This window comes from Papaver somniferum, chromosome 4 (genome assembly GCF_003573695.1).
Source record: "Papaver somniferum cultivar HN1 chromosome 4, ASM357369v1, whole genome shotgun sequence".
Lineage (NCBI taxonomy): Eukaryota > Viridiplantae > Streptophyta > Magnoliopsida > Ranunculales > Papaveraceae > Papaver > Papaver somniferum.
In genome coordinates, this window is record NC_039361.1 from 135972173 (window position 1) to 136044261 (window position 72089).

General features: G+C 37.5%; 2 protein-coding genes and 1 pseudogene across 2 annotated transcripts; 1 reads left to right on the forward strand and 2 right to left on the reverse strand.

The window, feature by feature from the left end:
- Positions 1-5853: 5853 nt before the first annotated feature.
- LOC113362749 (chromatin-remodeling ATPase INO80-like) lies at positions 5854-7357 on the reverse strand. The gene has a single exon (XM_026605242.1). The coding sequence runs from the start codon at positions 7227-7229 to the stop codon at positions 6063-6065; it is 1167 nt and encodes a 388-aa protein (XP_026461027.1). The 5' UTR covers positions 7230-7357; the 3' UTR covers positions 5854-6062.
- A 30036-nt stretch (positions 7358-37393) lies between these two features.
- On the reverse strand, positions 37394-40211 carry LOC113274294 (mitochondrial import inner membrane translocase subunit PAM16 like 2-like). Its single transcript, XM_026523724.1, has 5 exons — positions 40090-40211; positions 39759-39852; positions 39567-39654; positions 37889-38019; positions 37394-37764 (listed from the first exon to the last, which is right to left on the reverse strand). Exons 2-5 carry the CDS (start codon positions 39759-39761, stop codon positions 37639-37641), a joined length of 348 nt encoding a protein of 115 aa, XP_026379509.1. The 5' UTR covers positions 39762-39852; positions 40090-40211; the 3' UTR covers positions 37394-37638.
- A 9346-nt stretch (positions 40212-49557) lies between these two features.
- On the forward strand, positions 49558-49657 carry LOC113276782 (annotated as a pseudogene).
- Positions 49658-72089: the final 22432 nt, after the last annotated feature.

The window sequence follows — 72089 nt, forward strand, 5'->3', positions numbered from 1 at the left end:
ACTCAATTAATCAATCCAATCTACCACAACGATAAATCGATTATTAATTGGATCCTCTTTTACCGAAACAAGTATTGTGCACACCAAAGATTATAAAACCAAAGTCAGATCTTCAATATCTTCTTTGTCTTCAAATCTTCTTAAATCTTCAATAAAAACCTGCACACAATCACTTGAATCTCTTGTGATCAATCACGCACAGAATGGAGTCTGTCAATAATGAATTATCACAAGATCGTCTTTAGAATTAACAATAGTCTAAAGATACCTGTCGAAACTCTGTACTAGTTTGAGTGAATCTTATATCAGAAGAGAATATTCTCAAGAATAAACAAACTAGGTGCAATCAGATCTCAACCACCGTTAGTCAATCAAATCAATCGAAAACAAAAGATAAACCGCAACTATCTAGTTTCCCACAAATGGTTACGCTAGAGCTTCTCAATCCCAAAGAAGACTTTAAATTGAGCGGCAGTAAGAGATTTCGCCTAATTAGGTTACTCACCTCTCCGAATAGGCGGCTACAGTAGTAACAACAACAAAATAGTAAATTTGTTGTTACGAAGGATTAGTTTTCTAGAAAGGCAAACTTCAAGTATTTATAGACAAGGAAGTTTGGACACCAAGGAATTTCCAAAATCGAAAATATTCTCAATATATTCATTAAAGCACAGATTCGGTTTTCATAATTCCTGGAAATGCTCTGTCAAGAAATAACGATCGAAATCTCTCGGAAAATCTAATTAGTAAATGCACATTACTAATTCTGTAATTTCCCTACAAAATGAAATTAATAACCTTAATTAAAAGATTCTTAACTTAATTATGTTTTGATCCTGGGATTCTCTTCCCTTAGCCGTTAAGGAATATCTTTGAACAATTAAAGAAATAAACATCCACAACATGTGTTTAACGTTTGTCGACATCTTTACTTTGCAAGTTCTTTTTCACACTTACAACCTTGAATCCGATTTGCCACACTTCCAAACAAGTTTAGAATTGGTTCATTTGACTTTAAAGAACTATGTGATTGATCAAATCAACATTCAACCAAAATCATGGGTTTAAGGTTCTACCAAAACAAGTTTCGGTTCTACCTCCATGTGAGTACTGTGCATAGTCACACTAGCTTTCCAAAAATTCGATTGACTAGGTACTAGGATCGGTTCCCCATATATATATGGTATCTAACTTATATGTGTTGCACATGTCCATAGGATCGGTTCCCCTTTCTGCTATAAACTTTGTTGCACCCCATACAAGGATCGGTTCCCTTTGATGTACTGCACCCGTTACAAGGATCGGTTCCCCTTTCCTTTTAATTGGCCAGACATACAAAATCCGATCATACCACAGGTGATTACTTAAGATCGGTTTTACTAATAAAAGTTATACCAATACATAAGTCTGGCCTTTGTGAAAAGTTCTACCACGAACACAACAAGTTGTGAGTGGTTATACTCTATCACACATATTAGTTGTTCATAAGATATGCAATGAATAATAAAACCAATAACACCTGGAAATATCCTTTTCGGTCCACAAACAAGTTTATGAACTTACTTCCTTAGAACACATGTAAACATTGTTCCCTAGGATGAAATCCTCACCTCCTACCCATACATAATCACAATAGTATTCAAATGATTATGGCGATGTCTTATCTACAAAGCTTAATGGTTAAGTAATAAACCTCGTATTGTATTCCTTAATACTATGTCTATCTAGAGTTCAGATATGCTTCGCAGTTATGTTTTCAATATGCACGACTTGAAATATACTTTAGGGAATGAAACAGTTCAAGTCAAATATCACTAACCTCAAGTGGAAGGATGATTGTTGTCGTTGCAGCTCCTTGCTTCTTCACATTTTCAAGACTTCGCAATACTTGTAATGTCTCATATCCTAATACTTTCAAGCTAACCTATACGAAGTTGACTTTAGTACATAATCAAGCGACTCTTAACATGAGTTTTGATTCACTAAAAGACAACCAAACTTGATATACCAACGCTTGGTGGGTTCAACCGAGCAATGCTCTAACACATATGGTGATTTAAAATGTGCCCCTCTTCGATGTCGCCGCTCCAATCTCAAAAAATAATTTTTATTTAAACGTTAAAATTCCACCCTCATGATGTTGGAAATTGACTTTCGATCGTAACGAGCGAAAAATCACTAAATTCGGACGTACGATGAAGAAGTTATCGAACAAACAAAATTGCATGTGAAGTAAGTAGGGCTGAATAGACCGTTGCCGAAGAAGAGAACTGTTGACGGAGAAGAGTACTGTTGACGGAGAAAAGTACGTCGACAAGTTCATTAACGGACAGAATTTCCGTCGGGAAGGCACCTGCTGCTGCCGTTTCCGGAGAAGAGTACTGTTGACGGAGTAGACAGCCGAACACCACGGTATAAAGTGGGTGATCAAGATTTAACGCGGGTGACAGAAACTGTTCAGTGGGTATACAAAACGCATACAATGTGTGATGAGTAACCTTTACGTGGGTGAACAAAAACTCTAACGTGGGTGAACATCTTTACGTGGGTCAACAAACCCGCCGTAGGTGAACGAATTCGCTGTCGGACATTGCCGCCGGCTTTTCCATGACTTTTTTATTTTTTTGAAATTTTCCGCGACGCTTTATTACAACTGTGTTTTATCTTTGCCTCAGGATTTTTTGTGACAAATTTTATGAACTGTTGTCTTTTCCTTCAAAGCTTCTTGCAACGACTTTTTTCTTGAATTGTCAGCAACAGTTTTCTGTAACTGTTACTGTTTCTCGCGAACTTTTCTGCAACAGTATCCTGTTTTCTTCTTTTTCCTTGAACTTTTAGAATGGTTCTGGGGACTGTTGCCGTTTCTCATGGACTTTCCAGCAGCATTTGCTACACTTTTGTAGCATTTTTTGGAACTTTTTGAGATGCTTTTCTGGAGATCTTCTCTAGGGTTTTCAAGCGCTTAGAGATGTATGTGACTTGACAACCCTGCGATCATGACAATAGTGATTTTGACATACTACAAACTCGAACATGTGAACACTGCGTTATTTGAGAAGCATTTTTCTTTTCGAACTTTGGACTTGAACAATTTGCGGATCGAACTGGCAAAAATCTTGGTGATTCTTCCTCCATCTTTTGTCACGAACCGAAGGTCCTGATAATAGCTTCAACAACCCTTGTAGTGGTACGGTTTGGGTGGTTTCCGAAGGTAATAGTTTCAGCAAACCTCGAACCGCGAATATGGATTGCAGCAGTTAAGATCAACTAGACTGCAGTATCTGCGACTACATGGTGTGCAGCAGCTGCGATCAAACTGTACTGCAGTAGTTGCGATCAAACTGTACTGCAGTAATTTCGATCAACTGGACTGTAGCAGTGGATATTGACGACATTCAAACTGCTTTCTCACGAACACGATCTTGAAGCTTTCTGGACTATTTTTCTCAACGGGAAAACACGATTCCTTTTCTCATAGTCCTCTTAGTCGGCGCCAATGTTTGTAACTAGAAATATTTCCAGGCACTAGACACGATGATTTTGGAGATGATGTGGAAAACGGGGTTAAAAATATGAAACAAGCATAAAGGTGAGAGACGCGAATTTTACGTGGTTCGGCAAGTTTTGCCTACATCCACGGACGAATCCCCTTGAGGAGTGATGTTTTATTGATATCAGAATTACAATGGATTTTTTCTATCTCTTCTCCCTTTTGGGTTTGTAATTCCCTCTATTTATACAAATGTGAATTAGGGTCTTCCCCTAATTGCCTCCTGGTCATAAACTGTATTAAGTTTCCCTGCATGCCTCCTCGCCATGCCCTGCATGCCTCCTGGCCGTAAACTGCCCTGCATTAATTCTGCATGAAACTGCCCTCTTGTATTAATTCTGCATGAAACTGCCCTGCACGCCTATTGATTTTCCCTACATGCCTCCTGGCATTAATCTGCCATGCATGCCTCCTTGTATTGATTTGTCATGTTGGCATAACGGGATGGCAGTATGGATGGATGTTGTCTGGCAGCACAACTGACAACATGGATAGAGACTCGCTGGCAATGCGGCATTGGCCTCCGGCGTAGGCAGTCGACATTGGCCGCCGGCATTGGCGGCCGGTGTTGGGCTCCGTCATTGGCCGCCTTTCGAATTCCTAGAAACACGACTGGCAACTTGACTTCGACAGTTGACCGATGGTTGACTTTGACCATAGACCTGGCGTTGATTTCATGGAGCCCTGGACTTGCTGGTAGCTACTTTAGTGGGCAGGCTGGTGGCATCTGAATAGTGGCCCAAAACAATATTCTGACCAAATATGTGGTATTTTTACTCATGGTACAAAAACAAACATAGTCTAGAGTTTCACATAATTTATAATTTTACTCTCCCGAATTTTTCTTGGGAGATTATAGCGACTTAGCACTATATAAAGAGGAGTGTTATAATCATGTATGAGTAACATCTAGGGTAAACTTAGGATTAAATTTTATTTATTAAGTTGTCTCTTTGTCTAGCTAAATATTTAATTTTTTTATTTCTATTTCCATTTCCATTTCTATACATATTAATAGAAAAATTTCTATATTTTTTTTCTTCTTTATTTTGTTGTTGTTCTTCATCTTCATCTCTTTCCTATTTATTACAACTTGGCTAAATTGGGGCCCATGCCACTTAATTGGGGCATATAGCTACATAACAAAATAGGTTCAATAAGAAGTAAATGATGGAAACTCCTTATCCACTATTTTTGTTAATGCCCCATATGCGCTTGTTCAATTAGTGTTAATCCGAAAAATTAAAAAGTTTTTAATCAAGTTAATTCTTGGATTAACTATGAATCACCACTTGTAAATATTTTTTTTCTTTCAAAAGACTCGATCCAGAATCAATTTATGTTGGTGCATTTGTAAACCGATTCTGGGTTGGGTTTTCTGTAAGTTAGGATGTAAACCCAGAATCATAGTTTGATCAATACCCACATAAACCGATTCCTAAAATCGGGCTTTTGTAATGCACATGTAAACCGATTCTTAAAGTTACATAATTTTTTTTCATAACAATCAGATTACATATATATACATGTAATCCGATTCATAAAGTTACAGAACTTTTCTTCTTAGGAACCGGTTTTTATATATGTATCGTGTAAACCGATTCTAACAAAAAAAACACAGAAAAACAATTATCTCTTCCATACCAAAATCGGGCCATGTGGGCATTAACGTAGACCGATTCTGGTTCAATTTCCTCCGACCAGAATGCCATCCAGGACAATCGGTATTTGTGGGCATAAACAACAACCGTTTCTAAATGAAATCGGTTTACAAATGCATTGACGTAGACCGATTGTTATAAGCCCAAAAAACTTTGATTTAAAAAATTTGGATTGATCGAGTGATTACATGTTATTGAAACCTACTCTAGGGTATTGGGTTAATAGAAAAGTACTTGATTCGAACTAAAACGAAAAATTACCTATTTTAGTGAATTTGGTGATTATCAACAATGTTTTTGATTTTAAATTCTTAATTTTGATGGAAATGGAAGTGATTTTGATTTGATTTAGTTTTTTTTTCTTTTCTTTTGTTATTAGGATTAAATGAGGATAAATTGGTAGTATTAAAATTTCATAAAAGGTAAAATGATAGTTTCATCAAACTTAGACACCCCTTACCATTATGTATGGGGTGGATGAAAAAATCCATAGGCCCCGATTAAGTGGCATAGCCAATTTGGCCAGGTATTGCAAAAGGCATCGTGTCAGAACAATAATTATATTTGTATTCCTTCAAATAACGTATTCCGTGTTATCCACCAAAGACCATAATTAGTTGTACACAAGAGAGAATTTTGTACAATTACTAGTAAAATCTTGTCCATAATCCATTCATCAGTGCATAATTCTACAACAATAATTTTTTGTGTTTATACATTTTGTTTGTTTATCCTTGTAACATATAAAGCGAAGATTAACGTATATAAACAAAAAGTGAAGAAAACACAAGCACACTAGACACAGCTAACTTCGGTATTATATAATTGTTGGCTAGAAATCCAAATGCAATTCAGTGACAAACAGGGCACTGCGCTAGCCCGTTCTCATTGCATGTTCCACATCGTTCTTTTTTATCCCCAACAACGACTTTGCAGCTTCCTCCACATTCAAAACATGGCACAAACCTAGCTCCACCACACCCTTCACAAACTTGATATCCAAGTCCTTTCTCAATTCCAACCGAGTTCAACAACTCACTGAGTTTACTCGACTCGTTCAGTTCCACAATTTCATCCACTCCACCTATGTATCTTCCTTTTATAAACAATCTTGGCACACTTACTCCTTCACCTAATAACTCTCTGAATTCATTCAAGAATTCACCATGTAACGAAACATCACGTTCGTCGATCAAAATCCTATGACCTTCGATTATCGATCTTACACGATTACAATCCTCGAATGTTCGCCGTACACCATGTAACGTCGTCGTGTATAACACCACTGACTTAAAACCACCTGGTGGACAGTTCTCCGGGTATTCACCTAGTGGGTTTTTTCTAGCTTTTAAGCCAATCATCCATTCTAAATTTGGATTCTTTTCTCCTTTTTCCCTCTCTAATCTGTCTCTTAAAACAAACAAATTCTCCTTCACTGGCTTATAGTCTTTAGAATCGATGGGTTTTGCTGAAATTCTGAGTTGTGACTCGGTGGGTTTAGACTCGGATTTTTTAAACTGACTCGGTTTCTTAAACTCAGGGGAGTTGGATGTGTTCTTTGATTCAAGTTCTTCAAGGGTATGAAAAGAAGGGCTTTTTCTGGGAGGTGGCAGTAGTTTCTTAACTAGGCTATCTTGCACTTGCTGGTTTGCAGGTTTTGAGGGGTTTTGGTTGTGCAGAGAGGGTTTTAAGTCTTCTAAAACCTTGCTAACTTCAGACCATGACTGAGGACCATTAGCTTCGAGCTCGAATTTGTTGAGCTTTTCGAGGACAGGCACCGGTACATGCATGGTAATAGCCTTCACTTCTTCTTCTTCTTCTTCTTCTTCTTCTTCTTCTTCTTCTTCTTCTTCTTCTTCTTCTTCTTCTTCCTCTTCTTGTTGCTGGTTTTTTACTCCTGCTTTAAGCCATGGTTCTTCGATGTCGGTAATGTCAAAACGTGCAAAGCTTGTTGCTGCTGGTTGGTAAAGATCGCCCGCAACGGTCGCCTCAACACGTTTAGAAGAGGCACAACCCATACTTGTGTATCCTCGATATTCTTGGATGAGTGAAATGAGTTTAGTTCTAGCAGAGGTTTGTTCTGTGTAGTGAGTTTTATCCCATGAAAGGAATATAGATTTGGGTTTTAGCCTTAGAATGATGGATGGTGTAGGTTAAATACTAAAACGTGGTGGTTCTGTATAGGATCCTCATGTGGGTGGTATGTAGGATGGAGAATGGTTGGATATAAAGAGAACACTTAAGAAATCAATTAGTGGATGAGATCGCAGAGTGAACCATATTTTGTTGTTTCTAGCCAAATTGACAAATTAGAAGAAGGGTTCAATGAGTCATGGACATGCCTTATTCGGACCACAAAATATATGCACTGGCTAACAAAAGTCCAAGAACGCCAAAATATATGCACTGGCTATCAGAACATATCTAAACAGATGTAAACCAGATAATTTTCTCTTCTTTTCAAATTTCCATTGTCTAGCATATCTACAAAATCGTGACATAAAAAAGGCTGGAGGACGAGTCGGCAAAGGTCTTGAAGTGGTTGCTACAACAACAAACTTTCAAGAAAAAACACTTACTACGCTTGGTTAGTACGTACGTACGTACGTACCATCCTCCTGTCAGTGGCGATTACTTGTACTTACTAACATCGGGCGATAACCACATTCGAAATATTATGAATTTCTTAAAAGAACAAAGTATCAAGCCAGTCAACAAGTAGATCAGTAGTTGCATTTGCATAAGGATAACAGTGCTCACCCATAGGAGATGTTTGGCCATTTGGGGGTTGGTGAACATTCATCAAATATTTTCATGAATGGATAGAGCAATATCTGTTTCCTAGGGGAGATGTCTAGCTCGTATTTAGTTAGGTAGTCATTGTTATCTTTTAAACTTTGATGCGGAGAATTTAAAAGCTTCATAGGAGGGTTTCTAGCTCAGCAATTGTTAGTTGATCATTTTCTATGGAAATTGTTTGTTGGAATATTCGTGGCCTTAATAATCTAAACAGAAGGATATTGTTAAGAAAAAATATTCAGAATTGGAAGCCGTGCATTGTATTGTTACAGGAAACTAAAATACAATAATGTACAGATCTTCTGGTGTGGCAGTGTTGGAGTAAAAAATTTGTTAAGTGGCTTGATTCTCCATTTCAAGGAAGCTCAGGTGGTATTTTATGTCTTTGGTATTCAGATAAAATTGAGGTCATTCTTTAATTGGTCCTTACTCTATTACAATTCTTTGTAAAACCATCTCTAATTCATTTGAGTGGATGTTTTCTGGTGTCTATGCTCCATGTGCTTCTTACACTGACGAAGTCAAATTATTTTAGAGAGAATTGGAAGAAGTAAGATGTTTGTGGATTTATCCTTGGGTTATAGGGGGTGATTTCAATGATATCAGATTCTCTCATGAAAGATCTCTGGGAGGAGAAAATACTACTGGAATGAGAAAGTTCAACAATTTCATTTCAAGACATCAACTTATTGACCTTCCTCTGCTTGGTGCTACTTACACATGGACTAATAATCAAGTTCATACAATCAAGAGTAGAATTGATAGATTGTTGGTTTCTCCTTCTTGGGAATGTATGTACCCCCAAGTTATTCAAAAAGCACTTGCTAGACCTTGCTCTGATCATAATCCAAATGTCTTGTTTTGTGAAGGAGTGAAGCATGGACCTTCTTCATTCCGCTGTGAGTATTACTGGCTTACTCATCCTAATTTTATTTCCATTGTAAGAGATTTGTGGTCTTCAGTTTTTGTGTTTGGTAGTGCATGTTTCATTTTTTGTAAAAATCTAAGCATAAACTTAAAGAATTGAGCAAATTGGAATTCGGTGATGTGGATAGAAGGTTGCAGGAGCTGGAAGCTATTTTTGCTGACTAGGCTGCTGAGGAAGATGTTAACAATGGTCTAATTGAGGAGAAATGGAATGAAAGAATTCAAGATAGGCAGGAGTTGTGTAAACTCAAAATTTCAAGAGGAGTTATAAATGAATTCGAGTTCTTATGAATCGGTATCAGTTAACGTACCTCCAAGATTTGATGGAACAAACTATCTGTGGTGGAAGTATGTTATGAAATCTTTTCTTCAATCACGCGATTTTAATACTTGGCTATTAGTCGTTGATGGGTATAATCGTCCGAAAATAGAAGGATCAGAAACTGAGTCTAAGCGCTTGGCTGATTATACAAGTGAAGAAAAGATACTTGCAAAGTAGAGCTCAAATGGTTTGAATGCAATCATACATGATGTAAGTTGAGATCTACAACATCATGTTTCTACATGTCAAACTTCTGAAGAAGCTTGGAATAACCTCCAGATCGTATTTGAAGGTAACACATCAGAAAAAGGAAGCTAGACTTCAAACTCTCACCTCTAATTGGGAAAACCTTCGAATGGATGACAGTGATACTTTTGAAGAGTTTCATATTAAATTCTCTGAGATAGTTAATGCATCTTTATCTCTTGGAAAGACTATTTCTGAAAAGGATATACTATGCAAATTTCTCAGGTCGTTGCCATCCAGATACGAGTCTAAGAAACATTCAATCATCGAAGCTAATGATCTTTCTTCCTTATTAAGAAGTTCTCTTGTAGGAAAACTAAATATATTTTATCAGGAGTGCTTTTCAAAAAGGGAAGACAAAAACTTGGCTTACAAAGCCATTAAAAATTCGCCGACTCAGAGTCCGGAAAACTCCAAAGACCATGAAGCTTTAGATAATGAAGATGAGGCTGAATTAAATCATCATTTGTTTCTTATTACTCAACTATTCAAGAAATTGTTGAGACATCGAAAGAGAAATCTCCATGTATCAAGAAGAAATCATATTTCTACCCTAAAAAATGACGATGATATTATTCCTCAATGCTATAAATGTCAAGGCTTTGGTCATATTTCTCCAGACTGTCCTACTAAGGATATTCGATGGAAGAGAATTAATGCATACATCGCTACTCTTGATTATTCCCCTGACGAGGACGATCAAGACTGTATGAAAAACCATATTGCAACCATTGCAAAAGTCTACCATTCAAAAATACTTTCAACTAGATACTCAAGAAGAGTTCACTTCTAAAAAATTTCAACAAGAGATTCTTTGTCAGGATAAAAGAATTCAGTCTCTTGAATCTGAAATCAAAGTAATAAAATCATTGCTTGATCAAATTAGACTAAGTTATCTGAATAATAAAGAAAAACTTAACAAGCGTCTTGTGAAAAACGAAATCTCTCTATGTTATGAGAAAGAACAAGTATGTAAACTCATCAATGACATCAATTGTTGTCATGACGAAATCAAAAAGTTAAAAGTAGAGAATTCAAAATTGAGTAATACACTTATCTGTTCTTGTAAATCAACTCTTGATGTGAATATATAAAAAAATTGATAACAAAAAAAGCTTGAATAAACCTATCAAACATAAGGGTTGTAATTGGAATACATCTGGACCTTGTTTCCGATGCAGACAATGGGTCACTATAAAAAACGATGCCTTACTATCTCACAGAGAGACAAACTTTTTCGATCTAAAAAGGCAAGATCTAAGCCCAAATAGAAAATTACCTTAGAGAATCAGCTTGGGAAATTGAATGACGTGACTTTTAAATACCAAGATCTTATCTCAGATTTGAGAAAACAACTTAACAGTTCAAAAGTAAAAGACTCTCAAATCTGTAAGAATGTTGAAATTTCTAATGGAAGAAAATTCAACAACCGAAAATTGATAACCTAACTTGGTTATCATAAACATAAATCCTTATTATTTATCTTCAAAACTAAACAGTAAGGACATGTATGTAAATATTTTAATAAAAATATTTCTAAATAAATTTCCGGTTAATGTAAATAAATGAAATAACATTATCGAAGTTTGTGAGAAAAACTTCTCTTATTTATAGGAGAATGAGATTTACATTTCATTTTATAGAGATATGACAGAATGTCTACCTCTAGCTGCAACTCTCACAAAATTGAAAAAGTATGGACTATATTTTTTCCTAACAAGAAACTTCGTCTTGAATCTTCGGATGGTGATTCATACTCTACTCTAGAACTTAATCAAGATGTTCCTAATGGAGAGATTTCTTCCCTTAATGATAATCTTCTCAAGAATCTTTCACTAAAATTAGATCTAATTTTATATTAAGTAAGGAACCTGGAAAATGATTTGCGAAAGGAAGTAAAGGAAGTCAATAACAATCTTATGAGTCTTGAATCAAGATTAGGGATCATTAAAGATGATTGGAATCCTATGAGATCTCCTGATCTGACTCCAAAGCAAACCGAGAAACTCTAAGATAGTTGAAGATTCTTATTTAGAGGAAAATAAACATCAATGTTTTGATTTACTTAAATTATTGGATAAGGTTTATTTTGAATAAAATTATTATTTTATAATTTTTCTTGTGATAGTTACCGATTACATAGCCTGTGAATAAATATCTATATTTTTTCTATGTGTATTCGGTTTATGGGATGTCTGATTTCGGTTTTCATTAACCTTAATATTCGATCTCATATGATGTAACCCTTATGGTTTGTGTGGCTTTTTGATTTAACGGTATTAAGTTCTAGCCCATGTTGGTAGGTTTTGGCAAAGGATCATAAGGTGTTCCGATTAAAACTCATATGTGAAAAGTCACAATATGTTGAATCAATTTGTGTCTACATGAGTTGTGTTTAGCATAACATATGTGTTTTTGGTTTTCAACTTTAACTATTGGCACACATTAGTTAAAAACGATTCAACATTTCTCTGGTAAATGTTGCTTTTGTTGTTGTTCTTTTGTTCTTGCGAGAGTATGACAACACACTGGGGAAGAACTCTTATTTGAACTTGCGCTTAATGATATATCTTTATGGGGAGAAGAGGCTTCGGGAATTGAGGTAACGAATTTGTTAGTTAACCATTCCTGTTTAAGAAAATCCTGTTTATATTGCATATATTTTGTTTTTACTTAACAAAATTTCGGTACAATTGATATGTTCCATTATATTGTGCATGGATGTGTGTGTGATTCAATTGTTTCCGGTTAAGAAAAGTTGTGTCAATTTATTTGGATTATTGTTTGGCATCTTCTTTATTGTTGGGTATCAAAAGTTTTTGCTTAACGAAATTCGATGCAATTGCGGTGCTATAATGTTTATGTTTGTTTCAATTGCTTCCGGTTAAGAAAATAATTATGCAAGTCATTTATTTTGGTTTGTATGTATTGTTTATGGATTAAGAAAATTCGGGATCATTTGTTTAGTCCAATTGATTCCGGATAAGATAAACTAAGTTAATTTTGATCTTAGTTAGACTTATCAAGTTGGAGGATTCGGTTATTCAAGTCTAATTGAATGCCTTGACAAGAAAAACTAGTTAACTAACCTAGTGTTTGTCTTGTCTAAAGAGAAAGGTCTAAGTTATTGTCTAAATAATTAGATCTTGATGAGAGAAATAAAGTAAATTCTGATCTTTATTTTGGTCTTATCGAAACAAGCGATTGTACATACGCAATCAGTTTAACAAGGGAATTAAGTTTCTTAGTCGATTCGCTAAACTATTAGGGAAAATTGCTTTAGGCAATTGTTTCCTTGATAACATATTAAAACTAAATTACTTGTAGTTTCGGTTTTAATATTGGTTATGTAAAGTGGTATGTGAAACCTTCGTGTTTAACTCTTATATGTTGTTTACAAGTCTTTTCGATTTGTAAGATCCTTTCGGTTTGACCTTTATTTTCCGGAACCTTTGTCATTTTGTGACAAAAAGGGGGAGAAATATATGGAGTAAAGAAGTGATTTTTAATCACTAAGGAAAGGACACTTGTGCTTAAATGTTACATCTAAGGAAAGAGTAAAGCATTGACTAGGGGGGACATATTATATTGCTGTTGTAGTAATTCTGACTACAAAATGGGGAATAACAAAGATGTTCGGATTGAATATTTACCTATCTTACCTTTAGGGGGAGTAAAATATTTTGTCATTCAAATGTCAACATCGGCATTTATTGATTGAATATATGCAGGTTATTATTTTGTTGAAACATGAATTCAAGAGTATGTAAAATGATGAATTCTTTTGTAATCTATTTATCCATATGTAATAAGAGTTTTGTCACTAAAATTGACAAAGAGGGAGATTGTTAGAGCATAGCTCGGTTGAACTCACAAAGCGTTGATATGTCAAGTTTGGTTGTCATATTTCAGTATCAACTCATCTAGAGTCGCTTGATTAAATACTAGAGTCAGCTTCGTTTAGATTAGACTAGAAAGTGAAAAAACGGGGGTCTAACAACCACACCCGATATTTCGTTTGGAAATCTGAATGGACTAACTACAATATACTTTCAAGAGAATTAATTTGACTGTCAGACTTAATCAAAGAAAAGTATATCCAAGAGTTATATCTCTCTCTCAACACAATCAGAGTTAAACAAAAACAAGTCTGTAAACTTGATTATAGTGTGTGAGTTCTTGGACGGTATCAAACCAATATCTTTTGTTTTTATCACAACCTATTTAAGACCCACCATGTATAAACCTCTTTAAGCAACAATCACTAAAGGAATATTTCAACACGGTGTCCACTTAAAACAGGGTTAGTCCAGACTGGTCTAACAATGTGAAAAAGAAAAAGTCAAGTGTCCAAGATCAGTCAGGTCTTATCCAACAAACAAGGTTGGATTCAACAACTATAATTGATTAACGTACAACCTATATTATTTCAATTATATAAAGAAAATATACTGCGGAAAATAAATAACACATACACCAGAATTTTGTAAACGAGGAAACCGCAAATTCAGAAAAACCCCGGGACCTAGTCCAGAATAAACACACACTGATTATAAGCTGTTACACCAATTTCCTACCGCCTATTCGGACTAGATGTAATACCTGCTTCAGCTGTATTCAAGCACTTGTAAAACTCCTAGCAGAACACCGATTCTCTTTAGGAATTCTTCTCCTATAACTTCTAGCAGAACACAAATTATCTTTAGAAGTTATTCCCGAAAATATTCTGGCAGAACAAAGTTCACTTCAGAAGATACAACAACACGGTTATACTTTTCGATCTTTTGTTTTCACAAAACACCGAATCGATTTCTCTTTAGATGTAAATCAAGGTTTTGGAAATCTTGTGTTTGTTTTGAGAAAAACATTTACTAGATAAAAGTAATATAAAAAAAACTTGCATGTTAGGTTTTATTATCAAGGCTGAATTGGGGGCCCTGGAAAAATAATTGGGGACCCTTAGCTACAGGACAAAAAAAAGGTCATGAAATAGTAATTGGGAGTTATCCCTTATCCCCAATTTTTTTAAATGGCTAAACTACCCCAAATAATTAGTGGTAATTAAGTTAATTAATTGTTAATTAGTTTAGTTAGATTAAAATCAGATTTAGGGATAAAATTTTGATAAAAGAAAAATTGTGTTTTTGTGTTGTGGAGAGGAAGAAGTTGAGTTTTGGGGGATTCCAGTAGAGGAATCATATTGCTCAAAATGAAGGAACCAATCCTCAAAATGAAGAACCCGAAGCTCAAAACAATCAGGTAAACTTCCTATACTCTTCAAATTGTATGAATGATGCCCCAAGTGGTCGATTCATGTACACTATGCAACTACTCATAGTGAGGATCGTTAAGTCGAGAGGGTAATAAACAAACAACTTTAAGGAGTCGTCAATTACTTGACACAACCTTTGACGACTCAAACCTGCAAATTTTGCAGGTTATGAAAAATCGTCAACCAAGTGTGATATAATTGACGACTCCAGCTAGTTAGGTCATATAGAGTCGTTAACTTAATATGTTTAGAACCCAACGACTCTAAAACTTTTTACTCTCTGAAGATGTTACTCTTAGGGTCGTTAATTAGGCATTCCTATATACTGACGACCTTAGCGAGCCGTTTCATAGATCAAGGGTCGGCATGCAAAATTTATAAAATCAAACGACCCTTCAACATCGTTAACGACTTCAAAAATTTGACATGACGACCCTTCAACATAGTTAACGACTACAACCATTTGACATGACGACCCTTCTTATTTTTTGAACAGGGAACAAATTTTGTATCATATAGAGTCGTTAGTTTCATAAAGGAGTTGTCAAACAAAGAATCGTTAGTGCTTTAGAAATATATTGACGACCCTGTCACTATTTGGGATAGAGAGGTGGTTCTGCATAAGACAGAGTCGTTCTTATTTAAAAAGGGTCGTCGAGAAGAATCGTTAACGATTTATAAGTCCCTAGACGACACTATTCTAGGGAAGAAAACCAGGTTTAGGGTCGTTATCTACTACACCCTAATGGTTAACGATTTTTCATCAATTCAACATGCATATAAAAAATCGTTAAGCAATAAAAAATCGTGGTTAACAACCCTGGAACTGTAACTGCAATTTTGCAGTTGAAAACCTAATTTTTCAATCAACAAATCAAATTAAAACGCAAACCCAACTTAGATTAAGGGGTTTTAGTTCACTTACGACGATGAATGAGTGAGAATTTTTTTTCTCAGAAGTCGTTAATGAAATGGGAAACAGTGAGACGGAGAGAGCGGCGGAGAAGAAGAATGGGAGGAGAAGAAGTTATTAGAGAAGGGTAAAATAGTTATTTCACCATCATTTTGGAAGCCCCATATATATTTTGGTGTGGGTATAAAATGTGTCCTGGCCCCCAATTAGTTTCCATGGCCCCCAATTCAGTGTTGTTTATTATACTCTTCAAGAAAGGAAGAGAAACCTAATTATTCTACAACAAGAACAACTATAATAAATCTAGAGATATCTTGTTTAAAACTTCTTAAGGATTTTTACGAGATACCTTAATCGAAGTTTTCTTTCTAGTTCCAATTTTGACTAACAAGTATGGTATACAATCGAGAACTAAAATCTATCAAAACCTAGGGTTTATGATCAACAACTCTTGAATGGTCTTATATCAGAAGAGAAGAACTTAGAATATACAAGAGGTGAAAACCTAGATTACAAGTTGTAAAAACAATCACGAAGATTATCATCAACTTGGCTTTGTGATCCCCAACACAAAGATTTTTATCTCACTCTTGTTCACAAAGAATAAAAGACATGGAAAATAACCTGTGAAGCTTACGCCAATTTTCCAAAGGGATAAAAAGGTTTAGCATTCACGAACTCTTTATTTATAGTGAATAAGTTAGATTGAAAGCTAAGGTAGGGTTTAGGCTATTTTCCTTTTTCAAGACCCTCCTAATTACGGGGGTCTTTCCTAAGTTATAAATATATTGCATAAATAATTAAATATATAATTATTAGCATATATTGTATTTATGTGAATAAATCACATTTTGACTTAGGCATGAATTAAAAGTTACCACAAACACTTTAATATGGTAATTAAATATGTTTGGATTAATAGCCATCTTAACTAGATAAAGAAACATCAAAAACTTGACTAAAAAAGGCTTCTAGTCACGTAATTGGGCTCAAGTCCGTGAACCATTACAAACAGTTTGTGGATTGTTTCCTACTAACGAACTGTAACAATTACAGCAGCACTTATAATTGTTACTTTAATAAATCACTCATAACTTCATTGTTGTAACTCAGAATTGAGTGATTCTTGGCTCGTTCAATTCGTAATCTCATTCACTATAATATGAGAACCTTTGTAAGGATAAAGGTTATTGTCACAAAAGTCATGACTCAAATAACCTCGAGTATATATACATAAATGTACATTTACCGTCATAGGAATTTTTCCATAGAGTGAGCGTTTGTTTGGATAGATTAGAAAGGTAGAATTGAACAAGAATCCAAATGAAATAAATTACCACATACCTTTGTTGATGAAGTCCTTTTTGATGTTTTCTTGTAGTCTTTAAACTTCATCCTTTAAGGATAGCTTCGATTCTACTTCTTAGACTTAATCTAGTCCGAAACTATCTTTAGTATACTAAATCAAGAATGCATTTCGGAAACTAAAATTGACAACTAACTTGACATACCAACGCTAGTGGGTTCAACAGAGAAATGCTCTAACAGAAAGTCTAGGAATGTTGAGACATATAAGTATTACTCCGAAGACCTGAAGAATGTGAAGAAGTTGCGAACTTCAATGACGACATCATCCTTCCACTTGAGGTTAGTAATATTGACTTGAACTGTTTCATTCCTAACGTATCTTTCAAGTCATGCTATATGCAAAACATAACTGCGATGCTGTATATACTATGCATATTATATAATACTCTAGAGAGATCATAATAGTATTATCATAGTATTAGGGAATTAGATTACGAAGTATAACTCTTATCTTTTGAACTTCCTAGATATGACATTGAAATAATCTTGTATATATTGTTATGATTATATGAATGGGTTATGGTGAAGATTTCATCCTCGGAAACAACGTTTTACATTTGTTTAAAGGAAGTACATTCATGAACTTGTTTTATGAATCGAAAGGGAAATCATGAGGCTTATTGGTCCAGCTATTCATTGCAAATCTTTGGATGACCAATATGTGTGAGATGGTAGAACCGATATTAACTTATGTTATTATCTTGGTATAACTAATCACAATGCCTGACTTATGATTTGGTATGACTAGTTTTTATTAATTGGTGTAACCGATCCTAAGTAATCACCATGTGATGGTATAATCGATCTTTGTAATTGGTGTGACCGATCCTAGTAATTGGTATGACCTATCATGAGTTTGTGTAATCGATCCTTGTAATTGGTGTAGCCGGTCTTAGTAACTGGTGTGATCGATCACAAGTAATACCATGTGTAGATGGAACCGATCCTTGTAACTTGTGTAACCGATCCTAATGACTGGTATGACCGATCACAAGTATTTCCACAATTTGGTATAACATATCCTAGAGATTGGTAGAACTGACTGAACCCATGTATGTGATTTGATATTTAATCAATCACATAGTAGTCTTGGAAAACTAGTGAACCAATTCTAAACTTGTTTGGAAGTGTGGTATAACCGATTCCAAGAATGCAAATTCATGTAAATATGAAATAAGGATTTTCAGTGAAAAGATGTCAACATACTTTGAACACGAACAATAACTTTTATCATTTATTGTTCAAATATATTCCTTAGTAATCAAGGTGATCCTTTGCCGCAATAAATTAAGAATATTTTAATTAAGGTTTTTGGTTTTATATGTTTTAGTTACCGACAATTAATGCGTATCTCTAGAGAATAAAAATTAGTAATGTGCATTTACTAATTGGAGATTTTCTATTGAGATGTTTTGGAAATATTGGACAAGCATTTATATGAATTACGAAAACCGAATTTTGCCATTCATTGCATATCTTGAGAATACTTTCAGTTTCAGAAATTCCTTGGTCTTCAAACATCCTTGGTCCATAAATACCTAAGTTTGCATTTCTATCAAAGTATCATAAGATCCAAACAAACTTCATTATTTGTTGTTTCTGGTGAATCCGTCTATTCAGAGAGGAAAGTATCTTAATTAGGTGAAATCTCATACGACCGCTCGTTTAAAGACTTTTGTGGGATCAAGAAGCTCTACGAGTACCGTCGGTAGGAATTAGATAATTGTAGTGTTATTAGTTTTCTATTGATTTAATTGACTAACAGTTGTTGAAATTTTGATTGCACCTAGTTCGTTTATTCTTGAGAATCTTTTCTTCTGATATAAGATTCACTCAAACTAGATCAGAGTATCGACAAGATCTTTAGAACTGTTGTTAGATCTAAAGAATCTTGTGATAATCCATTGTTGACAGACTCCGTTCTGTGCGTGATTGATCACAAGAGATTCAAGTGGTGTTGTGCAGGTTATCGAAGATTAAAGAAGATTTCAAGATGAAAAAGATTTCTTATTGGTTTTCGTATCTTGGAAATTGTGTGCACAAACCTTGATCGCTGGGATCCAACTAGAATCAGATTTATTCGATTGATTAGTTGAGTAAGATCGGCATTATCAATATATCTCTTTGAGATCTACTTTGATTGAGTGCGAATCTATACTTGACTATTTCGGTAGTTAAAGTTAGATTGACCTAACCAGACAAAGGAGTTTATTAGATTAAACGGAAGAGCCTTTGTCAACGACTCATCTATATCTTGTAGCAAAGATTGATTAGGGTGGTTACCAAACAAAATCTTCCTTTGTTGTTTGGAATACGATCCAGAGGACTTACTATTCATATGCGTAACTCTAGAATTCGAAGACGCATGGATACTGAGAGAACTAAGTAGCTAGGAGTAGGCTGCTTGGTTTTAACTACACGAAGTTGGTATTAGACTTTGTATAGAGACTTAATTCTGAGAGGATTCAAAACTGGACTAGGTCCCGGGGTTTTTCTGTATTTGCGGTTTCCTCGTTACAAAATCTTGTTGTGTCTTTTACTTGGATTTCCGCATTATAATTGTTTATTATAATAAAATAAAATACACATATACGTTAACTCCGCATTACTTAATAGTGATCCTATAGAGTTTGGTTAACATACTTCGTTGTTGTATTGTCTCAATCTTGTATCCATAGTCAATCACACAAGTTATCTTGTTGTCGTATTGTCTTGATCTCGTATCCATAGACGATCACACGAGGTGTGAACCAAATTGTCGTATTGTCTCGACTCTGTCCATAGACGATCACATTCAGTATATGACTTAAACGTTGAAACAAAAACATTGTGGTGTATTTGAAAGAGCGTGGGTCTAACAACCACACCCAATATTTTGTTAGAAAATCTGTATGAACTAACTCGAATATAATTGAGAGGGAATCAACTAGACAGTCAGACTCAATCAAGGAAATATATCCAAGAGTTATATCTTTGTTTCTCAATGTAATCAGCAAATCAAACAGATAGAATTCGTGAGCCTGATTATTATGAGAAACAACTTGAACGGTACCAAAGACCAATATTCAAGTGTCAATCAATTTCAATCAACAACCAAAGGTTGGATTTAACAATTGATTGAACTACGCACAACCTGTGATATTCCAATTATGTAAACAAATATAATGCGGAAAAGAAATAACACAGACACCAGAAGTTTTTTTAACGAGGAAACCGTAAATGCAGAAAAACTCCGGGACCTAGTCCATATTTGAACACCACGTTGTATTAAACCGTTACAAATTCTAGCCTACTACAAATTAACTTCGGACTGGAATGTAGTTGAGCGCTCACCAATCTCACACTAATTAAGGTACAATCGTGTTCCTTACGCCTTTGAATCCCAGCAGGAAAATATGCACTTGATTTCCTTAGCTGATCTCACCTAAAACTAAGAGTTGTTGCGACCCAAAGTCGAAGACTTGATAAACAAATATGTCTCCCACAGAAAAGTCTGTTCTGATAGATAAATCTGTCTCCCACAGAAATACCTACGAAGTTTTTGTTCAGTCTTTTGATAAATCAAGGTGAAAAGGAACCAATTGATAATCCGGTCTCATATTCCTGAAGAACAGTCTAGAAATATCAATCACCTCATAATACTTAACTATATGGTAGTAGAATAGGGTATTGTGGAATCACCAAAAATGAGATGAAGATCTTTGTGATTACTTTTTTTTATCTTACATATCGGAGATGAATCTCGAGCAAATCTTAGAGAAGATAGTACCCAATACGATAGAACAAGTAGGATCAAAACACTAAAATAGTTGTGGCTGGTTTCAGAATACCAATGAAGTTTTTAAGTAGTTAACCTATAATGGTTTTAGGAAAAACTTAGGTTAAAAGAGAATAGACTCTAGTCGCAACTAGTATCACACAGAAGGTATGGGGATTAGGTTTCCCAGTTGCTAGAGTTCACCCTTATATAGTCTTCAAATCAGGGTTCAATAACTTTGAGACAAAGCAATCAATATTCACCATTAAATAAAAACCTGATCTAAGATTCAAGCTAGGTTTTCACTGTTAGACGGTCTTAGCTTGTTACTCATAAATGAAATTTACCTTCATTTAGATATAGGTAACTGTACCTAAACGCGTATATTGAGTTGGCTCAATAACTGTTAACCGAATTTAGCCATATGAACACATTTGTATTAACCATACTTAACACTTCTAGATCAAATGATAATCAAACGAATCTAATTGTGTTACTCATAGAGTTGTTCAATTGTTTATATTCTCATAGAAGTATACAAGACACAATTGAAGCAAAATCTGATTGATTCAAAAGAATCAGTTCATGAATATTTTAGCCACGGTTTGCAAAGATTGCATTCCTTAATTTATAAATGTATTTGTTCATGAGTATGAAATCATACTAACCGATTTTAGAACTTAACCACATAAGTTTTCAAACGGGTACGCAAACTTAATTTCTGGACTTGATCCTTTCCGACAGTTCGCAAACAGGTTCGCATACTGTCGTTACGGACTTGATCTTTTCCGACAGTTCGCAAACGGGTATGCATACTGTCATTCCGGACTGAATTCAGGTGAAACAATTTTCAAACGGGTATGCAAACTTAGTTCCCGGATTTTGACAGTTAAAACCGTTCGTATATGATGTAGTTTTGAAAGTGATAAGTAGAAGTTCGTTCAATTCGGACTTGTGTAGACTCGATTCTAGACTTAAATATTAACCCTAATAAATATGTACAAAAAGATGATATCAACATCGTAGAAACTGGGACTTAGGATTCCACCAAACCTCATATCATGTGGTTCAACAATATATTCTTAGACAATTATAGCTCTAGTTTATTGACTCTACTGCTTTGCAAGGGTATATTTTAAAAAGATTAACTATAAATCACTAGCATGATGCATCAAAAGCACTTAGACCAAGCATACATCATCATACGACTTCACAAGTAATTAAGAAAAATCATAAAACTATTAAATTAATGCAAAAAGTCATAAAAAGAATTAAACATAATTACTACACGCATGAAATATGGCTTTCTCTGCCATCCCAGTGTTGGGGTTTATCTCCTCATATTAATCACTTGCTTAGAATACATGTTTGTTGCTCAAAAGTTGATTAAAAGAGTGAAAGGTGTAAAGCAGCTGATTTGCAACAGCTCAAAAGTGTTACAGATCTCTGGTACAAAGAGGAATAATGATTAACTGTTGTATACAAACATTACTGTTCTTCTGTTGTTGAACAACGACACTGTTCTGCGACTGTTTTCCGTGCGTCAATGTTCTTCGCGTTCTTGAGCTGTGCAGCAGCAACAGCAGAAACAGAGTTTGATAAAACTCGGATTTCTTCTTCTTTGGCTCTCCTCAGGTCCCCAAACTCTCGACACCCCTTCTATATGACCCAAACAATCTATTTATATCAAAAATACCGATTAAATCTCTCCCAAATCTTTCAAAATCTCTTCCCCTCTCTTCACGGCCAAGTTGCGGCAATTTCTTGTTTTAGAATTTCTACGCGTTTCTGAGCTTTCCTTTTTATTCTAAACTCTTCCTTAGATAGATACAGATATTTGGGAAGGTTCACAACACTTTAATCTCTCTAAAATTCCCTAAAACAGGTCACACACGTGACTTTCCATATTTTATGTTGTGAGAAAAATCCATCGATTGAGCCCAGTCTAATCAATTTAAACACCCATATAAGATTCCTAGACCCATAAGGAGTCTATCCTATGAAAATCAGAGGTTTAATCGACCTCAAACTCCTCCAAATCACGATTGCCAAAACTGTTCTTAACATTTTTTCCCGCCAAAACCTGTTTTTGAATGTTGAAGATGGTTGCCCCTTATCCAGAGTAGGGGTGCGATTAGCAATGCCTGGAAATGGGATCCCCTTAGTAATTAGGTTACCCCTTATCCAAAGTGAGGTCCGAATAGCAAATGTCCTCCATGAACAAAAAAACTTTTCGAGCCAATTTTTCGCAAAATTTTTTCCAAAAACACCTACAAACATAAAAACCAAATAATACAAAATCGAGCACTAACAATATATAATGAGAATATCAGACACAAAAATGTGTCTATCAAATACCCCCAAACCTATTATTTGCTAGTCCTCGAGCAAAAATAAAATAGAAATAAAATCCTAACTCACTGTCGCAGGCATCGTCGATTGCATTTAGCGTATGCAATAAGCCTTTAAACCCCTAGGTGTCCCTAGTGGCGGAGTGTTGTCTCCGGAGGGCTTACCAGAGGTATACCCACAAAACCTTTATACTCCAGACCCTAGCTATCTACACAGAACCTTGGAAGGCACTAAAGAATCTCCTTGGTTGGCATACTTATTGACTACAGGAGGAAGTACCCTGATGCGAAATTCCAATTGTTGTACACGAGTTTGCACTCAAGCATACTAAAATTCATATGAAGTGACAGAGCTCTACTCAGATAGTCGCACTATGGACATCAATATCCGGAGTCAAAACTAATCACATGGATAGATCAAGAAGATGGATATAGAAAAACATAGATGGTTTTGATGTTTACTAGGTGAACGGTGTTTCTCATATCTGTCTGAAGGCCTCCGCCAAAATGAACCTATCCTAATGGACTGAGATACTAGTCTGACTAATATCAACACACTGGCATATACAAGGGAACCAGTGATTGATAATCCTAACTCTAGGTCAACACAACTGGCATATACAAGGGTTCCAGTGGTCGACTTTATTGAATTTATTCCAGTTGGTCTGATGGTCTGGTCTCTTTTTTTTTTTTTTTGTATCTCAATCACTCTAATTCACCCTAGCATTGGTAACAACTTGAATCGTGAGCCCCACCTAATCACTTAGAGAAACATAGTTTAAAAACAAAACAAAATAAAAACAGAAGTGAAAAGGACTCAACGAGATATGGTGAAACTATCATGTTTTTTCTAACACCTGAGCTCTGTGCTTTTATAAATAGATTCTTTAGATGTTTCCATCTAGTCAGATTGGTTCCTCAACTCCTACAACCAAAATTCTTCCGTCCACTTAGATTGGTTAGTGCCATCCTTAATAGGCATAAATTTCTAGGCTCTGGAGTTTAATTGTGCAACTAAAAAGTTTCTCCTATACCCCCAAACTTAAATCTAACATTGTCCTTAATGTTCTAAAGATCAAATTAAAAGCATGAACAAGGAGAAACTGTTACCATTTGAAGCAAAAGAGATAAGGAAAGATATTAACGTGATGCATGAGAATGGGTTACCTCCCAAGAAGTGCTAAGTTTAACGTCTTCAGCCAGACTAAGAAAGGATTAGTCACCTCATAGAGTCATAAAATAATAGCCGAAATATCTGTGGGTCATCAAAACCAAATAGATCTATCACAAGTGAAAGGAATCTGCAACATGCCAAGAAAATGAACAAATAAAGCACACCCTTGTCTAGTTTCCTGTTTAAGACAACTACATCTAGTTGTGGTTCAGGTTCAGGATCTATAACTGGGTCTAAATAAAATATTTTCATGGGTTGCATTTCCTTATAGGTTAGATCCAAATGTTCAGGTTCTAGAGTCTGGAAAAACTCAAATAAAAACTTAGAAGCACATAATAATAATCTGAATAATTGAGGATCCTTTAAGTCAATCAGATCTGACTTACACAGCTGACCACAATAAGAGTGGTGATCTTCCTTAAACAAGTATGTCGACCCTAATCTCCTAAAGTAATTAGGTTTAGTCTCAAAACTTAATATTCGACACATTTTAAAATCAAACATTACCACATTTGGAAGAAAAATATTTGGTGGGAAAACAAAGTCAATCTGGGTATCATAGCCTGGGTAAACCACATCAACCAGAGGATGGGTTTCTAATAACTGAAATTTCTTGTCGACATCACTAGGTTCAGGAAAACGTCTATGAAGATAATCTTGTAAAATGGTTGAGGCACATATGTCAAGTCACAAGTGAGGGACCTTTCTAAGAGTTAAATCACATGGAGAATGATAATCACCCCCAAACTTAGAGTTTTCAGTGTCTCTAGAAAGACTAGTCACAACTTCCCTAATTTCAAGGTCATCTAATTCATGAAAATGGTCAATTGATTCTTCTAAGTCAGGTACATCCTCACTCATCTCGACGATTTCATTTTCTTTTTCTAAGTCTATTGTTTCTAAATCACTAGACTCAAAATATACTCGTTCCTCTAAACCATTATTAGCTTCATAATCAAAAGGAAATACTACATCGTCTAAAACGGGGGTATCTCTAGTTAAATCCTCGTCCTTTTGAATAGGTGAATAATTATTAAAATTATTTAGATTTGAACTAGAAATAATATTATTATTAAGCTCAGTTGGAGTAGCAAATTCCTGATCACTATGCCTATTTATTTTAAATTCTTCATCAACACTATCCTCATCATAATAATTATAATAACATGAAAATGGTTGAACCTCATCTAAAAAACAAGTCGTGTAACCAATTTTATCCTCGTCATCCTTTTTATGCAAATAACTATCCTCATTTTCAAGGGTATTATTGGAGACACTGTATTGAAAATTAAGATTATTTCGAGCAATTCTTTCGTTCGTCTCAGCTATCAGCTTGAGGGATTCCTCTATAAAAAATTTTCTTTCGTCATAAACTAAGTTATTCATCTCAGCTATCCTACGTGTCGACTCTTCTAATTTCCTGAGCGACTCTTCTAAAGGAGAAATATAAGAATTTTGCTCATATGACCGGTGCGTATGTGGATAGTAATTGGGCTCACCATGGTATGGACCATAATCTTCAAAAGGCTGATGTTCCCAACCACTATTCACACTATGGTCAAAGTAGTAACGTCCATTTTGAAACTCAGTCGGATATTCGTTGTATTGTCTATTGTAATACCAGTTCGACATTCTACTGCAGGGTTGTGAGTTGCCACACAAAATAAAACCCACTGACAGGGGATTCGTGGGTGGATAGAGTCTTACCTCCCGTACCAGACGGGCGATGAACCATTGAAGTCGACTCAGGCCACCTACTCCAATGTCAGTGTACGAACCCGAGGGGCCGAGACAATATCGTAACTGTCGTCCTTCCCTGCAAACAGTTTATATTTAATTTTTAACCCTTCCTCAGGGTTTCAAAATAATAATAATGTCCAGCCCAAAAATAAAAATGTCCAAAAAGGAAAAGAAAAATTACAAAAATAAAATCCTATTTACAGTTTCTAAAAATAGACAAAATAACTATATACAAAATCTTCTTCTTCACTCCTTTCGGATTCCTCTTTCCTTTCCTTCTTTGGCGATGCTTTCCTTTTATAGAACTTTTTCTTTCCTTGTAGCTTCGATCCAAATCTGAAAAGAATCGAAAAATACCAAAACGCGTAAAAAAGAACAAAAAAAGAATAATAAAAATAAAAATAAACCTAAAACAAATCTAAATACAAATCCGCGTCGGCGGCGCCAAAAATCGATGTAGTTTTGAAAGTGATAAGTAGAAGTTCGTTCAACTCGGACTTGTGTAGACTCGATTCTAGACTTAAATATTAACCCTAATAAATATATACAAAAAGATGATATCAATATCGGAGAAACTGGGACTTAGGATTCCACCAAACCTCATATCATGTGGTTCAACAATCAATTCTTAGACAATTATAGCTCTAGTTTATTGACTCTAATTCTTTGCCAGGGTAGATTTTAAAAAGATTAACTGTAAATCACTAGCATGATGCATCAAAAGCACTTAGACCAAGCATACATCATCATATGACTTCACAACTAATTAAGAAAAATCATAAAACGATTAAATTAATGCAAAAAGTCATAAAAAAGAATTAAACATAATTACCACACGCATGAAATATGGCTTTCTATGCCATCCCAGTGTTGGGGTTTAGCTCCTCATATTAATCACTTGCTCAGAATACATGTTTGTTGCTCAAAAGTTGATTAAAAGAGTGAAAGGTGTAAAGCAGCTGATTTGCAACAGCGTAAAAGTGTTACAGATCTCTGGTACAAAGAGGAATAATGATTAACTGTTGTATATAAACGTTACTGCTCTTCTACTGTTGAACAACGACACTGTTCTGCGACAGTTTTCCGTGCGTCAATGTTCTTCGCGTTCTTGAGATGTGCAGCAGCAGCAGAAACAGAGTTTGATAAAACTCTGATTTCTTCTTCTCTGGCTCTCCTCAGGTCCCCAAACTCTCGACACCCCTTCTATATGACCCAAAAAATCTATTTATATCAAAAATACCGATTAAATCTCTCCCAAATCTTCCAAAATATCTCCCCCTCTCTTCACGGCAAAGTTGCGGAAATTTCTTGTTTTAGAATTTCTACGCGTTTCTGAGCTTTCCTTTTTATTCTAAACTCTTCCTTAGATAGATACAAATCTTTGGGAAGGTTCACAACACTTTAATCTCTCTAAAATTCCCTAAAACAGGTCACACACGTGACTTTCCATATATTTCTGTTGTGATAAAAATCCGTCGATTGAGTCTAATCGATTTCAACACCCATATCAGATTCCTAGACCCATAACGAGTCTATCCTATGAAAATCAGAGGTTTAATCGACCTCAAACTCCTCCAAATCAAGAACCCTAATCTGTTCTTCACTGCCAAGATATTTCCCGCCAAAACTTATAATTCAAATGTAGAAGATGGTCGCCCCCTATCCAGAGTAGGGGTGCGATTAGCAGCTGCCTGGAAATGGGATGCCCCTTAGTAATTAGTTTATCCCTTATCTAAAGTGAGGGTCCGAATAGCAAATGTCCTCCCATGAACGCAAAAAACACTTTTCGAGCCAATTTCGCCGCAAAATCTTATTTTTCCAAAAACACCTACAAAGACATAAAAAGCCAAAATAAATACAAAATCGAGCACTAACAATATATGAAATTGAGATTATATCAGACACAAAAATGTGTCTATCAGTATACGGGCATGCATACTTGGTTCTCGGACCTGAATCATTCTTACAACAGTTTGCATACTAGTATGCATACTGTGTTATATCCAGACAATGGTTAATTGTTCTAAACTCCCATTTCAATCATTCAAACATTCTTAGAAGACGAAAATGGCTGTCTCACACAAACTATTAGCTTATAAGCAATTTTCAAGTGATCGAATGATCAATACGAAACATTCTGAGTCTATATCAAATGATTGTCTCACACAAATCATGTAAGATGTTTCAAGGCGATTTTCACATGATCATATTTTGACTTTTCTCAAGTATAATGATGAATGTAGTTAAAGCAAAAATCTTTCCAACACATATTTCAAGAAAGATATAAGCGAGTTAAACTCAGCTCAAAATATCAAATGTGTATAATGTAAAAGTCTATATAGCTATATGACTTAGTCTCAATAGGTGATAGAATAAAATAGACTACTGAGTGATAGATGAGCTCAAGTCTTCACATACCTTTTGTTGATGAAGTTCCTACAAGATCCCCTTAGTAGATCTTCGTCTTCAATTGATAAACGTCGTGAAGTCTAACAGGGGGTTATTCAACAAGTGTTTTGGGGGGAATTTAATGTATTTTGAATCTTGGGGATTTTGAGGGAGTGTAAGAGAGTACAGGGAGTTTGAGAGATTTTGGTGTTTTGAGTGTAGGGAGTTTGAGAGACTATGCCAAAATCTCTACTCTTTTGAGAGATTTGTAGTGAGGATAAATACATTGTAAACTCCCCAGAACTCCCCAAAACAAACCAACTACCTAGCATTCTATTTTTTACCACTAACATGGAGTTCAAGAGTTTATTTCAAACTCCCCCATGACTAACATGGTTTTCTAGGGTGTTTGGGAGACTCTTCTAAACTATCCCACGACTAACAGAGATTTTAAGAGACACGTTCAAACTCCCCCACGACTAACGGCTAAAACCTGAACTACACTCAACTCCCTCGAGGAAGCTCGACCACACATTCTATCCTAATCCGAGACATCATTATAAGTAGACTATAAATCAAGACTTATAGTTTTGACACCTAAACTTGACAAATAATCTTGAGATAGCAATGCTTGCGAGTTCAACCGAGCAGTGCTCTAACAATCTCCCCCTTTGTCAATTTTAATGAAAAACTATCAAAACATAAGGATTACAAAATAAATAAACTTTGTAGATTCTCATCCAAATGCTTGATTTCCTTCGTTCTTCAACATTCCTTGAATTCTTTGTCACTCCAAGTACTCCAGTGATTCTGAACGTGTTCAACTCAGCATCATAGTTGTTGAAGATCCGTGGTCGTAACAATAAGAAAACAGATATTCTCGATTATTGTTATACAGTGTCATAGTATTATTACACATCATCAAAGTCCAATTGTATCACAACTTTGAAAATAATACTACGGTGATATGTATCACTCCCCCTTTGTCAATACTTCATCTCATAATGAAAATCACTCCCCCTTATATAATGATCATAAACTATATGTATGTAGTGTGAACTACAAAATAATTCTCCCCCTTTTATTAATATAAATTGGAAAAGGTACGAAAACTAGCGGGATCATAATGAAATTCTCAAAGAGAACATATCAACTTTGTTTCGATGATTTCACATAGTCGAAACTTAGTGTATTCATCAAGGAGTTTATAAATATTCAAGATAACTCTTACAATATTCCAAAGCCGCACTCTCCACAAAGATTTGGCAATTAAGCACAAGTCCAATTAAGAAATCTTCCCCATATAATGTCATTCCCGAACGAACAACAAGAGCGACCTTACTTTTACAAGAAAAGAAATATTTCTTTGGACATTAAAATATCACATGAAATATGAATTTGTATCCAAAAACTCAATTAAATTAACCACAAGAAGACCTTATTGATTAATTTAATCGGAAATGCTCAACATAAGAAAACTTACGGAGCCATACAATACTTTCACATAAAAGTGGATTAGGGAAAGATCAATATTGTGGAATATACAAAAGTTCATTCTATCTTTTATCAATATTTGCATAAAGACATAATAGACTTAACTTTTGACATATATGGGACAATCATAGTTCACGGACATAAAAACACATATCCCATAACATTTTTTGCAATATATAAAACAAATAAGGATTAATACTGCAAAATCATCTTCCAAATAACTTAGAATTTAAATAAATAAATCCAAAACATTGCAAGATGAAAATGGTTGGCGATAGCTATGTTTAGTCATAATATTTGCTATTCCAAACCTAGTTATCCTTATTAAAATACAAGAATGAATTCTCATAATAAGTTTCCTAGACATAAAGATTCAAAATCTAAAAAAACAACAAGCTAAAACAAATAACTCCTAGACCAACAAAACCGATCATGAACTGAAATTAAGAAGCTAGAACATCCGGAACCCTCACGAATCTTGAGTCCTTTGAGCTTGTAATTGAAAGCATCAACTGCTTCTTCAAAAAAGATATCCTTATTGAGAAGATCTTTAACATGTATCTTCATGAGAAAAAAGTCAGAATTAACCTTTTTCAACTCAGTTCGTAACACATCGAGACCCTTCATAGTATCAACGAGCTGTAGTTTTGCTTCCTCAAAGTATTTAAGAAAATCATGAACCACTTCGGCCGAAACCATCTCATCATTCTCAACATCTTGATGAGTGTAATCATAGTAGCATGAGACATCAGAATAATCCTCAGGATTTTGAAATTTGATATCATCAACTTCTACTAGGGTTCTTTTCTTCTTCCTTTTGGACTCGAAACCAATACCTTTATCAAGAAAACCTCTTGAAAAATCACAAGTGTGAGAAGGTGATGACATTCTTGACAAGAAGAAAATAAACTAGAGTACGCGTACGTGACTCAATAGGATTGATATTTAAATGGTTTCTTAGGGAAAGTAAATTTTAGGGTTTTTAGAAAAGGTTCGTGGCAAGAAATATTTGGGTAACCGTACGAACACAATCCGAACCCAAAAGAAAATATAAAACCTTAAAGTACCTTTTTACAAGTTAAAAAGAATACAACAAAAATTTTGATACATGAAAATATTCTTTCACAATTTTTGGCTCAATAATTTTTATATTTTCACAGAAGGAGAAATTTTTAGAGCACAACAGTAGCTCATAACTCAACCAAAGAAAAAACTTTTCAATATTAAAAGGTAGACAATGGAGGTGATTCTCGAGACAAAACAATACTTAGGCAAAGCTATCTATAGACAATAGTTTAGCTATGAACGATAGAAAATATCTCAACTAAGCAGAAGGCATTTTACCAATAAGTATACCTGATTATTAGCATATCTTACTCAACAAGATTTTTCATGAGTAAGAATTGAACCCTTGTGATTAATTAACACAATTATGAGCTTTATGCTCATCAAATGAATATTCATGGTCAATCCTCTTTTTCCTTATAATTTTTGGAGCAAACCCTTTTTGATGTGAAAAAGTATCATGAAACTTACTATCATCAAAGTATGAGACTAAGTTTGAAACCTTACCAAAAGAAGTTTGTTTGGAGGATTTTGACAGCCTGTTGATAAAATCCTTGTATCCTTCACTTATCATATTAAGGTTGTCCTTCATATATCCATTATTGTTTCCACCTACTGGTACCTTTGTCACATCTTGAACATCATCCTTCACTTTAGGTTGAGAATGATCTTTCTGAAATCTCCTTGATCAATTTGTATTAATGCTACAATTAGTTCGAACGTTCGATGAGCAGATTGAACTGAATTTCCTGGAAGAATTCACATGGTGAGTACTAAAACCAATAGGTTTAGACATCCGAATGTCAGTTACATCTAGGGTGTGTTGAAGTCGATAAAAGTAGTTGTCATTCAACCTCAATCCGCTCTTCTGTTGAACATGTCCTTTTGAATCACAAAAGAGATATACTTTCTGATCACCAGAGTGATTAGATTGTGCAGGATTAGCAACATCGTTAGAATATTTCTTCTGTCCATGAGATGTGGTATTTCCTTGATCAGTGGATGAACCAAGCACCTCTTTAGCAATAGGAAGTGTTTGCAGTTTAGCTTTTGAAGTTGGTTTCATTAGAGAAACAAGATTACAAGTAGCCACGTTTTCTAATATCACGGTTGTGTTAGAAGTAATTGGTATGACAGACTCCCCAGAAAACTTTTGTCTTGAATAGAGAGATTACTCAATAGTTATTCTATTTACATGGCATCTTCCTTGAGTCTAGCCTTGAGTAAGGTTCGGTATGAACAAACTACATTCCTCATGAAGAACCCTTAATTGGAATCACGATCTTTTACCATGCCAATCATCATATTGACCTTGTGTTTCAGCCTATTGACTTCAACTGCCTGGATTCCAACAAGTTTTAGAATCGGTGCACTCTCTTGGGTTGCTTCCCTTTCTACTTCAGAGTCAGACTCATTTGTAAGAAAGTCAGGGTAACACAAATCAATACTTGTCTGTTTCGTAGGAACTGAATGTTCATCTACATGAAAGATAAACAAGTCTTTCTCTTTAAAATATTTCATAGAAAAAGAACTTTTGACTCTAGTGATGCGTTTGTCAGAGATAGTACTACTGTCCATCGAGTCAGATTGCTATAAACACAGACTTATGAGGTCTTAAATGTGTTTCTCTGATCTGATACAAATTGAAAAATTGAGGGTCTAACAACCACACCCAATATTTTGTTAGGAAATCTGTATGGACTAACTCTAATATAATTCTGAGAGAATCAACTAGACAGTCAGAATCAATCAAGGAAATATATCCAAGAGTTATATCTTTGTTTCTCAATGTAATCAGCAAATCAAATAGATAGAATCCATGAGCCTGATTATTATGAGAAACAACTTGAATGGTACCAAAGACCAATGTTCAAGTGTCAATCAATTTCAATCAACAACCAAAGGTTGGATTTACCAATTGATTAAACTATGCACAACCTGTGAATTTCAATTATATAAACAAATATAATGCGGAAAAGAAATAACACATACACCAGAAATTTTTTTAACGAGGAAACCGCAAATGCAGAAAACCCCGGGACCTAGTCCAGATTTGAACACCATACTGTATTAAGACGCTACAGACTCTAGCCTACTACAAGTTAAATTCAGCCACGAATGTAGTTGAGCCTTAACCAATCTTACACTGACTAAGGTACAGTCGCGTTCCTTATGCCTCTGAATCCCAGCAGGACTCTACGCACTTGATTCCCTTAGCTGATCTCACCCACAACTAAGAGTTGCTACGACCCAAAGTCGAAGACTTGATAAACAAATCTGTCTCCCATAAAAAGTCTATTCTAATAGATAAATCTGTCTCCCACAGAAATACCTACGAAGTTTTTGTTCCGTCTTTTGATAAATCAAGGTGAACATGAACTAATTGATAATCCGGTTTTATATTCCCGAAGAACAACCTAGAAATATCAATCACCTCACAATACTTAACTATATGGTAGTAGAACAAGTTATTGTGGCATCACAGAGAACGAGACGAAGAGCTTTGCGGTTACTTTTTGTATCTTACCTATCGGAGATAAATCTCGAGCAAATTTTAGAGAAGATAGTACTCAATATGATAGAACAAGTAAGATCAGAACATGCAATTACAGAGAAAATAGTTGGGTATGGCTTGAGAATCCCAATGAAGTATTTAAGTCGTTAACCTATAATGGTTTTAGGAAAAACCTAGGTTAAAGGAGAATCGACTCTAGTCGCAACTAGTATCACACAGAAGGTGTGCGGATTAGGTTTCCCAGTTGTTAGAGTTCTCCCTTGCATAGTCTTCAAATCATGGTTTGATAACTTTGAGACAAAGCAATCAATAATCACCGTTAGATGAAAACCTGATTTAAGATTCAAGATTTTTTTTTCTTATTTAAGATTCAAGATAAGTTTGCATCGTTAGATGGTCTTAGATCGTTACACACAAATGAAATATACTTTCATTTAGATATGGGTAACCGTACCTAAACGTGTATATTGAGTTGGCTCAATAACAGTTAACCGAAGTTAGCCATATGAACACTTTTGTATTAACCATGTTCATCTTAACACTTCTAGATCAAATTATAACCAAATAAATCTAATTGTGTTACTCATAGAGTTGTTCAATTGTTTATATTCTCATAGAAGTATACAAGACACAATTGAAGCAAAATCAGATTGATTCAAAAAAATCAGTTCATGAACATTTTAGCGCGGTTTGCAAAGATTGCATTCCTTAATTTATAAATGTATTTGTTCATGAGTATGAAATCATGCTTAACCGATTTTGGAACTTAACCACATGAGTTTGCAAATAGGTATGGAAACTTAAGTTCTGGACTTGATCCTTTCCGACAGTTCACAGACGGGTACGCATACTGTCGTTTCAGACTTGATCTTTTCCGGCAATTCGTAAACGGGTACGCATACTGTCGTTCCGGACCGAATTCAGGAGAAAAAGTTTGCAAACGGGTACGCAAACTTAGTTCCCTGACTTTGACAGTTAAAACTGTTAGCATACGGGTATGCATACTTGGTTCTCGGACCTGAATCATTCTTACAACAGTTTGCATACTGTGCTATATCCAGACAATGGTTAATTGTTCTAAACTCTCATTTCAATTATTAAAACATTCTTAGAAGATGACAATAGCTGTCTCACACAAACTATTAGCTTATAGGCAATTTTTAAGTGATTGAATGATCAATACGAAACACTCCGAGTATACATCAAATAAATGTCTCACACAAATCATGTAAGATGTTACAAGGCGATTTTCACATGATCATCTTTTGACTTTCGTCAAGTATAATGATGAACGTAGTTAAAGCAAAAAGCTTTCCAACACATATTTTGAGAAAGATATAAGCGAGTTATACTCAGCTCGAAATATCAAATGTGTATAATGTAAAAGTCTATATAACTATACGACTTAGTCTCAATAGGAGATATAATAAAATAGATTTCTGAGTGATATATGAATTCAACTCTCGACATACCTTTTGTTGAAGAAGTTCCTCCAAGCTCCCCTTAGTAGATCTTCCTCTTCAATCGATGAACGCCGTGAAGTTTAAAGCTCAACTACACATTCTATCTTAATATGAGACATAGTTATAAATAGACTAGAAATCAAGACTTATAGTTTTGACACCTAAACTTGACAAACAAGCTTGAGATAGCAACCTTGCGAGTTCGACCGAGCAGTGCTCTAACAATATTTGGGTACCCTCGTCTTTTCATGATTAAATCATTTGCATGGGCTTTTTTCAGTTGATCCACAAATTAATTCATAGAAATAATTGTTAAGGATTGTTGAACATCTTTGCTAAATCATATTTCGAGATTTTTCACAAGATAAGGTTGACTTGAAACTTCTCTTTGTAACTCTAATAGAAGTGATACGATATTGTCTCAACATATAGAAACGTAAGATAGTGAGTAAAATAGAATGGTTCAGTCTTTACATACCTGATACATAAGTTCTCCAAATGTCTTGGTCGATCTTCAGTCTTCAAGGGTGATCTCTGATACTTAACTACAAATTCTAACCTAGTCCGAGACTTGACTTAGTATACTAGAAATCAAGATACAGTTTTGATCAACTAATATTGACAACAAACTTGAGATAACAAAACTTATGGGTTCAACCAAGCAATACTCTAACAGGTTGTAAAGTGGAGCATTTTCCTATCAAGTGTTTGGGTTTGCCTCTGGATCTACTTCTAGATGTCAATCACTGTGGGATAAATTCATTCAAAGAATGAGATAAAATTAACAATTTTGAAAAAATATTTCTTTCAAAGGCAGGAAGGTCCCTTCTTACTAGAAGTTGTCATTCAAGCTTGCACATTTTTTTATTTCTCTTATTCATATGCCTACAAGTATGGAGTTAAAGTTAACTAGGCTCATGGGGAATTTACTTTGGGAGGCTAATGGTAATAGAACAAAGATGTGTTGGGTTGGATGGAGTAAAATCTGCAAACCTAAAAAATTTGGTGGTTTGGGAATTAAGAACTTGAGATGTACTAGTAAAACATTGAAGACTAAGTGGAATTGGATATATACCAAGGAAAAGAATGACAATGGTCTTTCTTGTTGTGGAAGAAGATTTAGGATCGCTAACATGAGTCAGGACTGGGATATTAGAAGAACGGATTGGTAGGATCAACGAGATTTTGTACCCCTTGAGTGGCAACTTAGGAGCAGGGTATCTTTCCATTGACTTCTTGGGATGGGATTGTATTATGGAGAAATGTGGTGCAATTTTTTTTCCAGAATGACAGTCACATTGTGATGCCTTCTGATGACTCTAAACCTCAAGGGAGAGGTACGTCGAAAAATATTCTTTAATGTACGTTTACAATTTCAAGTCAACAATGGAGTGGCTATAGGATTATGGGTTGATAAATGGACAACTGGTGATCTATTAAAAGAAAAATACACTGCTATTTTTAAAGTATGAAATACGGAAAATGCTTTTATTGCTGGTATGATTGTGGGAGGAAGATTGGCTTGTAATTTTCAGAGGAATCTGACATTAAGTAAACAACTTGAATGAGATTTGCTATGTAACGAGATGAGTCATGTTCATTTTATTTCAGATGCGGATGATTTTGTCACTTTTTTTGATAATTTTTAGTTATGAAAAGTTATGAAATTCAGTTGCACGAGGAGGGTTTGTGTAACTTCGAAAATTATTTGTGGAGGAATAGTGTTCCTCCTAAGATGAGCTTTATGTTATCAAAAAAGATGTATAGAACGAGAAATAAACCGTGAAAAAGAAAAGCTCTCACAAACCCTACCCCTGTCCTCCGCGGGTCCACGAGAAAAAAAAATGTGAGACAAAATTTGAATATGGTTTTGGTATGGTGTGTTTTCACGGTTCGTTTAGAACCACTGTTATGTTATGGGAAAATTTCCACGAGTCGGTACCTATTTTGTCTATGCTCAGAAGTGTCACTGTTCTTGATGATATCTGTCATTTTTGCAAAAAGGAAGAAGAGACACCTGACCATATTTTCTTGCGTTGTACCTATGCTCATGAGGTACGGTGGAAGATCATTTATGTCGTGTTCTGGCATATGTGGAAAGAGGGAAATATAAGTCTTTGGAGGCAGAGGCAAAACTGTTGAGGAGTTATGCCAGCTTGTTAAGCATACCGTTATGCTTTGGTGCTCTGATACTGATATCTTTACAGGCATTGATGTAAATTCGATTCTTTTCAATTGGGATACCATTCTTCACGTATAGTTAATGTGAGGTTACCTTCCCAGGTTTTTTTAATATTTTTTGTTTTCCTCTTCAGAAAAAAAAAATTACTCACTATAAATGCTGATTCAATTCCCGAAAAAATTCAAAAACACAAGAAAACAACAGACTAGCACACAAAAAAGGACAAACTGATTAGAAGACAGATCTGACAACTAACCCTTACGGAAGGAATCTTACGAAAAGAAACTCAAGATTCTAACAAGGCTCCACTGGAAATATTATTCTTGTACAATATGATTTTTTTAAATCCCCAGAGATGGTGAATCCAGTAGAAGGATAACACCAACATTATTAACTTTTTACAAAAACAATAAATTTCAAATACTGTTTCAGCAGCAACCACTCTTCAAAATCAGCCTACTGTAGCCTGACCTTTAGTCTCGTACAGAGCTTGTAAACACTCCTTAGCCCTGTGAACCTTTGATTGCAGATAAAAGCTTCCAGTCTTTGCGTTTCTTTCAAACAAAGTATCATATTTCTGGATAGATAAATAAATTTTGTTTAGCTTTTCATTTCGAAAGCATTACATATTATTCACTGTGTGCGTGCGTGCGTGTGTGTGTGTGTGAGAGAGAGAGAGAGAGAGAGAGAGAGAGAGAGACCTGCAAAACCTCCTCCCATGATGACTTCTCGGTGACCCCTAGAATCTGCCTTGCCTCTGGTTCAGCTAACCCTTTGACTCTATTAACAACATTCTGCATAGTTTCTTGAGCAACACCAGATTTATTGGCATCTGCAAGTAGTCGCAAACGAATTGTAAGTCTGCCCATCCAAATAAACAAAAAAATTTAAAGTTGCAGTGGAGCACTGGGCCTACCAAAATATTCCAATACAAAAGCCTTTACATGGAAATAAAATAGCTTTGTTGATGTTAGTTCAAATGTATGTAAATGAGATTAAGTTATGATCAATAATGGGTGTGGCCGTAACACCTAAAAGAGAATAAAACAGGGGGATCTCTGAATAGTAAAATCTCGTTCATAACTTTCGCAAGCTCGCCTAGATAGCAATTTCTAACCAAAGCTCAAGGGAAAGCAACAAGGGTGTTTATTAAGCAGCAAACAGATAACAACAAATAGCATACTCTAGGCTTTCAGACCACCAGGGGAGCAAACAAACAAGGGAAGGAAAAGCCAAACCATAATAAAGAAACTCAGATCGCATACTCATGAAAAAGACGTCTTTGCACAGCCTTGAAACCGTCTCAGAGCAGTTTTAGAATGCAGAGACCCCGAGTTAGAGCATTCGGAGGTGTCAAGACCATTACAAGTACCAATTTTCACCAATAAGTCAGAAAAACAAACATCCGCTTTGCCATTTCCTATCCTGATTAGTGGGTTGCGCAGATACTTTGGAACACAGCTCGTATCCTGTGTCCATAAAAGTGGACATGGAGAACGACACTACTGGACACACTTACTCTTTCCCGAAATTGCATTTCCAAGTTGAAACTTGATATTTCAAATTATGTTAGTGCTCTGTTCATGTAGAATGGGTTAGGGACTCTGACTTTGGTTATACAAGATACTCTCTTCTACACATAAGTTAGACAATTCATACTTTGAGTTGAGTATATAGAAGAGTTTCTTTCGTGCCTTAAATCTGATATCTAGCACGTCTCATGTGAAAAGAGCACTAATATTTTAAATATGTATCTTAGAAATGCCCTTTCTTGGAAAACTAAGTGTGGCAACCAGTGCCAATATGAGTACCCGAGCCACACCTAAGGCCACGGGGTACGAGTTGTCTTCTAAATGTTCCGCACAGCCCAGCTCATTGCGAGCTAAGAAACCAACAAATCTTAAAGGAAGGAAACTAGCTCCTATTCCGATTTCCTTTCCAAATCACTAGCTAAGAAGGAGCTCCATCCCTATATGGCTATATGCAGGACCTAATAAAAGCATATCAAGGTACACCAAGAGCTCAGCTAAAAAACCCAAGTTTTCATCTTGTTTATGCTGGTTTTTTGACACTCCAAATCATTCGTGGTAAAAAAAGAAAAAGCGGTTACAGGCATAACAAAACCAGATTCAGTAACAATAATTCAGGCACGTTTATGAGTTACAGCCATTGGATCTTGTAGGTATGAAGTTCATCAACAAAATTGAACAGCCATCTGCCAAACGCTAGCACTCTTGTTATGACTAACGATTTTAAAGGAGTCGCGTTTAAATAGGTCTCAGTTGATTCCATATCCCAAGTTGAAGAAACATAAAATTGCATATATTGAACTCAAAGCATAAGAAGTTTTTTGAATAAATCATGGTACATGGAACTTACTGGTAAGTGCCTGGCGATATGCTTGCATAACGGCCCTTGCCATTATTCCAGACCCCATAACAATCAAATTCGCTAAAAGCTTAGAGGCCTGCAGTAGCAAGTATCAGCAGGATTAAAAAGCTGTCGCAGTTCACCAAGACTCAAGTCACAATTAAGTGCCAAAAAGTAAATGAAGCCAAGGTATTAACTTACCATGTTGTAATATTCAACTTAATCTTCACAATTAAGTTGGTTCAGATTCAAAACACAATTTGAAAATTCTCCTTAGCCTTAACGAATTATACACCTGTAAGATAAACTTATACATGCTGGGGATTACAATTGACAGGTTCCATATCATACAAAATTGATCAATTATAAAAGTAAAACACAATCCCAAGTCATACATACTGAAGCTTGATTTCATATTTGTGTTTGGAACAATTATTAGGTAAAACTTTTTCAGTTCTACAAATCATATCAATAGATGGAACTACCTAAGAATAGCGATTCCCCTGAATCCAATATAACAAAAACATCTTACCTTTGTTATCTCCAGAGAATTTTGTTGCTTGATGCTATAGAATATGTTATATGTTACAGGCTTCCAATGGAGTCTGGGGAGAATAAGAGAGGGAGAGAGAGACACTAAAGAGGGAGATTGTGTGGGAAGGGGGAAAACATTGTTAACCTGCATATTAAGTGGGTAAACAAAAGTTCGTTCACCTTTGACCATTGTATCACGTGGATATCAACTCAACCGTTTATCTATTGAACGGCGTGGATAGCAATATAGCTGTTGATTCAAGAATATGTGATACTTCTTAAAGCACCTAATAATTTTACGTGGTGTCCTCCTGTTAAGGCCACAAAAAAACCTAACTAGTGAATCTAGTTGGTGTTTGTGGTATGCCGCTCCGGCTACGATGTGGTATGCAGCCAGGGACGGACCCAAGAGTCGTAGCCAAGCCAAAGAAAATTCATTTTGATCTTTTTGACACTCGCGGATCAGAGAGGTACCAGGGTTAAAAGCCCAAGTTAGCCCTCTCACATAATTGTTCATGGTATTGATAGTGGGTTTTTGACAAGAGAGAAAATTGTAATTTTTCTTCTATCAGAAATACGAAATAAATATGTATAAGCTTCTGACCCGACATCGGAATTATAAACTCATATTTATATATCATATTCCGCAAGAGAATTGAGAGTGTATAGCTTATTAACGGCCACAGTGGTCCTCAACATGCCTACAAGATTTTAGAGCCTCACTCGGCTGAACTCTCATTATCTTATGCACGCCCATACAAATTATTATGTATTAATCAGTATATATTGATGGTACAATTTATAAATATTCAGAATAAGCTATTATGCTATTTTGAATAAAAATATTATCAAAAGCATAATATTTGGAATATTACCTCGAGTCGCAGAACTTCCACGGCTGAATTCCTCGAATATGTTTTGTATGCTACAAATGAAGTGCTAGCGCAAACATGGCCACGGTCCATAACTAGGTCGTGGCCATTAACTCCCTAGCTAGCCAGGCCACGATTTTCTTATCTCTTTGCCTGGCCACGACATCCCTATCCCTAGATAGCCAACTAGCTAAGGTCGTGGCCACCAATTCCCTAACTAGCCATATGGCTACAGCCTCCTAGTCTAGCCCAACCGGCCACGGCCACCTTGTCTTGGACACGACCTCTTTGTCCCTTAGCCTGACCATTGGACACGACCATCTTATCTATTATCCTGGCATGTCTTTGGCGTAGCCTAGCCATATGACCACGACCTCCTTGTCTTCATGCCTAGCCTATCCATGGCCACGGTTACATTTCATTCTGGCCTAGCCATGTCTCGGCCTAGACTATCCATATGGCTACGACCTCCTTGCCTCCTAGTCTGGCCTAGCCTAGCTTCATAGCTAGCCAACTAGCTAGTCAGGCCACGACCTCCTTATCTCCCAGCTATGGCCTCCATGTATCTCGGTTTAGCCTGGCCCACGGCTACAAACCTAGAGGGACACCTTACCTCTCAACCATGGTCTTCTTGCTAGTTGGCCAAGCCCCTAATTAGCCACAATTTCCTTGCTAGCCGGCCTAGCCTATCCTAGCAAGTCACGGCCCTCTTATTTCTCGGCCTACTATGCTCACGGCCACGATTACTTAGTTTCTCGGCCATGTTGTGTCCATGGTCATGATCCGTCCCACCAAATTTCGTGGCTACAACTACGAACCAACGTAGTCAAAAATTTCATAAGCACCCATGTATATGTCGACTCGTCTAGCTATCGACTAGGTCGCGCCTCGTGACACGACTTAAGACTAGTCATTATCTTGGTATCTGTATCTTGGTGTATTATTATGGTTAGTTATTTACGATGCCATCTCATGACAAACTCGTTAATCACACATACCCTTGGATCGGGTTGTCTCTTTAAGCTACGCCGACAAAGTCTGGCTAGATTGGGCTATTACTCAATCAAGTATCGTGACAATCTAGACAAGACTATAAACAAATCCATGACTCTACTAATTCCTACGAGAAATCAAAACATGTTACATTGGGGAATTATTTATGGGTATTGGTCTGGTGGTTTATAGCAACATGTGGCATGGCAACATCCCATGATAAGGAAGTTACAAGTAGTGGTAAGCAGTTAAATGAAGTGGCTAAGTAATGAAGTGATGGTTTACAGGTTTCCAAAAACTTCTGGCATGACCAAACAATTATCTCCACTACTTACGAGGAAATTGTGAGTGTTCCCTACAACTATAAATAGACTACTTTGTCTATTCAAAAGACAGAACAAGCTTATCATTCTCAAGATCTTCTTCTTCCATAGTTCAACAACCTCACACCGAATTCAATCACCACTGATTTCCTCAACTTTCTTTGCTTTCCCTACCCTAAGATCAACCCATTTTTTCTCCTTGTAACCGAAGCAAAACGTGAAAGGCCAACTTCTTGGTTTAAGCTAGTTTTGTACGATTTTGATTTTCGAACTTAAAGAAAGTACTTCTACAGTATATTGTTTTACCTAGGAGCAATTTTTGGGTATTAACACCTGGGTATGCTCAAGTAAAAGTGATGGTGTTAATATAACTAAGTACCCGAACATAAATTTACAGATGAAAGAAAAGGAAAATGAGACAATGATACAAATGTTTTACGTTGTCCATCCATAGCCTATGTCATTGTCAGCTTGTTGTTTAATTCTATATTGTGTAGACTCCAAATCTTCTTTTAGTCACAGTCTCATCTCTTGTCGTTGTTGTAAATAGTCATCCACTGCAGTATGTATTCCATCTCGAGAAGAAAGAATCCCAAATTATGGAGGAGCATACCCGTATATTCCTTTGAATGGAGTGAGTTTCAAACTAGTATGGTATGGGGTATTGAACCACCACTATGCTAGAGATAACCATGAGACCTATTTTGAAGGCTTAAAGCTAGTCATACACCTCAAGTAAGATTCTAATCGGACAAGCATTCACTCTTTCTGTTTGCCCATCTTTCCGAGGATGGTAGGCAGTGCTCAGATGCAGTGAAGTACCTACTTTAGCTAACAATACTTGCCAGAAATTGATGATGAAGACACTATATTTGTCTGAGATAGTAGATTTAGCCAATACATGCAACTTGAATATGGTATCCAGAAACCTCTTAGCCACTGAAGAAGTTGTATATGGATGGCTGAGAGCAATAAAGTGACTGCATTATGTGAATCTATCTATAACTACCATAATCATTTCTCTACCTTCTGACTTTAGCAATCTTGTTTATGAAATCCATGTTAATGTGCTCCCAAGCTTGGTATGGAATGGGTAATGGTTGGAGTAGTCCTGCTGGTAGTGTATTCCTTTGTGTTGCTGGCATATGTCACACTCTTTGACATGGGTGATGATCTGCATTTTAATGCCTACCGAATTAAAGTATAGTTTGGACTTTTGATAATTTGTTTGCCCACCTAAATAACCACCAGTGGATGATGAGCGAATTGCAATAAGTATCTTCTTTTTCATGCCTTCAGCATTACCAACATAATTCCTCTGTTTATATCTTAATAAGCCTTGTTGACAAGTGAAATTTTCTACAACTTTTTCTTCCAGTAATAGTTCAAGAACTAACTTTTGAGCCAAGCCATCATCAGTATAGCTTTCCTGAATCTCTTGTAGCCAAACTGGTTGCACATGAGAAATAGCTTGACAAGTAGAAGTTTCTCCTATTTCTACTCTGGAGAGGGCATCAGCTACTACATTGTCAATCATGTTATTGTACTTCAACTCATAGGTGTATCCTAATAATTTAACAAGTCATTTTGTTGCATCATGGAATGAACTCTCTGCTCCATGAAATACTTAATGCTTTGATGATCAGTGTAAATATAAAATTTATTTCCCATCAAGTATGTCTTTCATTTATTGACTGCCATAACTAATGTCATCATTTCATTTTCATAAGTAGACATATCTTAAAATCTTGTACCCATACCATTACTGAAGAATGTTATAGGTCTCTTCTCTTGCATTAGTACAGCTCCAACCCCCCAGATCACATGCACTGGTTGCTAGCTCAAAAGGTTTAGAGAAATAAGGAATTATCAAGACAATAGTTGAAGTTACAACTTGTTTAAGTTGTTAGCAGCTGCACTCCAATGGAAGTTATTGTTTTTAAGCAATTCAGTCAAGGGTTTGCAACTAATCCCATAATTCTTCACAAACTTCCTGTAATACCCAGTAAGGCCCAAGAACCCTCTTAAATCTCTCAAAGTAGTGGGTATAGGCCATTTCTCAATGCATAATATATTCTCTGGGTCAGCTGCAACACCTTCACCAGAAATAATTTGCCATAAGTAATCAATTTGAGATTATCCAAAAACCACTTGTTAATCTTAGCAAAGAGAGAATGCTCCTTCAGTATGCTGAAGTGACACATAAATGATGCGTATGAGTCTCCATATCAGAGTTGTATACTGTTAGAGCACTGCTTGGTCGAACTCGCATGTCAATGTTAATGATCAAAATTATAAGTCTTGATTTCTAGTCTACTATTAGCTAAGTCTCGGACTAGTATAGAAAGTGTGGTTGATCTCAAGACTCCATGGCGATCATCATACAAAGACGAAGAACTACTCAAGCAACTAGTGGAACTTCATCGACTAAAAGGTATGTGGAGACTTGAACTTATCTATCACTCAAAAGTCTATCTACTCTATCTCCTATCTTGTGGCAAAAGTCGTTTTACTATACAGACTTTGATTATATACATTTGCTATTTCGAGCCGAGTTTATCTCGCTTATTTATTTCTCAAAATATGTGTTGGTAAGCTTTCGCTTTGGCCAAGTTCATCTTTACTAGTGACAAAAGTCATGTTAAGTTTCAATCACTTGAAAATGGCTTTGACTAAAAATGGTTTGTGAACAACAACTATATAACGTCCTCTAAGAATGTTTCAATGATTGAAATGAGAGTTTAGATTATATAACCATTGTTGGATATAAGCATTGTATGGTAACTCATACATTTATAAGTCCTTATTCCTTGAACCAAAGTATGCGTACTTTGCTGCTCAGGAAAACCGGAACAGAGTCCGCAAACCCAGTCCGCGTACCCATTTCGCGTATTGTCGGAGGTTCTCTTTCCGAGAAAATCTGCTGGAGTTTGTGAACTATTTACAAACTTATTCGGGGTACTTAAGTCCGCGTACCAGTCCGCGTATTTAAGTTGGTTATTTTCTAAAAACGATTATTTGTGAACTTAAACTTATATAAACTAAGGAATGCAGGTTTGCAAACCGTGGCTATAAAGTTCATGAATCTATTCGAGTGAATCAAATCGTTTTTGTTTCAATTGTGTCTATTATAAAGATCTAAGCAATTGAACAACTCTCTAACTAGTTCATTTGAGTCATTTGAACTAGTTGTGGTAAAGAAGAATATGGTTGATATGAAAGTGCTCAGATGGATAACCACTTGGTTAACTACTGTTGAACCAACTAGATGTACAAGTTTGGGTATGGTTACACAAACCTAAAACGTGCATTTCATTTGTGTGTAACAAGCTAAGTTTCGATCTAACGGTTGAAAGATATTAGCTTGAATCTAATCATGTTTTCATCTAACAGAGAATATTGAATGCTTTGTTACTAAGCTAACATTGATTGCAAACCCTAATTTTAAAGACTATATAAGGAAGAACTCTAGCAACTGGGAAACCTAATCCCCACACCTCCTGTGTGATACTAGTTGTATTATCAAGAGTCGATCCTCCTTTAACCTTAGGTTTCTACCGAGACCCTGTAGGTCAACGACTTGAAAATTTCATTGGGATTGTGAAGCCAGACCGATACTACTTTCTCGTAGTTGTGTGATCTGATCTTGCTGTTTCTATCGTACTAAGTACAATCGTAAGGATTGACTTGAGATTGATTTTTCCGATAGGCAAGATATAAAAGTAGTCACAAACATCTTCGTCTCATCGTTTGTGATTCCATAATATCTATTTTCGTCATCATACGATTTAGATTATTGTGAGGTGATTGATAATACTGAGCTGTTCTTCAGGAATATAAGTCTGGTTTATCAATTGGTTCATGTTCACCTTGATTTATCAAAAGACGGAACAAAAACTCGTAGGTATTACTGTGGGAGACAAATTTATATATTACCGTAGACTTTTCTGTGTGATACATATTTTTTTATTAAAGTCTTCGACTTTGGGTTGTACCAACTCTTAGTTGTGGGTGAGATCATCTAAGGGAATCATGTGCGTAGTATCCTGCTGGGATCAGAGACGTATGAGCACAACTGTACCTTGGATCAATGTGAGATTGATTGGGGTTCAACTACAATCCAGACCGAAGTTAGTTTGTAGTAGGCTAGTGTCTGTAGTGGAATAATACAGTGTGTGTTCAATCTGGACTAGGTCCCGGGGTTTTTCTGCATTTGCGGTTTCCTTGTTAGCAAAACTTCTGGTGTCTGTGTTATTTCGTTTCCGCATTATATTTAGTTATATAATTGAAATATAACAGGCTGTGCATTTGAATCAATCAATTGGGAAATCCAGTATTCGGTTATTGATTGAAATTTATTGATACTTGAACACTGGTCTTTGGTACCGTTCAAGTGATTTCTCTTGTATTCAATTAGACTCGCAGATTTCTATTTGCTTGAGTAAGTATTGAATCGAGAAAGATAAATATAACTCTTTGATATACTTTTATTAAGATTGAGTCTGACTATTTAGTTGATTCTCTTAAAAGTATATTGTAGTTATTCCATACAGATTTCTAATCGAAATATTGGGTGTGGTTGTTAGACCCCCGCCTTTTCAATTGGTATCCGAGCAGGCAAACACGTCTAAAGACCTTATCAGTCTGTGTTTGTATCAATCTGAGTCTGTGGACAGAACCTCATCTCTGGTATATGATGTGATTTGTAGATAATAGTAAAAGTGGTTCGATTCTCAGACTTGTGAAGGATATTAATTAGACTTAAATTCTAATATTAAAATAGAAAACTCACTAAAAATTATAGCAAACTCAATCAAAGATGATATGAATACTAAAAGAAACACTGAGGCTAAGATTCCACTATTTTCCAAGTTCAAAGTGATTAAACCAATACTTATATTTATGCAATTTTCTTGTTTAATTTGATTCTAAAATATTACAACAAGTAGATTTTCAAAATTAATAATTGTAAATACCAAGTATGAAGCATCAAAAGTCTTAAAACTAAGCATACCCCATCAAAATAGATCACAATCACTCAAATAAAAATCATATTCAATAATAGTTCAAGGCAAATAATCATATAATTATTGCAAATAAAAAGATAAAATAAAATATACCATTTTTTTGTTGGAAAAATAGCTTCCTCTATCGCCTCAGCAGTGGGGTTTAGCTCCTCATATTAGTCATGATCTCAAAATATGTGTTTGTTGCTCAAAAGATGATTAAAAGAGTGAAAAGTAATAACACAGACCGTTTGCAACAGTGTTTGGTGTTGCAAAACAGCTGTTACAATGGAACTGTTACAGAAAAACTGTTGCTTTGTCGCTGATTTTAAGACCCTAGAATACGACTGCCCTGCACAGCTTAATGTTCTTCAGCTGTTAAACAACGACACTGTTCTGCGAGTGTTTCACGTGCGTTAATGTTCTTCGTGTTCTTCTTCTTCAGCAGCAGTATCAGCAGAAACAGAGTTTGGTAAAGCTCTGATTTCTTCTTCTCTGGCTCTCCTTAGGTTCCCAAACTCTCGACACCTCTTCTATATGACCCAATACATCTATTTATATCAAAAATACCGATTAAATATCTCCCAAATCTTCCAAAATCTCTTTCCTTCTCTTCACGGCCAAGTTGCGGCAATTTCTTGTTTTAGAATTTCTACGCGTTTCTGAGCTTTCCTTTTTATTTTAAACTCTTCCTTATATAGATACAAATCTTTGGGAAGGTTTACAGCGCTTTAATCTCTCTAAAATTTCCTAAAACAGGTCACACACGTGACTTTCCATATTTTCTGTTGTGAGAAAAATCCATCGATTGAGCCCAGTCTAATCAATTTAAACAGCTATATCAGATTCCTAGACCCATAAGGAGTCTATCCTATGAAAATCAGAGGTTTAATCGACCTCAAACTCCTCCAAATCACGATTGCCAAAACTGTTCTTCACTGCACTATTTTCCCGCCAAAATCTGGTTTTTGAAATGTTGAAGATGGTTGCCCCTTAATCGCTCTTCTGGGGCAATAACGATCTGATTATAACCGGAGTAGCCATCTAAGAAGCAATAGTGACTATGTCTAATCGCTCTAGCATTTGGTCAATAAAAGGAAGGGGAAAGTGATCCTTCCTTGTGACCTTGTTTAATTTCCTATAGTCAATACATACACGCCATCCCGTGGTCACTCGGGTTGGGATTAATTCATTATTATCATTCTGGACTACAGTGATACCTGATTTCTTGGGGACAACCTGAACAGGGCTGACCCACTTACTGTCTGAAATTGGGTAAATAATACCCGCATCTAACAACTTAAGCACCTCTTTTCGAACTACCTCTTTCATGTTAGGGTTCAGTCGACGTTGAATCTCCCTAGAAGGTTTGGAGTCTTCCTCTAAATGAATCTGATGCATACACACAATAGGACTTATACCCTTAATGTATGCTATAGTCCACCCTAAAGCTTCCTTATTGTCTTGAAGTACATTTACTAGCCTACTTTCATGATCACTATCCAAATTGGAAGCTACAATTACAGGTAAAGTCTCAGATGGGCCTAAAAACACATACTTTAGAGTATCGGGTAGTGGTTTAAGGTCCAACTTTGGGGGATCTTCTAAAGAAGGAATTAGGGTAGTCTCAGAAACTGGTAACGGTTCGAACCTAGCTTTCCATCTATCAGTGTCTAACACAGAAGTAGAATCTAATAGAGCATTCACCTGTTCAATAGTGCTATCATCGTAAAAATCTAAACCAAAATGGGATAGACAACTTTCTAATGGGTCTTCAGACAAGATGTTTGGTAATGACTCTTGAACTAAGGCTTCTATCATGTTCACCTCCTCAGCACATGTGTCATCTAGCTCATGAGGTTGCTTACTGACATTAAAAATGTTCATCTCCATAGTCATATTATCAAATCTAGTGTTATTATAAAGAGCATTGGCCTGCTCTTCAATATTCTAGCCTTCCCAAAAAGGCTCCACTCTACCACTAGTCTGGCCCACTTCTAAGGCTTCTAACCTTTTTGCTATAGCAGCAATTTTGGCATCTGATTCATAGCCTCCTTCTACTCTATTAACGTTTCCTCTACTTAAAAGAATTGTTTTCTGGGGTGCCCTACTATTTTCCCATTGCTGGGTTTTTTCGGCGATTTCATTAAAAAATTCCATCGCCGCATCAACAGTTTGGTTTTCAAATCCACCAGTGCATAGAGACTCAACCATGGTCGTTGTGGAATAATCTAAACCCTCATAAAGGATCTGAACTAGCCTAACCTTTTCTAAACCATGATGAGGACACTGGGATAATAAATCATTGAACCTTTCCAAATACCTATATAAAGATTCTCCCTCTTGTTGTGAAAATGTGCATATTTGCGTCCTAATAGACGATGTTTTGTGCCTAGGGAAAAACTTATTGAAAAAGGCAGATGTAAGTTGTTCATATGTCTCAATGGACTCGGAGTCCAAACTATACAGAAACGACTTGTCCTTATCTTTTAGGGAAAATGGGAATAACCTAAGTTTCAAAGCATCATCATCTAAGCCTCTAATTCTTAGAGTACTACAAATTTCCTCAAAATCCCTAACATGGTAATAAGGGTTTTCATTTTCTTTCCCTAAAAATATTGGGAGCATCTGTAGGGTCCCAGGTTTCAGTAGGGTGCCTCCGTTTCAGCTAACTTAATACACGAAGGACGGGTAGTCCAAGTTGGATTCAACAAAGCTTTCAAAGTTGCCATTTCTGGCGCTATCGGAGCAATAGGGATTCTCTCCCCAGTCAAAGAACGTTCAAAAACAGACTCTTCAAAAGCCGGACTTTCTAGATTAAGGTAATCGAGACGCTTCGAACTACTAGGTTTCTCTTTAACAAATCTACCTAGTGTGTCTCTTTTACGTTCATGCATACAATAGAATTTTCAAAATTGGAAGGGTTAGTAAAGACAGATCAAGGCCGACTCAACTAAATCAAACCTATTGATTTCTAGCAAACAAAAATCATGATGGCTCCACTTAGATTGTTTCTAGACCAGCTTCTAATCCTTCGAACGGGAATTCGTTAAAATTTAAGCAAACCCCTATGGAATCAATACGAGTTAACGTAAGTTGAATAGAGGCGAGGGAAGCTCGGTGGAGCTTTGATATCCAAGACCTCACCGGTATTACAAGGCGGCGCAGTCACGCATTCAACTTACAGAAACCGTCAAGAACTTCGAAGTATGCTTAAAAGAGTAACCTATATTTTTCGAATGACTTTCCTGTTAAGCTCGTTACCCTATCGGTCTCGTTCTAGTCAAAATTTTAGGCTTAGGTTCGCGTAGGTTACGTGTTCCTAAAGCGGGCAAGAAGAGAACGGTGATGAAATCCGAACCCTTATCTTGTATGGCCAGGCCTTTCCCTTTACTAGAAAAATAAATGTCCGTATTCAGTCCTCAACATATATGCATACGAATGAGTCCAGTAACTCGCTGACATGGGATTCGCGAGTGTTTAGAATCTTACCTCCCGTTCCAGACGGGGGATGAATCGGTTGTAGTCGACTCGGGCCACTGACTCCGATATCTAGTGTACGAACCCAAGGTGCAGAGACAATATCGTAATTGTCCTCCTTCTCTGCAAACAGTTTATATTTAAAGTACCCTTTCGTAGGGTAATAAAAAAAAATAATGTCCCAAAGTCCAAAAGTCCAAAAAAAAAATAAAGAAAAATTACAAAAATAATAAACCCTAATACAGTTCTGTTTTTTTTTTAAATAAAATAAACAAACCCTAAAATAAAATTGTCTTTTTTCTGTTCTTTTTGCTTTAATCTTTAGCTCCAAGCATTTATGAAATCATAAAACTCCTTGGCTCAATTTTCTTTATGATCCAGAACCTGTAGACACAAGATAAATACCCAAAAACATAAAAAATGACAAAAATAATAATAAATAAATAAAATAAAATAAATCTAATACCCTAAAAACAAGTCCGCGTCGGCGGCGCCAAAAATTGATGTGATTTGTAGATAGTGGTAAAAGTGGTTCGATTCTCAGACTTGTGAAGGATATTAGTTAGACTTAAATTCTAATATTAAAATAGAAAACTCACTAAAAATTATAGCAAACTCAATCAAAGATGATATGAATACTAAAAGAAACACTGAGGCTAAGATTCCACTATTTTCCAAGTTCAAAGTGATTAAATCAATACTTATATTTATGCAATTTTCTTGTTTAATTTGATTCTAAAATATTGCAACAAGTAGATTTTCAAAAGTAATAATTGTAAATACCAAGTATGAAGCATCAAAAGTCTTAAAACTAAGCATACTCCATCAAAATAGATCACAATCACTCAAATAAAAACCATATTCAATAATAGTTCAAGGCAAATAATCATATAATTATTGCAAATAAAAAGATAAAATAGAATACACCACTTTTTGTTGGAAAAATAGCTTCCTCTATCGCCTCAGCAATGAGGTTTAGCTCCTCATATTAATCATGATCTCAAAATATGTGTTTGTTGCTCAAAAGATGATTAAAAGAGTGAAAAGTAATAACACAGACTGTTTGCAACAGTGTATTGGTGTTGCAAAACAGCTGTTACAATGGAACTGTTACAGAAAAACTGTTGCTTTGTCGCTGATTTTAAGACCCTAGAATACGACTCCCCTGCACAGCTTAATGTTCTTCAGCTGTTAAACAACGACACTGTTCTGCGAGTGTTTCACGTGCGTTAATGTTCTCCGTGTTCTTCTTCTTCAGCAGCAGTATCAGCAGCAAGAGAGTTTGGTAAATCTCTGATTTCTTCTTCTCTGGCTCTCCTTAGGTTCCCAAACTCTCAACACCTCTTCTATATGACCCAATACATCTATTTATATCAAAAATACCGATTAAATATCTCCCAAATCTTCCAAAATCTCTTTCCTTCTCTTCACGGCCAAGTTGCGGCAATTTCTTGTTTTAGAATTTCTACGCGTTTCTGAGCTTTCCTTTTTATTCTAAACTCTTCCTTAGATAGATACAAATCTTTGGGAAGGTTTAAAACGCTTTAATCTCTCTAAAATTCCCTAAAACAGGTCACACACGTGACTTTCTATATTTTCTGTTGTGAGAAAAATCCGTCGATTGAGCCCAGTCTAATCGAGTTAAACACCCATATCAGATTCCTAGACCCATAAGGAGTCTATCCTATGAAAATCAGAGGTTTAATCGACCTCAAACTCCTCCAAATCACGATTGCCAAAACTGTTCTTCACTGCACTATTTTCCCGCCAAAACCTAGTTTTTGAAATGTTGAAGATGGTTGCCCCTTATCCAGAGTAGGGGTGTGATTAGCAACTGCCTGGAAATGGGATGCCCCTTAGTAATTAGGTTACCCCTTATCCAAATTGAGAGTCCGAATAGCAAATGTCCTTCGAGTGCTTTCCGACAACTTTTCGAGCCATTTTTTTCCAAAAATGTTTATTGGCCAAAAATACCTACAAATAAATAAAACACCATAATAAGTACAAAAATGAGCCCTAACAATATATAGAATCGAGACAAATCGGACAAAAAAATGTGTTTATCAGTATATACACATACCAAAATGCCTTCCAAAGCATTTAACTATGTCAAATGTCTTTGGGTCACCTCAAAGGATTACTCCTTCGCTGATTCTTCTGAATCCAGAGGTGGAAAAAAGGATCTATCAAATGTTGATAACTGTTCCTCTAAAGAGACAGTTGACACTATCGCAAAAGCTGAAAAGGAGCTCACCAGAATTTCAAAAAATTCGACTGAGGATATTGACTTTCAGAATCATGCTTAGCTCATTGATAAATTTGAAAAATCTCTTGGTCGAGAACGTGAATTCTATAATATCATTGAGTCCTTCTCTAACAATATCGAAAAACTTCTTCAAGAAACTTCTCTACAACGTGAAAAGATTAGTATTCTTGAGGATATTGTCAAGGAAGATTCAATTAGAGAAAAACGTTTGATCGAGACGCATTCATCAGAAATAAGCAACTATCGTGTTGAAAAAGAGAAACTTGTTGCATCTCTGCAACTTGCCCAAGAGCAGTGTAACGCCTTGAAAAAGGAAAACTCTCTTTTGATGACTAAGTCATCCTCTACACCTTATCCTGATACTCACAAGGTTTTACCATGAGTAAAGAAAAATTCCTACAAAGAAGTTCCTACTAAGAATCACTTGCAAAATGTGCATGTGAAGGATGAAGGTTTGGATCAAGGCAATCATGTCTCAATTTCACGATTTTGTTCATTCTGTGGGAAAAAGAATCACTATGCTATTCATTGTTTTTCTAGAAGAAAACAAATTTCTAATCTCCATAATTTGCTTCTTTCTACTGTCAATGGAGTAAATCGTCTGAGGACATCTACAGTGAATCTCTTGCCGACAGAAAACCAGAAATCTTATGATATCTCTTCAAAAAATCATCACAGGTTGCATGTTCCTCATTTTGGTATAAACGCTTGTGCCACTAATGAAGACTTTCCCTGTGTTCATAAGAACAAGTTTGGTGAGCCTAGATCAAGAAAATGGAAATCCTCCAAATTCCCGTTTCTCGAACCTATTTCCAGAGGTCTTAGACTCAGTCCTCGGAAAAATCCTTCAGATGGACTTTTGAAAGGGTTTATGACTAATCAGTCTGGATTACGTTATAATCATTGGAAAAAAGGGAATATACAAGTAAAACGGTCTAAGAACCTATACAATCCTCTTCCCATGTTTGGTAGTGAGATCACTTCTCACTCCTTTACCTATCTTTAGGTAATCTCATCCTTGAATCTATCTTGAGAGATACAAGGATGATGATTATGGGAGTCTCAAGATTTGTTGTAGGTCTCTTTTTGTCGTTCTCTGTTGTCAATCAATCAGAGTTACGAAAGTATGTTTTATGACTCATGCTCTAATTCTAAGAATTTTTGATCAATATTTGGCAAACATTGTGTTTTTCCTCTTACTGGATTTTGATCAAATCCATCCCTCTCTTGTGAACGGTCCGTGAACGTCCGTGTCCTACTCCTGGGAGTTCATAGGGTTTCCAAAAAAAGAGTTTCATTCTCATGTTTACAAACACATATATACTCTCTTTATTGTGTTATTCCATCCCTTCAAAAAATATATGGAGAACTCTGCAAAACCTCAAGAGATAGTACATCTTGATATGGAGAAAGACACTCAAGGACGTGAGTCAATTCAAGAGCTGGTTCTAAAGAAGATGCTTGAAAGAAAGGATCACAAATCCTGGATTAATGAGTCTATCAAGGATTTAACTGCAAATAAACCAACTCTTAGATGGTCAGGCCAGAATCCTTGCTAATCAGAGTATTCTGATATGAAATCATAAGAAGCTCATCACGGACTGTGTCAAGGCTAGACAGCTTGCTCGGGTTGTTGATCGAACATTTATCGTTCTAACTCACGAACATGGTGTGTCTACAGTCAATAGAGTAAAGGAAATCAGTGATACCTTCTTTGAAGGATTCATTGCAAGGTATGAGGTTCTCAATGAACTATGATGTCTAGTAAATCTTCTTATTAGAATTTTATTCTTGTGTTTTTAGGAAGAATAACTAGAGTTTGGAATAGACATTATTGTGATTACATATAGCTATTTCCAACGTTTGCGTCTTTATTGTTTTTAGATTTATTTGATTAAATTCTAAAAAGTTGTTTGGAAGATGATTTTTGCAATATTAATCTTTATGGTTTTATATATTGCAAACTTGTTATGGGATATGTGTGTTTGCGTCTGTGAACTATGATTGTCCCATACTTTGTCAAAAGTTAAGTCTTTTGTATGTCGATATGCATGTATTGATAAAAAAATGAATGAGATTTTGACATTACAAAAGTTTTTAAGCCTATTATGTCATTATGCAAATATTGATGGAAGATATGATGAACTTTTGTTTACAAGGATTATGTCTATTGTATGTCATTGTGCAAATATTGATGGGAAATAGAATAAATCCTTGTCTATTCCACATTATTGATCTTCCATGATCCATATTTTATGCATATACTGTGCGGTTTAAGTTCTCTTATGTCGAGCATGACCAATGGAATTGATCACACTCTTGTGGTAATTTAGTTGTGTATTCCGATTGAATTAATCATGGGTTTTCTTGTGGTTAATTTAACTGAGTATTTTTGGATTCAAATTCATATTCGTATGTGATTTGTTATGTCCAAAGAAATCTTTATTTTCTTGCGAAAGTAAGGTCGCTCTTGTTGTTCTTTCGGGAATGACATTTTATGAAGGAGAGTTCTTAATTGAACTTGTGCTTAATTTCCAAATCTTTGTGGGGTTATCTTGTATCTTAATAAACTCCTTGATGAATGCATTTAGCTTCGGCTATATGATGACATCTAAAAAGTTGATATGTGCTTGCTTTTGGTCATGAAATGTCTCTATGGAAATTTCATTAGGATCCTACTAGTTTTCGTACCTTTGCCAATTTTATTGACAAAAAGGGGGAGAATTAATGTGTAGTTCACACTACAAATACATATGGTTTTCGGATCATTATGCAAGGGGGGGTGGTTTCCATGTGAGATGGAGTATTGGCTAAGGGGGAGTGTTACATATCACCATAGTATTGTTGTCAAAGTTGTGATACAATTGAACTTTGATGTTGCATAATAATACTATGACACTGTATAACAATGATTGAGAATTCATGTTTTCTCATTGTTATGACTACGGATTTTCAACAACGGTGATACTAAACTTACAACCTTTGGGAACATTGGAGTACTTGGAAGTGACGAAGATTTGGAGTAATGTTGAAGAACCAAGAAGATCAGGCATGTGGAAGAGAAGCTACAAAAATTTGTTTATCTATTTTTTGTATTCCATATGTATTGATAGTTTTGTCACTAAAATTGACAAAGGGGGAGATTGTTAGAGCACTGCTCGATCGAACTCGAATGCATTGCTATCTCAAGCATGTTTCTGAATGTTAGTGATTAAAACTATAAGTCTTGATTTCTAGTATACTATTAGCTAAGTCTCGGACTAGGGTAGAAAGTATAGTTGAGCTCAAGACTCCATGGAGATCATCATACAAAGACGAAGAACTACTCAAGGAACTGGTGGAACTTCATCGACTAAAAGGTATGTGGAGACTTGGACTTATCTATCACTCAAAAGTCTATCTACTTTATCTCCTATCTTGAGACAAAAGTTGTTTTGCTATATAGACTTTGATTCAAATTTGCTATTTCGAGCCGAGTTTATCTCGCTTATCTATTTCTCGAAATATGTGTTGGTAAGATTTCTCTTTGGCCAAGTTCATCTTTACTAGTGACAAAAGTCATGTTAAGTTTCAATCACTTGAAAATGGCTTTGATGAAAAATGGTTTGTGAACAACAACTATATGACGTCCTCTAAGAATGTTTCAATGATTGAAATGAGAGTTTAGAGTATATAACCATTGCTGGATATAAGCATTGTATGGTACTCATACATGTATAAGCCCTTATTCCTTGAACCAAAGTATGCGTACTTTGCTGCTCATGAAAACCGGATCAGAGTCCGCAAACCCAGTCCACCTACTGTCGGAAGTTCTCTTCCCGAGAAAATATGCTGGAGTTTGTGAACTATTTACAAACTTATTCCGGGTGCTTAAGTCCGCGTACCAGTCCGCGTACTTAAGTTGGTTATTTTCTAAAAACGATTATTTGTGAACTTAAACTTATATAAACTAAGGAATGCAGGTTTGCAAACCGTGGCTATAAAGTTCATGAATCGATTCGAGTGAATCAAATTGTTTTTGTTTCAATTGTGTGTATTATAAAGATCTAAGCAATTGAACAACTCTCTAACTAGTTCATTTCAGTTATTTGAACTAGTTGTGGTAAAGAAGAATATGGTTGATATGAAAGTGATCATATAGCTAACCATTTGGTTAACTACTGTTGAACCAACTAGATGTACAAGTTTGGGTACGGTTACACAAACCTAAAACGTGCATTTCATTTGTGTGTAAAAATCTAAGTTTCGATCTAACGGCTGAAAGATATTAGCTTGAATCTAATCAGGTTTTCATCTAACAGTGAATATTGAATGCTTTGTTACTAAGCTACATTGATTGCAAACCCTGATTTGAAAGACTATATAAGGGAGAACTCTAGCAACTGGGAAACCTAACCCTCACACCTCCTGTGTGATACTAGTTGTATTATCTAGAGTCGATTCTCCTTTAACCTTAGGTTTCTACCGAAACCCTGTAGGTTAACGACTTGAAGATTTCATTAGGATTGTGAAGCCAGACCGATACTACTTTCTCGTAGTTGTATGATCTGATCTTGCTGTTTTTATCGTACTATGTACAATCGTAAGGATTGACCTGAGATTGATTTTTCCGTAGGCATGATATAAAAGTAATCACAAACATCTTCTTCTCATCGTTTGTGATTCTACAATATCTATTTTCGCCATCATACGATTTAGATTATTGTGAGGTGATTGATAATACTGAGTTGTTCTTCGGGAATATAAGTCTGGTTTATCAATTGGTTCCTGTTCACCTTGATTTATCAAAATACGGAACAAAAACTCGTAGGTATTTCCGTGAGAGACAAATTTATCTATTACCGTAAACTTTTCTGTGTGATACAGATTTGTTTATTAAAGTCTTCGACTTTGGGTCGTAGAAACTCTTAGTTGTGGGTGAGATTAGCTAAGGGAATCAAGTGCGTAGTATCCTGCTGGGATCAGAGACATAGGAGCACAACTGTACCTTGGATCAGTGTGAGATTTATTGGGGTTCAACTACAGTCTAGACCGGAGTTAGTTTGTAGTAGCTAGTGTCTGTAGAGGCTTAATATAGTGTGTGTTCAATCTGGACTAGGTCCCGGGGTTTTTATGCATTTGCGGTTTCCTCGTTAACAAAACTTCTGGTGTCTGTGTTATTTCTTTTCCGCATTATATTTAGTTATATAATTGAAATATCACAGGTTGTGCGTTTGAATCAATCAATTGGGTAATCTAACCTTTGGTTGTTGATTGAAATTGATTGATACTTGAACATTGGTCTTTGGTACCGTTTAAGTGATTTCTCTTGTATTCAATTAGACTCGCGGATTTCTATTTGCTTGAGTAAGTATTGAATCGAGAAAGAGCGATATAACTCTTTAACATACTTTTATTAAGATTAAATCTAACTGTCTAGTTGATTCTATTAAAAGTATATTGGAGTTAGTCCATACAGATTGCTAATCGAAATATTGGGTGCGGTTGTGTTTGAGGGTCAAAACAGTTGCTGTTGATTTTGGTAATTTCGAGTGTGTGGGTGAGAAACGAGTCTAAATCCTAAACAATATACTGCAAGGGAGTACTTTGATTCGAGAGATCAATATGTACAAATCCGGCCTAAACCAAGAAATGGTCGTTCCAGACTTGCTTCGGTCACAAAGTGAAGGAGAAGGGTTGGTCTAGGGAGGGAAGCGAAGAGAGTGTTGAGACCAGAGTGGTTGATTCGGGAAGAGTAGTTGTTTGACGACTTGTATCAGAAAGTGGAAAGCTAACAAATGGGAAAGCTAACAAGTGATTTCTGAATGTTTTATTCTTCTGACCAAAACCTGTCCTTTGGTGGAAATAGCTGAGACCTATTTATACAAGTCGCAACAAAAACGTACCCTGGTCTCGTAAGAAGTGGAAACAGTTGAGTAAATGTAAGAAAGTGGTAACAGGTAACGTCTGGAATTGATGTTTCCATAATGAATGAAACGTTTCACCATTACTTCCTGTATTTACTAACCGCCTCACTCTTATGACACTTTCTTGTAACGGGCGTAATGTACGCCGCACGCTGTAAACCGCCAGACCAATACCCTGATGAGCATCCCCCAGTTTGTGACATGTTTTGATGTCTCGAGTGTTTTCGTGGAAAACGTGTAGCATGTTGCTATTGTTTGGTAAGTTAAGATTGAGAGGCTTGCCGGTTCGGTGGTGACTTTAGACGACCGAGATTTCACATCTTGAGAGGAAGGTTAGGCTTTGATTGTGGTTACCTTCCGTTGGTAGCCGATGGCGTGGCCACGGTGCTGGCATGCCTTGCGCATGCTCTTGGCGTGGCTAATTAGGGTTTGGTGCCGTGACCAAAGAATTGACATATCTAAGTATGTGTCGTGGCCAAAGAGTTGGCAGCGTAGCCAAAGGTTGCCACAAGTCATTTGGTGGCAAGTTTGTACGGCTAAGATCTGCATCTCGGGAGGAAGGATAGTCGTTGATTGTTGCAACCTTCCGTTTGGCATCCAGTGGCATGGAGGCATGGCCGGCATGGATTTTGCGTGGCCAAATTAGGGCATTGGTATCGTGGCCAAGAGTTGGCACCATATCCAAGAGATTGCCACAAGTCGTTTGGTGGCAAGTTTGTACGAATGAGATATGAATCTCAGGAGGAGGGACGACCATTGATTGTTGCCACCTTATGTTTGGAAACCAGCGGCATGGAGGCATGGTCGGCATGGCTTTGGCGTGGCAAAATTAGGGCTTTGATACCATGGCCAAGAGTTGGCACCGTAGCCATGAGATTTCCACAAGTTATTTGGTGGCAAGTTTGTACGGCTGAGATATGCATCTCAGGAGGAAGGAAAGCCGTTGATTGTTGCCACCTTCCGTTTGGCAGCCAGCGGCATGGAGGCATGGCCGACATGGATTTGGCGTGTCCAAGTTAGGGCTTTGGCACCGTGGCCAGGAGTTGTCACCATAGCGAAGAGATTGCCACAAGTCATTTGGTGGAAAGTTTGTACGACTGGGATCTGCATCTCAGGAGGAAGGACAGCCGTTGATTGTTTCCACCTTCCGTTTGGTAGCCAGCGACATGGAGGCATGGCCGGCATGGCTTTGGCGTGGCCAAATTAGGGCTTTGGCACTGTGGCCAAGAGTTGGCACCGTAGCCAAGAGATTGCCACAAGTCATTAGGTGGCAAGTTTGTATGGCTGATATCTGCATTTCTGGAGGAAGGACAACCGTTGATTGTTGCAACCTTCCGTTTGGCAACCAGCGGCATGGCCGGCATGGGTTTGGCATGGTTTAGGCGCGACCAATCTAGGATTTTGGCATATTTTTAGGCACGACCAAAATTAGGGTTTTGGCATAGTTTAGGCACGGCCAAAAGTTTCCACGCGTTTGGTGGAGAACTTGGATGGCTGAGATTTGCATCTTAGATGGAAGGGTGGCCGTTGATTGTTGCAACCCTTCGTTTGGCAGCTAGCGGCATGGAGGCATGGACGGCATGGATTTGGCATGATTTAGGCGCGGCCAAGCTAGGATTTTGGCGTAGTTTTAGGCGCGGCCAAAATTAGGGTTTTGGCATAGTTTAGGCGCGGCCAAAATTAGCGCTTGGCATTGGGACAAAAGTTTCCACGCATTTGGTGGCGAACTTGGACGGTTGAGATTTGCATCTCAGAAGGAAGGGTGGCCGTTTATTGTTGCAACCCTTCGTTTGGCAGCCAGCGACACGGAGGCATGGCCGGCATGGCTTTGGTGCGGAGGTGTGGCTGGCATAGCATGCCATTGGCGCGATGGTGCGGCTGGCATGGTCGGCATGCCTTGGGCGCGGAGATGTGGATGGCGTGGCAGGCCATTGGCACGGTGGTGCGGCTGGCATGGTCGGCATGACTTTGGCGCAGAGATGTGGCTGGCATGGCATGCCATTGGCAAGGTGGTACGGCTGGCATGGTTGGCATGCCTTTGGCGCGGAGATGTGGCTGGCATGGCAGGCCATTTGAACAGTAGTGCGGCTGGCATGGTCGACATGCCTTTGGCGCGGAGATGTGGCTGGCATGTCAGGCCATTGGCACGGTGGTGCGGCTGGCATGGTTGGCATGCCTTTGGCGCGGATATGTGGCTAGCATAGCATGCCATTGGCACGTTTGGCTAGCATGCGTGGATGGCATGTGTAGGGATGATGCCAGTCAGTACCGAGGGCCCTGTCGTGGAGCATGGCATATACATAAAAAAGGTACCCCGGTAATTTTACGCAGACATGTTGAATGTTTCAATAAATGTGCTAGTGGCGACATTATTACTCAAGTGTGACGTCACTGTTTGACTAAGGTTTTACGATTTTAACCCTAAGCTAAAAACCACCATCAACATTAAGTCCCTTGCTTAGCTCGGAACATGGGCTTTGTTACGAGGTAAGCATAAGATGGTGACATACAAGGACAAAATCGAAACGAAAAGTCATGAAAAGATGGTCAGGAAGATCTGTCTAACCTTTTTCGGGAGGTAAGGAGAATTCGTGATTCTTGTGTTGTTGGATTTGCATAGATTCTGCTCGTGGTGATGCTAGCTAGGCCGCGGAATGGTAGAGGTGGTTCCTGGCCGGGATGCAAACAGTTGGCGTCAGCTTGGATAGGCTAAGGAACGCGGAGTTGTTGGCGTTGTTGGCTTGGCTTGGCAAGCCGTTGGCATGGTGTGGCCTAAAACGGAGCCGCTGGCGTTGGTCGGCTTGAAATGGGAGTCGCGGGTATTGTGCGGCTTGGGATGGATCCGCAGGCATTGGATCGACTTGGGATGGATCTGTTAGCATTGGATCGGCTTGGGATGGGCGCTGGCTTTGCACGGTGCTGGCTTGGCTTTGCGTGGGTTGTTGGATCTGCATGGCGTGGACTGTTGGCGTCTCTTGCTGGCCCGGGCCCGGTTGCCTCTTTCCATGCGTGTCTCGGGTAGGAAATCCTTTCCTTATTCATATCCCAAAGTATCATGTCCGTATGAAAGGTGTTAGCTCTCCTCCTCATGTTATACTGCCGGTTTCGCTTCCAAGTTCCGTGGATGGCAGTAGAGCAGTAGCGATAACGCAAGCCAGTATGTTTCAAACACGTACTTCCACGTTTTTTTTATCAAACCCTAATTGACTCGCATTGACAAATATCTTTTCCAGCCGATATCACACCTTAATTCACGACTGGTAGAAAGTTTTCCTTTTTTGGATTTCATCGCTCTGCTGAATATAAGAGGCGATCTTGAATCATTCTTTCGTACAGATAGTCTTGAAATCACGTCTATCCTATTTTACATGTATTGTCTCGTGCTTTCTCCTGGTTCCTCACTCTGTTTTCTTGTTAATGTAGATTTCTGGTGCAGATAGGGTGAGAACTTATCCCATCTTTTGATTTTGTGGTAGATAATGGGATCTTCCAGTGACAACCGTACCCCTGACTCTTGGAGAGAAGCTTTGGGATCGACGAAAACTGGTTTTCTTCTCATGAGGAGGCATTGGGCAGAATTAATTCTCTGTTTCGTGAAGCTGGCGAAATTATTCAGGCATTCCTTTCACCTATTTATGTGGAGTGCGGATGCATGCTCAGGATTTCATGACTCTAGTGGACATGGAGTAAAAGAGGGGAGATGATGAAGCATCCAAGCGCGTTGAGATACCTCAGGGCGACGAAACTTCTTCACAGCCCAGCGCTGGGGATGAACAACTCGCCTCTCGGTTGAAGCGGCGGAAGACTGAGTCTGTGAAACTTCTAGGGGATAGCCAGCTTAATTTCCCTTCCCGAGATGGTGTCATAATCCTTGATTCTAATCTGATGCAGGTGAACCGAGACACCCTCGAAAGCCCGCTGAAAAAGCTTTTGAGGAAGACGCCGATGTGGTTGACGAAACTGAAGCAGCTTTTGGAGTGGACGCCGAAACTGCTGTCAAGGATGTTGGAGAAGCTCTGGTGGCATATGCTGAGATGGTTATCAAAGTGGGTGTTGGACAGGAGGCGGAAACTGTTGCTGCTGAGGGGGTTTCCGGATGGGATGTTGGAGCTGTTACGGAGGCGGCTTCTGAATGAAACGTTTGTTGTCCGAAAGATTATTGGGGAAAGTGCTTTAAAGGGCTCTGACAGAAGCGTTGGCGATCCGGGATTCTGCTTTTGATGACCAGTTTACCTTTTTGCCGTTTCTCTTTGGCGTGTAGCCGCTTTGATGTTTCACAGACTCATTTTTGTCTTCTTTTTATTCATGGCGAAGTTAGGGTTTCGCCAAATAACATCCCGCTTATTTAGCTTCTTTGAATAAAACCGCTTTTTCGAAAAAAGCCTTCATCAAAATAAGTTGTTTGATATTCCATACCTTTCCTGCCGTCTGATGATTCCTTGTATATTCTTCCCTTTTAAGTTTCGAGTAAAGTATTTTTTGCACGACTTCGGCTTTTCTGGTCGTGATTTGATGGGTAATGGTTTCCTGATGATTCCGGATTTTTTTAGTGTTTTTCCTTTGAGATTCAGAAGACTCGTTAGACAGGAAAGGTATGCCTTTTGAATAAGAACCGAAAACCCAATTGAGAATGCAAACGGTGATTTCATCTTGGAGGAAATACAAATATTGAGTGGAAAAGGAAATAGCTGAAGGAAATACTGAAGGGAAAAAAAGAACACTGGAGGAGAAAGTAGCACAGCGCGTTAGGTATTTAAGGGCTTGAGCCATCGTGAGTGATTTGTCGCGCCTTCCAACTTATCAGCATTGATGAGTTTGCAGTAACCACCTAAGAGGACGTCTGCCACCAGATATGGCTCATCTTCCCTTTCTTCGGGTGAACCAGTTCTAACAACCATCCTTACTGTTATTTTTCCGACTTGAAATGAGGTCGCCTTGACTACCACGTCTCCAATTTGAAACGAGTTTGAGTGTTGTGTAACCGTTTGACTCTTGGTCCCATCATCTTTGACCGCAATTTCCAAATTCTTGGTGAAGCGTTTAAAGGTCCCAGCACCCCACTCACATCTCTTAAATGTGTCCATGTTGATAATCGGATCGAGTCCTCACGACGGGTTAAGAGAAGAAGTGACTGGTTGCAGAGAAGGTTGTTTGACCAGTCTTACTTCCGTTTGGGATCTATGAGCGGGCGCGGACGGGATTTCCTCGGGTAATCTAGTTCCATTGGTAAGTTGTTGATACGGCAGAAGATTGGACGGCTTGTTGGAAAATCTTTCGGGCGTTGACACTGGCAGAGGGGATGCTCCCAATTTGCCTTTGTTGTCGAATACCCAAGAACGCCCCAGGATCATGTCATAACTTGAAAGTTCTTTGAAAATGTGGAATTTTCCACGCGTTATAGCATCTCCCATCTTGATTTCGAGGATAATGTAGCCGTATGCGTTCATCGCTTCTCCTTCTGAATTCTTGACCACGTATGAGGACTGAGTAGCCTCTTGCTTCAAAATTCCCGCAGCTCACAGAGTCTTGATGGTAATGATATTGAAGTCAGAGGCTGCATCGATCAAAGTGTTATCGAGCTCAGTGCCCCTTAGATAGGTCGTGGTTAGCAGTCCCTAGTTGTGTTTTTCAGCGCTGTCCCCTAAAAGAGCCGGGGCTTCTAGCGTAGCTTTCGTAACCGGAAAAAGTCGTTTTCCCGACACAACACGATTGAGGGCCGTGAAGATGTCTTGACGTTGCGTCTTGGAAAGTTAGATAATTTCGCACACATGCTGCATTATGGATTGTACAGTTTCCCCAGAGATTCCGCAATTTCTTACTGGAAGGGAATCTCTATGCACTCCCTCATTTCCTAGCTGAAGTTCCCCTGCCTCTACCTTCTCCTTGAAAATATGCTTTAGTCTGTTGCAGTCGTTGATCAGGTGGTGAACAAGTCGGTGATATCGGCAGTATCTAGGGTGCTCCATCTCTGCCTCGGTCGCTGGGCGTCTGGGGGGTGGTAGTTTGATGACATCGTCCTGGATCCATGCCTCTAAGAGTTCGATCACTTCCTCGATCGGGAACGGGAAATCCAGGATGTTTTCTACAGCTTCATGACGACGCATGGGAGCCTTAGCGGCGGCCCTCCGTGGCGGAGCCGCCCGTTGTGCTGGTGCCGCGCGCTTAGGCTATTGATCTGCCGCTGGGGCCTTCCTTTTCCCTCATTCGTCCACTACGCTCACAGAGGAGGAACCAGTGTTGTATTGCTTGTTGACGAGACGTCTACTTCCTCGAGTTTCGCGTACGTCCTCGCCTCTAATTGGCCTGGTTCTTTCTAACAATGCTGGTGCTGTCGTGGCCGATCTTTTGGCAGTCTCATGGAGTTCGGAGAACGTCTGGAACCGCAAGTTCTCTAGTAAGGCGCGATAGATGGAAGCCATACCGTTGATGCAGGAATTCACCAATTGTTGTTCGATCACGTTTGGGTCATGACAGTCTAGCGCTTGAACCCTGAATCTCTTTAAAAAATCATTTGGATGTTCGTTATCTCGTTGGAACATCCTTCCTAGATCCGAGAAGGTAACCTGCTCAGACACGAAGAACTAATTTTTGTAGAAAGCCGTAACCATGTCACCCCAGTTGGAGATGTTGTTTGGTGTGATGCTGTTGTACCACATGTGTGCTCTTCCGGTAAGCGACTTCGAAAACTTCCTCAGACGGAAGACGTGGTTGTATTCGTGTTCGCCTAGGGAATCCAGGAATCGAGAGATATGTTCACGTGCGTTCCCGGTGCCGTCGTATAAGGTGAATTGAGGAGAAGCGTATCCTCTTGGAAGAGGAATTCTTTGTATTTCAGGCGGATAAGGGGGTTGATGCTGATGCATGTCTACATCATCACTTTTGTTTCGATTCCAAAGAAGTTGCTCTAAATCTTCTCGCGTGACAAAATTAGACGGTTGATTTCTCTCCAATGGATTTCTGACGTGATTTTCTTCATCTACAAAGGTATGCCATGTTGAGGTGCCGGCGCCAGGGGTATTGGAGGTGTTCCTTATCGACTCTGGATGGCGCGGCTCCTGTAGTAGCCGCTCCGTTAGGGTCTTGAGAAAGACAAGTACTTATTTCTGAGTCGAAGCCATGTCTGTCTGGGCCCTAGCAAGAACCTCCCGTATTTCCATCAAATCAGCGATGGTGATGTAGGGGCGGCCTCCTCTGGCTCCTCCGGTTTCCCGCCATGACGGTGGGGTAACTGTAGTCCTAGTGATGGTCGAAGGTGCCATGCTCGACGAAACTTTAGGGGCGGCAACAACATCTCTGTCCCTGGTGACTGGTGATGTAAGACCTGAAGGATCACTTTCTGTGTTACTGGGATTGGTAGGCAGCGCTAAAGCGTTAGGGGTGGCAGCAGCTCTGGCCCTGGTGATTGGCGGTGTAATACTTGAAGGAGCGCTTTCCGTGCTGCTAGGATTAGTAGGCGGCGTGTTAATTCCGCTGGGAGGAGTGTTAGCAACAGGGACGGTTTCCGCGCTGGTGTTCTCAGGGTTCGTTGCTGACCCGGATTAAGTTCTACCATATTGAGTTTGGAATTGCAAGACGAAATTGAAAGCTAGAAGTTGATATTGCAACCGAGAGACTGATCTCCCACTGTGGTCGCCAATTGTTTGAGGGTGAAAACAGTTTCTGTTGATTTTGGTAATTTCGAGTGTGTGGGTGAGAAATGAGTCTAAACCCTAAACAATGTACTGCAAGGGAGTACTTTGATTCGAGAGATCAATCTGTACAAATCCGTCCTAAACCAAGAAATAGCCATTCTAGACTTGCTTCGGTCACAAAGTGAAGGAGAAGGGTTGGTCTAGGTAGGGAAGCGAAGAGAGTGTTTAGACCAGAATGGTTGGTTCGGGAAGAGTAGTTGTTTGACGACTTGTATCAGAAAGTGGAAAGCTAGCAGATGGGAAAGCTAACAAGTGATTTCTGAATGTTGTATTCTCCTGACCAAAACCTGTCCTTTGGTGGAAATAGGTGAGACCTATTTATACAAGTCGCAACAAAAACGTACCTTGGTCTCGTAAGAAGTGGAAACATTGAGTAAATGTAATAAAGCGGTAACGGGTAACGCCTGGAGTTGATGTTTCCATAATAAAGGAAACGTTTCACCATTACTTCCTGTATTTACTGACCGCCTCACTCTTATGACACTTTCTTGTAACGGGCGTAGTGTACGCTGCACGCTGTAAACCGCCAAACCAATACCCTGATGAGCATCCCCCAGTTTGTGACATGTTTTGATGTCTCGAGTGTTTTCGTGGAAAACATGTAGCATGTTGCTATTGTTTGGAAAGTTAAGATTGAGAGGCTTTCCGGTTCAGTGGTGACTTTCGACGGCCGAGATTTCGCATCTTGAGAGGAAGGCTAGCCGTTGATTGTGGTTACCTTCCGTTGGCAGCCAGTGGCGTGGCCACGGTGCTGGCATGGATTACGCATGCTCTTAGCGTGGCCAATTAGGGTTTGGTGTCGTGACCAAATAATTGGCATAGCTAAGTATGTGTCGTGGACAAAGAGTTGGCAGCGTATCCAAAGTTTTCCACAAGTCGTTTGGTGGCAAGTTTGTACGGCTAAGATATGCATCTCAGGAGGAAGGATATCCGTTGATTGTTGCAACCTTCCGTTTGGCAGCCAGTGGCATGGAGGGATGGCCGGCATGGCTTTGGAGTGGCCAAATTAGGGCTTTGGCATCATGGCCAATAGTTGGCACCGTAGCCAAGAGATTTCCACAAGTCGTTTGGTGGCAAGTTTGTACGGCTGAGATCTGCATCTCAGGAGGAAGGACATCCGTTGATTGTTGCCACCTTCCGTTTGGCAGCCATCGACATGGAGGCATGGCCGGCATGGATTTGGAACCGTGGCCAAGAGTTGGCACCATATCCAAGATATTTCCACAAGTCGTTTGGTGGCAAGTTTGTACGGCTGAGATCTGCATCTCAGGAGGAAGGACATCCGTTGATTGTTTCCACCTTCTATTTGGCATCCAGCGGCATGGAGGCATGTACGACATGGCTTTGGCGTGGCCGAATTAGGGCTTTGGCACCGTGGCCAAGAGTTGGCACCGTAACCAAGAGATTGCCACAAGTCGTTTGGTGGAAAGTTTGTATGGCTGAGATCTGTATCTGAGGAGGAAGGACAGCCGTTGATTGTTACAAACTTTCGTTTGGCAGCCAGCGGCATGGAGGCATGGCCGGCATGGATTTGGCATGGTTTAGGCGCGACCAAGCTAGGATTTTGGCATAGTTGTAGGCGCGGCCAAAATTAGGGTTTTGGCATAGTTTAGGCGCGGCCAAAATTAGGGCTTGGCATTAGGCCAAAAGTTGCCACGCATTTGGTGGCGAACTTGGCTGAGATTTTCATCTCAGAGGGAAGGGTGACCGTTGATTGTTGCAACCCTTCTGGCAGCCAGCGACATGGAGGCATGGCCGACATGGCTTTGGCATGATTTAGGCGCATCCAAGCTAGGATTTTGGCGTAGTTTTAGGCGCGGCAAAAATTAGAGTTTTGGCATAGTTTAGGCTCGTCCAAAATTAGGGCTTGGCATTAGGCCAAAAGTTTCCAAGCGTTTTGTGGCGAACTTGGACGGCTGAGATTTGTATCTCAGAGGGAAGGGTGGTCGTTGATTGTTGCAACTCTTCATTTGGCAGCCAGCGGCATGGAGGCATGGCCGGCATGGCTTTGGAATGATTTAGGTGTGTCCAAGCTAGGGTTTTGTCTTAGTTTTAGGCAAAGCTTACTGCTTCTCATGCTGGGTTAAAGGCGAAGCAAAACCTACTTTCCCAGTCTATATGACCAACCTTGAAACTGAAATTCTACGGTTGAAGCAATTAGTGGCTCGTGACGTGAAGTCTCTCTAGGAGAGTGTGGATGCTGAAAAGGGGAATATGGCTAAGCGTCTCTGAGAGAAAGCTGAGGAGAAAATAAAGGTTACTCTTAGCAAGGTTATTTCCCAATAATAATATTTCTTAAGAATATGTAGACTATCACAGATGCTCTCTGAATCCGAGAGTCATTTTTATTAAGATAATCATTAAGGGGATCACAATTCTGAAAATAGTTTTGTTTTAAAATTTGCACCCATGGAGCTTGTGAATTCTTAACCATTATCCAAGTGAGATTGGAGATAAGAGCTTGGTTTAGCAATCTGGTTCTCTTGATATTAATACCTCATAAAAAACTTGTCCCAACATAAAAAATAAAGACCTTTGGATTGTTTTTTATCCCACTAGAATTTTCTTTAGATAGAATCAAATTACCCATAAGATATTTTGGCACTTAAAAAATTGACATTTGATAAGTAACCAGGGATCCTAGGGGTCGGAGTTAAAATAACTTTACTAACTTGATTAGGATATATAGTCTAACATCAAATTTTTCCAAGAAATTATTAAAAGATTCACTTTTATTTCTTTGTAGAAGCAGAGGGACTCCAAGATTCTTAGAGCACTGCTCGGTTGAACCCACCAAGCGTTGGTATGTCAAGTTTGGTTGTCATATTTAGTTCCAAAACTCTAGTCGCTAAATAAGTAAACTAGAGTCAACTTCGTTAGGTTAGGCTAGAAACGATAGAAATATTGTGCTCCAGTTACTCACGAAGAACTAAAGATAGATTGAAGACAACAAAGACATTATCCTTCAGCTCGAGGTTAGTAACTGTTAGAGCATTGCTCGATCGAACTCGCGTGTGTTTCTATCTCAAGAATGTTTGTCAAGTTTAGTTATCAAAACTATATGTCTTGATTTATAGACTACTTATAACTAAGTCTCGGACTAGGACAGTTAAGTGTAGTTGAGCTCCAGACTCCACGACGATCATCTTACGAAGACGAAGAACTACTCAAGGAACCAGTGAACTTCATCCGACTAAAAGGTATGTGGAGACTTGAACTTATCTATCACTCAAAAGTCTACCGCTCTATCTCCTATTCTTGAGACAAAGTCGTATAAGTATGATAGTTTTCATACATACACATTTGTTATTTCGAGCCGAGTTTACTCGCCTATCTTTTTCTCGAAATATGTGTTGGTAAGCTTTATGTTTAACCACTTTTCATCTTAACCCGTGAAGAAAGTCATGATGACGTTTGAATCTTGAAAATATCTTTGATGACGATAGTTGTGAATAACGAGTGTTATAACATTATAGAAGAATGCTTCAATGATTGAAATGTAGAGTTGAGATTACGTAAGCAACTATGGATATAAGCACATATAGTGTGTTCGCACATTAGTGTATAAATCCATGTGTTGTAAACCAAGTGTGTACATATGTATGCATATGTTATTGGTGAAGGAGACAGGTTGGGCACGCGTACCAGCGTAAATTTTCGAACCGAAAATTTCTGCTGAGTTTGTAAGTTTGCAAACTGTTAAACCAGACACCTTAGGTACGCGTACCCACGGAAGTTTTCGAACCGAAAATTTCTGATGAGTTTCTAAACTCAAATCCGGTAGCTATGGTACACGTACCCAAGCTGGTTATATTTCTCAAATCGGAAGTTCATGAAATTAAATAATAAATCAATAAGGAATGCAATCTTTCTAAACCGTGGCTATATTGTTCATGAATTGATTCAAGTGAATCAAACCGATTTTTTTTCAATTGTGTCTATTCATAAATACCTAAGCAATTGAACAACTATTCAACTAGTTCTTTTAGAGTCATTTGAACTAGTTGTGAATAAGATGAATATGGTTAATATGAAAGTGCTCATATGGCTAACCATTGGTTAACTATTTGTGAACCAACTAAGTGTACACGTTTAGGTAGGGTTACTCAAACCTAAATGAAATACATTTCATTTGTGTGTGACAAGCTAAGTTTCGATCTAACGGTTGAAAGATATTAGCTTGGTTAAATCAGGTTTTTCATCTAACGGTGAATATTGAATGCTTTTTTACCAAGATAACTTAGATTGCAAACCCTGATTTGAAAACTATATAAATGAGACATCTAGCAACTGGAAAAACTAATCCCCACACCTCTTGTGTGATACTAGTTGGTTTTGCTAGAGTCGGTTCTCCTTTAACCTTAGGTTTCTTCTCGAGACCCTGTAGGTTAACGACTGAAAACTTCATTGGGATTGTGAAGCTAGAAGAAACTACTTCTCTTGTAGTTGAGCGATCTGATCTTGCCATTTTCTAACATACGAGTTCAAGAATAATTGACTTGAGATTATATCTCAGATAAGGCAAGATAAAAAGAAATCATAAACATCTTCGTCTCATCGTTTGTGATTCCGCAATATCTAGTTTCACTACCATACGATTTAGATTATTGTGAGGTGATTGATAATTCTAGGTTTTTCTTCGGGAAAATAAGTCTGGGTTATCAATTGGTTCCTGTTCTTCTTAATTTTATCAAAAGGCGGAACAAAACTCTTAGGTTTATCTGTGGGAGACAGATTTATCTATTATCATAGACTTTTCCGTGTGATACAGATTTGTTTATTAAAGTCTTCGACTTTGGGTCGTAGCAACTCTTGGTTGTGGGTGAGATCAGCTAAGGGAATCAAGTGCGTAGCATCCTGCTGATATCAGAGACGTAAGGATCACAACTGTACCTTGAATCAGCGTGATATTGATTAGGGTTCAACTACAGTCCAGACTGAAGTTAGTTTGTAGTAGGCTAGTGTCTGTAACGGCTTAATAAAGTGTGGTGTTCAATCTGGACTAGGTCCCGGGGTTTTTCTGCATTTGCAGTTTCCTCGTTAACAGAATTTCTAGTGTTTGTGTTATTTCTATTCCGCATTATATTTTGTTATATAATTGAAATATCACAGGTTGTGCGTTAAGATCAATCAATTAGAATATCCAACCTTTGGTTATTGATTTAATTTGATTGAAACTTGGATATTGGTATTTGCTACCATCCAAGTTTATTTCTCTAGTATTTGATAAAGATTCGCAGATTTCCATTTGCTTGAGTAAAGATAAAATCGAGAGATTGAGATATTAACTCTTTGATATACTTTTATCTAGATTGAGTCTGACTGTCTAGTTTATTCTTTAGAAAGTATATTGGAGTTAGTCCGTACAGATTTTTAACCGAAATATTGGGTGAGGTTGTTAGTGTAGTGATCTACGCTATATGGGAAGATGAATTGAAGGATTTAGAGAGATTAAGGGAGG

Excerpts from the sequence above, each read along its gene's own strand:
- LOC113362749 (XM_026605242.1), bottom strand. The coding sequence starts at position 7,229 with ATGGGTTGTGCCTCTTCTAAACGTGTTGAGGCGACCGTTGCGGGCGAT.
- LOC113274294 (XM_026523724.1), bottom strand. Across the intron at positions 38,020-39,566 it reads ATATCGCCAGGCACTTACCA|ATGCCAATAAATCTGGTGTT; the intron begins GTAAGTTCCATG and ends GACTACTTGCAG. Across the intron at positions 37,765-37,888 it reads CATGGGAGGAGGTTTTGCAG|AAATATGATACTTTGTTTGA; the intron begins GTCTCTCTCTCT and ends TTATCTATCCAG.